The following is a 72,089-nucleotide window of genomic DNA, read 5'->3' as shown; positions in this document are numbered from 1 at the left end:
ATACCCTATCCGGATCGACAGCAACACCGTTGGAACTGAGAATATGTCCTAAAGACTTAATCGAAGTTTGAGCAATTAGGACTTTAGAAGGATTTACTGTTAAACCCACAGAACGAAGACGTGTTAGGACTTCACGAACATGCTGTAGGTGAGTGGAAAGATCAGAGGAATAGATCAAAATATCGTCAATAAATGGGAACAGATATTGATATCTTATGTCAGAAAAAAGTGAATCAACAAAGCGTTGCATAATTTGGGAACCTAAATTAAGGCCGAAAGGAACTTTTTGAAACTGATAAAGACCATTAGAAGTAATGAAAGCAGTGTAACGAGAGTTAATTTCGTCTAGGGGAATTTGATTGTTCGCAGAATTAAGATCGAAAATGGAGTAGTATTTGGCATTGGAGAAATGTTGAAAGGCGGACTGCAATTTGGGCATAGGATAAGAGTCGTAGAGTATGCGGCCCTTTAATTTTCTATAATCCACGATGAATCTTGAATATCCATCGGGTTTATCGACAATGAAGGCAGGGAAAGCACAATTAGAAGAAGAAGGAATTACAGTTTTGTCTCGAAGCATTTTCTCAACTAATTGATTTAAAATTTTCATTCGAGGATGGCTTAAAATACGGGAATGAGCGAACCGGAGTAGTATCGATTAAGTCAATATGAGCCTTGAAATTTTTTACAGTACCAAGAACAGGAATGATGACGTCAGAAAATTCGGTTAACAAAGAGGCAATTTGATCAGAATGAATGGAATTGATACTATGAGACGTCGATGAAGTCAAAGAAGGATAATCAGCAATATTAATGGAATAACTGTTGAAGAAAAATGGAAGGAAACCGTAGAGTTCATTGAATCAAAAATTAGGCCAGTATAGGAGAAAACATCATAGCCTAAAACAATAGGAGAAGATAAGTCCGAAACAACAAGAAAGGTAAACGGCCAAGAAAAATGTTGAATTTTAACAGTGAGAAAAATATGACCAAGAACATCAATAGGGTGATTGGAAGCCGAAACACAACAGGCAGTAGAAGGAAAAAACTTAAGACGAGAAAGTAACTTTTTCAAGGATTCAAAGAAGGATAAACTGATTAAGAAAACAGCAGCCCCTGAATCAAGAAAAGCGACTGAAGGGACATTATTAATTGTCAAGACAATATGAGAAGTAGGGGGTACAAATGACGAACCTTCATTCAAAAAAGGTTGAGAAGAAGATTTGAGCGGCAAAGAACGAACATTGGAAACAAACTTAGAAGGGGACTGAACAACAGAAGACAGATTCTTCCCATCATGACGCCTACTGTCTAATGACGCGGGTAAGACACGTTTCCCGAATAGGGAGTAGCACAATTCCTAGAAATATGACCCTTTCCTTTACAACGGAGGCAGATAATAGAACGAGTATTATCAGAAGAAACGGATGTAGAATGTAAAGCTAAAGAAGGGGAAGGTGAAGGACGAGAATCTACAGGAGGTGGGATAGATGAGTAATAAGAAACATCCCTCAAAGAATTAATGGCTAAATTATAAAGCTGAAGCATGGACGTAGGAGGATTTAAAGCGTTAAAGAGCTGGCGAAAGGAAGGAGTAGCGTAGAATTGAACAATGGAAATTGAGTCATTAACCGAGTGAGCGATATTTAAAATATCACTGTAGGTTGTAATCGAATCAAGATAATCATGAGCAGGTTCGGTGGGAAGTTGATGACGACGAATAAATTCAAGGCTGAGCTTACAACGTATTTCGTAAGGTAAGAAATAGTTATGCATGGCATTACGAATTTGATACCAATTCGAAAAGCTTAACATATTATCAACCACAAATTTAGTAAAAAAGCCAGTAGTTTTGGGCGACAGTAATTCCATTAACTGAGGAAATGAAGCTAGCCCGATATTCTAAAATTTTCGGGCGGAAAAGAGGAGGGCTTAAAATAGGGGGATGAGCGAACCGGAGTAGTATCGATTAAGTCAATATGAGCCTTGAAATTTTTTACAGTACCAAGAACAGGAGTGATGACGTCAGAAATTTCGGTTAACAAAGAGGCAATTTGATCAGAATGAATGGAATTGAAACTATGAGACATCGATGAAGTCAAAGAAGGATAATCAGCAATATTAATTTAAAGATGCTAGAAGGGTCATCCTTCATAATGACAGACTTCATAAATACCATTACGATTTTCTGCACACCAATAGCGAGGGTTACGACTGTTCATACGGCCATTACGGTGAAACCAGGTCTCATCCGAAAAGAACGCAAGCTGTGGGTCGAATAACCGATCATTCAATGCAAGATACCTCTCACACTATCTCACTCTTGCGGCTGGATCAGCAGGTTTTAAACAAGGGGCCCATGTAAACCTGTACAGTTTGATGTGTAGCTGTGTATGGAGAAGGAACCGAAACCCCTACTTGTTGTACTCATTATTCGGTGATCGTTCAAGATTCGCACCAATGTCATCTAGGTTTTCCTCTGTTAAAACTGTGCGCGCGCACATTTCTTATTGAGCGCTGAACCAGTAGTTTCAAATTTATTTACAATTGCGTGAATCTGTGCTCCTGAAGGTGGCACTACACCAAGAAATTGCTGAACAAATGCACTGCGCACCCGTCAAGCCGACTCGTTGTTAAAATAACTTTTACATACAAAAATACGGTGTTGCTATGATAACTATCTCACAGCTGAGATTCAGACTGGCTGTTTATGTGTACCTAGGTCAAACACGTGCACGCTCCTTGCAAGGTGCGCCTCCCGTACAGCTGCTTAGGTTTGGGATAGTAAAAACGCCGATGGACAGTATGGGTTTATAAGAGATCCGTCTGGAAGCCTTGTAACTATACAGTTATAGGAATATGACTGATCAAGAAGTTTGAACAAGTGGGGAGAAAGATTCCGAGAAAAAACTGTATGTCAGGATGGAACAGACAGCAGACACCATCTGGAAAAGAAGACATGTTTTGGACACATCTACAGAACAGATCTGGGAAAGTTAACTAATGAGATAGTGAGGTATGTTGAGACATACAGAACTATACTACACTGGCATGAGGTGGTGAAGAAGAACCTAGAAGATAATGTTATTTCCCTTACGTCCCACTAACTACTTTTATGGTTTTCGGAGACGCCGAGGTGCCGGAATTTAATTCCGCAGGAGTTCTTTTACGTGCCAACAAATCTACCAACATGAGGCTGACGTATTTGAGCCACTTCACATACCATCGGACTGAGCCAGGATCGAACCTGCCAAGTTGGGGTCACCCATCTGACCCAGTCAGCCTCGTGAACCTAGAAGAAAGAGGAATACAAGGAACGGGGAAGCTTAACCTTTACCACTCGTCTGTCGGGTGAGGCCCGACATTCTTCTTCTTCTTCTTCTTGCGTTACGGCCTCTGTAGGACCACGGACAGCTCCTTCACGGATTGCATTTTCTTCTTCTCCTCCCAGAACCTCTTCATCCTTTCTCTTCTTCTCTCCCGCTCTTCTTCCGAGATATTCAGTATCCTCTTCTCTTGTCTACTCCACTGGTGACTCTCAATCCTTTTCCTGTATCCATCCCTATCATTGATCTCTGGCATATTAGTCGGTATGTACTTGCTTTTCCAATTTTCCTTTTCTTCCACCTTGATCCCCAATTCTGACCAATCTTTCCGGAGTTCAACTACCCACTTGGTTCCTGTCTTTCCTCGTGTCCTCGCTGTTGTTTCCCATACTCTTTTCGTCATTCTATCCATATTCATCCTGATTACATGTCCCGCAAACCGTGCTCTTTTCAGTCTGATTTCTTCTGAGATTGTCCTCATGTTCCGGTATAATTCTTCCCTGGGTCTCCTCATCCATCTCTCACCTCCTCTCTTAGGGCCTAGCATTTTCCTCAATATTTTTCTCTCTTCTTTCTCTAGTTGTTCCGCACCATTTCTTCCTAGTGCTATTGTCTCAGCAGCATATAATACAGCATTTCTCACCGTTGCCTTGTAATGTCTGATCTTTGCGTCTGTAGATATATTCTTTTTATTGTATATATCTCTGGTCATACAGAAGGCTGATCGCATCTTCTTTATCCTCTCTGTTATTCCCTCATTACTCCTATTCCTTCCTGTTATAAATTCTCCTAGGTACTTGAATTTGTCCACCTTTTGCACGGTGCCTTCCGGTGTTGTCCAATCCTCAGTGGTATTCAATGTCTTTGTCTTGTTGTAGGCGATCCTCAGTCCTACCCTTCCGGCTATATTGCTTAAGTTGTTGAGTTGTGTCTTTGCATCTTCTTCTGTCTCACTTACTATAGCTATGTCGTCCGCAAAGGCTAGACAATCTACTTGGGCCCTATTGTCCTTTTTGTCCCCAACATGCGTCTTTGGTATTCCCATTGTCTCATTCATTGTTCTCCACTGTCTGATGACTTCATCCAGAGCTATGTTGAACAACATTGGTGATAATCCATCTCCTTGTTTGACACCAGTGTTGATATCAAATTCTTCAGAGAGTACTCCTCTGAATCTCACCCTTGCCTTTGTGTCTGATAGAATTTCCATTATGAGTTCATGTGTAGTGCCATCTAATCCTCTGTTCTTCAGGATTCTTCCAAGAGTTTGTCTGTCGATGGAGTCATATGCCTTAGTGAAATCTACAAAGGTTACCACCGTTTTTTTGTTCTTTAAGGCCCTATGTTCTATCAGTTGTTTCAGTATAAATATCTGTTCTATGCATCCTCTTCCCTTCCTAAATCCTGCTTGGTAGTCTCCAATTGTACTTTCTAACTGTTCTTCCAGTCTATTGAGCAGGACTTTCGACAACACCTTATAGCCAATCTCTAGTAGCGAAATTCCTCTATAGTTGTTTGCATCCCTCTTGTCCCCCTTCTTATGTATTGGTATTATGATCGCATTCTTCCATCCTTCTGGTAACTTCTTTGTTCTCCAAATCTGGCCGATGATGTTGGTCATGTTGTCTACTGCCTTGTCACCTCCCCACTTAATCATCTCAGCTGATATTCCATCTTCTCCGGTTGCTTTGTTATTCTTTAGATCGCTTATGGCCTGTGCGACCTCATCTCTAGTTGGAGGACATGACTCTCTCTCTTCTGTGTTTGTCCCCAGCTCCAGCTCTTCTTCAGGTGGTTCACAGTTTAACAGGTCATGAAAGTATTCTGCAAGTATCCTACAGTTCTCCTTCGCACTAACTGCCAGATCCCCATTCTTATCTCTTATAAAGAGTTCTTTGCCTTTATATCCACTCAGGCTCTTTTTGAATTTCCCAAAAAAGTCTCTACTATTGTTTTTCCTGAAGTTGTTTTCAATTTCATCCAATTCCTGCTTCATCCTCTGTCTTTTGGTCCATCTTATAGTTCTGGCTGTTTCCTTCCTTACTCGTAGGAAAACTTCCCATTTTTCCAGGTTCTTCTTAATGCTCCAGTCTCTCCAGGCTTTCCTGCGATTCTCAACCGCTTCCTCACAGTCCGTATTCCACCACCAGTGTTTCTTTTTCTTTTCTTCCTTTCCCCATATTTCAGCCTGTTACCTCATATTCAGCTTCATGTCATCCCATCCATTGCCAGTTTCTATTCCTTCCTCGTATTTGGATCGATTGTGCCGTAATTTGTCTCTGTCTATATTTATTTTTCCAGTTGGTCTACTTGTCTGTGGCAGTCTACCCCTATGCGGAATCCAAAGGCACTTGATTTCTGTAAGATAGTGATCTGATTCTATTCTTGTGTTCTTTCTGACCTTTGTGTTCATAATCTCTTTAGTGTTTGTCCGATTGATTGCCACATGGTCAATCTGGAATTCCCCAATGTGGGTGCATGGGCTTGCCCATGTCTTTTTCTTATTCGGTTTGGCCCTGAAGTGAGTTGTCATAAGTCTCATTCTGTGTTCTCGACATAGTTCAATTAACCTTTCTCCGTTTTTGTTCGTCCTCTTGTGTGCTGGGTACTCGCCTACTATCCCCTTATGTTGCTTCTCCCTCCCTACCTGTGCATTATAATCACCTACAAGTATCTTTACTTGTCTGTGTGGTATGCTTTTCAGTGTATCATCCAGTTCTTCCCAGAAACTGTCTACAGCTTTCTTGTCTTTTCTGTTCTTGTCATTGGTAGGCGCATGTCCATTTACTATGGTATATTTTTTGTTCCCTGCTCGAATTGATAACGTGGAAATCCTTTCAGACCTACTCTTCATTTCAATTATGCCCGACATTACGATATTCCTGTTCCGGTCGCATGTCGGGGGAGACCCGACACGGCATTTTATCGCCCACCGCTCGTCTGCCGTCTCTTAGCCGACAAAATACACGATGTTATACTGTACTGCCATCTTTTGGTTCCGCGTGGAACTTTGTAGAATCCAGATACTACTCGACAATCAGTCAAAAATCCATTATTTAGATGGCAGTGTAGCCGTCAGCAGTCAAATCACGCACATAGTAAACAAACATGGCCGCCATGTGCTCTTCTAGTCATATATATGTTGTATATGTCAGGCAACACACAAAACCTCAGTATTTTCGCACCTCTGCTCCTAATGAATATATCTAATAGCATTTCACGATGCCTAAAAGTGAACAGACGATGGTCGGTTTGTGTACCGTAACCCAACATGTACCTGATGCTGAGGGCTGGCACAATTATAAATCAACAGATTCAGATTTCAAGAAATTGCCGTTTACAGTGGTTTCAGCCTACATACTACCGCGAGGTATGAAAACAGAGACTGAATAGAGTTTTTCAATTGCTTTTTAGCGATAATTTGTACACTAAATTATTAAAGAAACCAATCGGTATGCGATAACGGTAATAATAATAATAATAAAAATGCAAAATAATTCGTCTTAAATTCCACATATTGCTTTTAGTTGCTCCCGTATAGCTTGCTGTAAACGTGCATAGCCTCTACATCATTTAAAACCAAGTGCTATCTCCCAAATCGTGAAAGATTAATACAGGTCATATAAGATAAAAATGTACATTTAAAATACGAGTAGTAGAGGCAACACAGAGAACTTTAATTCGAGGGGTAAGGGCTAAAGATCTACAATCACCAACGCCAGCAATTTAGCATATCATGGACTCAACTACCATGGAGGGAGAGTGTAAAATAGGGGAATACTGGGCTTGGATCAAAACCTGGAAGTAGCTGAAACTGAATTAAAGCGGTCCATAGTCTAAGTGAAAAGAAAAACAGCAGCTGAAAATCAGAATAAATCCGGAGATACAACTGGTCAAAACTGCTTATTCTACATGTTTTGCACAATACAGGAGTACTATGGTATATATTATAACACTTGTCTCAAAACCTGACTGTTGCTCTACCGGGCTAAAAATTACACATCGCTGTTCCCTTACAGGAAGTGAGTGAGATGATCAGTCTCTGATAAGCCATCCGAAAATAGTATGAACTCATGCTCCACACGTGTGAATCAGTCATGCACTTAGATGCCATTACTTAGCAAATGCATAGATTAATACTGTATATTGCATGTCCGGCTCCATGACTAAGTGGTTAGTGTGCTGGCCTTTGGTCCAGAGGGTCCCGGATTCGATTCTCAGCCAGGTCAGAGATTTTAACCTTCATTGGCTCGGGGGCTGGGTGTTTGTTCTGTCTCCAACATCCCTGCAACTCGCACTCCAAACATAACACTATCCTCCACCACGATAACACGCAGTTACCGACACATCGCAGATACCGCTCACCCTCATCGGAGGGTCTGCCTTACCAGGGCTCCACTCGGCTAGAAATAGCCACATGAAACTATAATTACAATATATTGCATCATGTGCCCGCGTGATTATGCAAAGCGCAATGCTATTTTTATCAAGTAATCAATTTAAATTCACCAGAATTGTCTCCAAATGGCTCCTAAAATCTCTGGAAAAGTCACTAGTCGCTATCCTTGAAATGATGTCACAAAATTACTAAAAAAGACCTCAAAGCTAGTCACTAGTCTCTAGAATCGATTAGACTATTGCAAATGAACACTAACACAGCATGTGTGAACGAGAGATTGACAGTCGATATATGCGTCGCAATATACAGGTTTCAGTAAACATCGCACATTCGTGCGCATTTCTAAGAGAAGTATTGGGGAAAAGGTAAAACACTTATAACTGTTTTCCTGGAGATCGAGAAAGCATATGACCATGTACCACGCAGGCATATATGGGAATATTTGAAACATAAGAAAGTGCTCAATGACATCATAGCACGAGTACAACGATTATATGATGAAACCAAGTGTTGTGTCCAGGTCCAGGATGGAAGGTTAGGTTGTTTCGGAACGAAGAGTGAAGTCCAGCAAGGAAGTTGTCTTTCACCACTTCTCTTCATAATCATAATGGATCATATTTTAAAAGCGGTTAAAAGAAAGGATCCAACAACTAATGCCCTGATTTTTGCTGATGATGTAATGCAGGGCCATCCAAACAGCACTCTCCGAGCGCGAGCGCTCCGGCCGCGCTCTAAGCCAGTGCTCCGAGCGCTGTGGGGAAAGGTAATTTCAGTAGTGGTGAGAGGAGCTTGGCTGGCTGAGCAAGCGGTCTGCCCTCCGCGCCGAAGCGCTTTGTTGACAGCGTGTAACTAAATCAGTTTCGCAGTTGTGGACTGAACATCATACAAAAACAAGAAGCAGTGGTGAAGCAGCAGACTTTAAAGCAGAATGGGATATTTCATTTTTCTGTACAGCTTATAAAGGGCATGCCAAATGTATAGTGTGCCACTGAGATTTAATGTGTTTTAAAAACCACAATTTGGTATTGCACTACAGTGCCAACCATATGAATGATTACGGTGATTTGACAGACGCTAGTCACCAATCGAACTGAAAGAAAATTTCAAGCAGCACTGTTCTGTAAGTATTATTGTTTCAATTTTAAAATGCCTGTTTACAAACGGAAATGAAGAAATGATTGAATTAATATGTGAAGAACACAAAAATTGTGACTTGCCGTGTTTTTGTCTGACAGGAGATTGAGGAGAGTGAGGTTGGTGGACCCAATTTACGAGCAAGCTACAAATGTTCGCCGAGAATTGCCAAAGCTGGGAAACCCTTCACGGAAGGGAATGTAATCAAGGAGTGCCGAATGGACGCGGCGGCATATATTTGTCCTATGGAGCCAGTTGAGAAATTTGACAAACATCTCTCTTTCTCCTCAAACTGTGGCTCGCAGAATAGACGATATGGCCGTTGATATAGAACAGCAATTAATGGAGAAGGCAGCAAATTTTGTATCCTTTTCCATCGCCCTCGACGAATCAACCGACATTGCGGACACAGTTCAGCTCGTTATTTTTATTCGAGGGGTGGATGACGATCTTCAAGTCACCGAGGATTTCCTAGACTTGGTAGCCCTCAAAGACACAACTGCCCGTTTCGATATTTTCCAAGCAGTGTGGAGTGTTTTTGAGTAAATGGGATTAAAATGGGAGTGGTTGACGAGTGTAACGACCGATGGAGCTCCTGCTTTACGCACGGGGTTCCTCAGCTATGTAAAATTAAAAATGGCTGAGAGCGGTAGTACCCTAATGGCGGTGATCCAGTGCTTGATACACTAGGAGGCAACAGTTGTGCGAATGGTAAATTTTCCTCACATCCATGGACTCACGCACCGTCAATTCAAAGAGTACTGGACGAGTTGGCCGTGCAGTTAGGGGCACGCAGCTGTGAGCTCACAATCGGGAGATAGTGGGTTCGAACCCCACTGACGGCAGTTCTGAAGATAGTTTTCCGTGGTTTCCCATTTCCACACCAGGCAAATGATGGGGCTGTATCTTAATTAATAACTTAATTAAGGCCACGGCCGTTTCCTTCCTATTCCTGGGCCGTTCTTGTTTCATCGTCGCCATTAGACCTATCTGTGTCGGTGCGACGTAAACCAAGTACCAACAAAGGAAAATTCAATGAGTTCTTGGATGACATCGAAGTGGAGTGTACGGATATCCCGTACCATGCAGAAGTAAGATGGCTGAGCAAGGCAAGTTTTTTGCTTGCGGAATGCAATAGATACTTTTTATGACGTGAAAGGGCGGCCCGAAGTTCCATCCCTGTCAGACCGTGTTCGCACAATTGTGCGGGTTCGTATTTTATTTATGTCTGAGCTTATTTGACGTTTTCTTGGCGCTAGACCGGACTGCAGTGCTTGTGCGGGACACGTAGCATGTACTTCAGCTGTTTTTATTTAGTATTTGACCACCAGGGGGAAGGAAGAAGAGTTTAAAAATACAGTTCATTAGCAATATGGCGGGAAGCAGTAATGCCTAAAGTAAGTATTTATTTATTGCATAGAGTTCGCTTCGAACGGTGGTAGTGTGCGGTTCCACTTTCCTAATTGGTTCGTGTGCGTCAAGTGCAGTATTCTATAGTGCAAGGCTTACAGTATATGTATAGTACGCGAACCTTTTCTTGAGCCCTGAGCTCCATAGTGCTGTCCCCCTGTGGGTGGGGGCGGTAGAATAACACCCACGGTATCCCCTGCCTGTCGTAAGAGGCGACTAAAAGGGGCCCCAGGGGCTCTGAACTTTGGAGCGTGGGTTGGCGACCTCGGGGCCCTCAGCTGAGTTCTGGCATTACTTCCACTTACTTGTGCCAGGCTCCTCACTTTCATCTATCCTATCCGACCTCTCTTGGTCAACTCTTGTTCTTTTCCGACCCCGACGCTATTAGGTTTGCGAGGGCTAGGGAGTCTTTCATTTTCACGCCCTTCGTGGCCCTTGTCTTACTTTGGCCGATATCTTCATTTTTCGAAGTGTCGGACCCCTTCCATATTTTCCCTCTGATTAGTGTTATATAGAGGATGGTTGCCTAGTTGTACTTCCTCTTAAAACAATAATCACCACCACCACCATCACCTCCATAGTGCTGAATGGGAAGTTGGGCTCAAGAAAAGGTTCGCGTAGTATATGGCTCTCTTCGATAGTGGGAGTGGCGGTATTAACCGTTCACCGGACATGGACATTTCTAGTAATATTGATCATGAAGAGACAGTGTAGTCAACCAATAATAGTGTCATCACACCTGCTCTCGGTGGTAAAAACTCTTTATCCAATACACAATCTAATGAGATTGTTATAACTAATCCGATTTACTACTATTCAGGACACCGCGGTCCGTACGCAATCTATGTTGAGTCGGCTGATGAGAAAAACACTGGAAATATTCATCCCATGGCGCTTGGTAGGCTTTTCTACGATAGTAAAATTGTCGGTATAAAATCTATCAAACCGAAAGGTGCAAAGCGTATACAAGTTCTATTTGACACAGCTAACAATGCCAAAATTTTTCTCAAATACCCCATTTTGAATTCTCATAAACTTAAAGCTTTCATTCCGGACTCCAACTTGTATCGCATTGGATTATTTCGGGGAGTCGATAAGAAATTAACTGAGGAGGACATTATTAAGTACATTGAATCCCCCGTACCTATAGTTAAAGCCCAACGGCTCAACCGACGTGTGTCAGTTGATGGGGGAGCTAACTTTGTTCCTACGTGAACGATAAAATTAACATTCAAATGTCAATCTTTACCACAATTTGTTACTATTTTTCACGTCATACTAGAGGTTCAGGCATTCATTTTTCGCCCTATTATCTGCGGGAAGTGTCAACGATATGTGCATACAGCCAAAAACTGCAGAACAAAATACCCGAGATGCGGTAACTGCTCTAAGAATCATGAAAGTCACACATGTTCTGATGTAATACGTAATTGCCTACATTGTGGGTTAAATCACAGTGTAGGATACGATAGATGTGAAATTCATCAGCAACAAATTGCAATCAAGCGCATGATGTGTGTGGACAATATTTCCTTCCAGGAAGCACCAGAAAAACTCCATCCGACAGGATTTTCTCCCCTTAGCGTCCCACATCTATTTCCACAGCTTAGTACAAGCACTTCGACGTCTCCACGTGAGACTCCTCGTAAACGAAAATTTACTGAAGTAATTCAAAGACCAATTCGACCAGCTCCCCTGCCAGGCTTTGATAGAGCAGGCTATCACGCGATCTTACGCAATCCTATTTTGGAACATGCTCCACGGGTATCTATTTCAAAGACTCAACCGCCAAAGGTGCAAGTGGAACAGTCAACTAGCACAGCTTCCCCTATAGAAGGTCCTCAGACTTCATCTGATCGCCCTATACTCCCGCGATTAACCAAGAATTTTCAAGCAGAAATACTGCAAGACTTCAAGCGATTAGCAGACGTTCTGGGTGAACAGCCTCAATGGGCTCATTTATTAAAAATCCTCTTTAACAAGGTTAGTCAGTTTTTAGTAGAGGAGGATGCGCATACTGCAATGGAACTCCAAAAAAAGCATGAATTAATACTTCTCATCCAAGAATATCATCCCCATATTATTATCTTACAAGAGTCATGGTTAAAACCTGAATCCACCTTTTCCGTCCAGGGTTATAATGTTGAACGACTCGATGATTGTGGCTACGGTAGGGTACTCACTTTAATTGAGTCGCAAATACCATATACTAACGTCTTGCTCCCTTACACGATTCCTAACACATACTCCTTGGCTGTTAGAGTGCAACATTTCCTTATCGTGAACCTCTACTGCCCGCCTTCCATACAAGGAAACGCCTTTCAATGGCATCACTATTCTTCACAGTTTTCAGCCCGAGACCGTTTAATAATAGCAAGTGATCTCAACGGACATCACACTGACTGGGGATGTGTCGATATTACAACAAAAGGACGTCATATTCTTAATGCAGTTTTAAATAACCATTTGTTTATTTTAAATGACGGCTCCCCAACGCGGCTATCTCAACCAGGACACCTTAATAGTGCTGTGGAGCTATCAATTTGCTCCGAAAATATCGTCCATAAATCAATGTGGTTCACGCACAAAGACACTGATCTAAGTGATCACTTTCCTATAATTATTGACATTATAACACAACTTCATCCGCAGAACATAGTTTTACAACTGCAGCGTAGAACACGGAATCTCAAAGATTTTGATTTTGGCCTCTTTCATGATTATATTTCAAATCGCATTAAATTTGTCTCACAAGCATCTTCTGCCTATACTTCCTTATATCAGCATATTCAAAATTACCTAGATATATATCACCCTTTTCATTATCGCAAATATAGCAATACTACTAGACGGCTTAATATTCACTGGTGGAATAAGCAATGCGCTGCTATGGTGAAACGAAGACGCAGCCTGCTCAGAAGCTTAAATCAAAATTTCACACCTGCTAATTATTTGCAATATAAAAAGAACACTGCCCATCTGAGAAAAGTATTCAACGAAAGACGAAGAGAATCTTGGAAATATTTTATTAACTCCCTCAATAGAAACACCTGTATTAAGGATATTTGGGCTGCCATAAAAAAACTAACTCATATGGGATACAATACACTCGACCAACCACACTTCGAAAGCATATCCCAATTTTACGACACATTAACGCCGGATTTTGTTGTTCAAGAATTTCAGCTGTATACTAAAGTGCCTCTTCCAGATAAATTTCTCACACTTTCTCAACCTATATCTTACCCAGAATTTTTTAACATACTCCAAAAGAAACCTACTACTGCTCCTGGACCGGACTATATTACCTATAAAATGATCTCCCATCTTCCTTACCATGCACATGCCATCGTCATAGCGTATAACAATCAAGTACCGGTACTAAACTCCGATGTTCCTCCTTCTGCATGGAATACATTTACGCTTGTGCCCATACCGAAACCAAAAACCTCTGCTACCAATCTCATTGAATATAGAGGAATCTGTTTAGGGTCATGTTTAAGAAAAGTCTTCCTCAGTATTCTATTGGAAAGGCTTTTATGGTGTCTCGCTTATCACAATTTGCTACCCGTCTATCAATATGCCTTTATAAAAGGGAGAAGCACAGCGGATCCCATTAATATATTATCAACGGATTTGGTGCTAGCAAAACAACGCAAACATGGAACAATTGCTGCTTTCCTTGATATTAAAGCTGCCTATGACAACGTTCCCATACACATGTTGCTGTCGAAAATTCATAAATTACACCTCGCTGCTAATTTTATTAAAATTCTCCAACACCTTTTATATTTTCGACGAATGGAACTCGCATGCCCAACCTCTACGTCTAAACGATACGCATCTCATGGGTTCCCTCAGGGCGACATTTTAAGTGGCCTATTATTTGCTCTATACTTAAAGGATTTAGAAGGTATCGTCATACGTGATGCACGAATACTATTATATGCGGATGATATAGTCATTTATTCTTCTCATGAAAGTCTGGAAGTCTGCAGAACTAATATTACTCGAGCATTAACTACTGCTAAAGCATGGTTTGGAACTTTCCTCTACCAAAAATGTGGCCATGATTTTCACGCATAAACGCAAGTATAATATAGACTCTTTCAGAATTGCAAATATTACAATTCCGATAGTCCGGGTGCACAAGTATCTTGGTATATATTTAGATGATAAACTGTCTTGGAAACCCCATTTCGAATACCTTTCAAAAAAGATTCAAAAATTTACCAATATATTGAAATTAACAATTAGACGAAACTGGGATGCTGATCCCATAAGGGCTTTATTACTTTATCGGCATACAATACGCTCGCTTTTAGATTATGGATCCTTTCATTTTGATATTGCTTCCTCCACTCTTATTCATAAACTCAATATAATTCAACATCGAGCACTCCGATTATGTATAGGCGCTTTACCATCTTCCCCTACTAATGCGTTACTTGTTGAAACATGTGACATGCCGCTCCGCTATCGTCGTTTGTATTTAGCTTCTAAATTTTTATTGCCCCGAATGGCACTAGCTAGGCACCCTATCCTACCCAAACTACAATTACTGGAGAAATATCGGCAACGTTCTCAACAGCAATCACGAACTCCTGCTTTGTTAGACGCTTTCAACTTGACGCGACAATATCATACTAGCATTCAACAAAATATTTCGCTTCCATACAATACAATGCCATACAATATTATGCACTACAAACCTAATATTGTAGTGTCTCCGCACATTTCCTTTAATAACAGCACAATGCAAATTTCTGACATACCGGTACCTAAACTAACACTTAAAATGGCGATCAATGATCTCAATCCTACTCTCATAATATATACAGATGGTTCCAAACAAAATGTGGGCACAGGGGCCGCATATTACATTCCGCAGTTACACGTCTGTGAGCAATACACACTTCCAAACCCTGCCTCAATATTTACCGCTGAGGCTTTCGCTATACGACAAGCTTTGCTATACCTAAAAAATAACCAAGTCTCCAAAGCGATCATTTTTACAGATTCCTTAAGTGTGCTTCAAAATTTAGTGCCACACAAGTCCTATACAAATTGGTACATCTGCAATATTCGCCGACTTTCATTTGAACTCGATGAAAATGGTGCTGATATAACGTTAACATGGATAAAAGGTCATTCGAACAACGCAGGCAATGATAAGGCTGATAAAATGGCAAAACAAGCTACATCCGTAACCGGAATCAATGCTTCCATAGCCCTTCCCTACACAGATTTCACGCCTATTATTAAAATTGCTATTCAACATAAATGGCAGGACAATTGGACACAATCGGCGAAACTCAAAGGAAAATATTATTATCAGCTGCAACCACGTATTGCTAGTCACCCATGGTTTTCAACAACAAAATATTCACGCAGACATATTACAACAATTATAAGATTACGTTTTAATCATGCTCTAACTCCGGCTTATAAATTCAAATTAAAGTTAGCGGATTCACCCATGAGTTCATGTAATAACAGTATGGCCGACACTACTGACATATTCTTTCAATGTTCCCATTTCGCACTACATAGAAAACGTTTTTTTCCAAACTTTACGCTCAAAGAAAATACAAGTACCCACAACGGTCGCTCGCCTCGTTCAACAGCCTACACCTTCACTTGTTCTTGCTATTCAAGAATTTTTGGATAATTGTCATATTAAACTCTAAATTCAGTCTACGCTGTGCTTCGAATCAGTTCGGTTGTACAGTGTGCACGGTATTTACTTGGTGGTCGTGAGGAGTTTGTTCGTGCTTTATGTCTTGTGAAGTTAGGGTGTGATGGCTGCCGCCAGTGATGGGAGGTCCCTTCTGGATATCTCCAAGTTACCAGTTGAAAAGGAGATTGAGGTGGAAATGGACGATATTTCTCTAAATAGTCAATCTAATAATCAAAGTTCCCAAGATCCACTACCTAACAAACAAACCATTCAGAATACTCAAAAGTCAACATCTCCGATTAGTTCAGACGAATACACTCGAGAACATTCTGGTCCTTAGATTGTTCTAGTAGAATCTGTAACGGACAAAAATGTTGGAGAGCTGCATCCTATGACCTTAGGTCGTTTATTTTATGATCGAAATTTACCAGTAAAATCCATCATACGTAAGGGCAGAAATCGTCTTCAGGTGCAATTTGAGCATGCTACCCAAGCAAATAAATTTTTGAGTCACCCGTTATTAGAATCTATTTGTGCACGGGCATATATACCAAGCACAAGCATATTCCGTGTTGGTATCATAAGAGGGGTTGATAAAAATTTGACTGCAGAATCTATCCTCCAACATCTCAAATCTGACTACATTGTTAAATCTGTCCAGAGATTAAAACGTAAAGCTGTTGTTAATGAGGCTATCGAATACCTTCCTACTGGATCAGTAAAAGTAGTTTTACGATCCCAGCAGTTGCCACGATATGTATCCCTATATAGTGTCTTTCTGGAGGTGGAACCGTTTATCTTTAATCCCATAATTTGTAAAAAAAATGCCAGCGATACGGCCATACAGTCCGACAATGTCGTTCGCAAACGTTCCGATGCGGCAAATGCACCTTGTCGCATGCTACGGGTAAGTGTATGGAACAGTATACCAAATGTGCTCATTGTAATGGGGACCATCCCACAGGACATGAGTCATGCCCCGAGCACAAACAACAACAGCTTATTAAGAAAATAATGAGCACCGAGCATGTATCTTTTCTTGAGGCCAAGTCCAAGATTTCACCACCTAGTTACTGCCCTGCGCAACACCCCCAACAATTCCCCCCCCCTTGCTACTGAACATTCCCCCCCCCCCCTCCTATTTCAAATCCGAGAAAACGAAAGTTTACTCAGATTATTACTCAATCGCCCAGACCGCAACCCGCTCAGGGGTATGATCGAGCTGCACACATGGCTATCCTTCGGGATACCCCTAATTCACTTAATGTGCCTATGAACATTAATGCTCCCCCCACCCCTTTCACAGCCGCAATTCCCGGCTCCTTTAGCAAATGTAATTTCCCCCCTTCCATCTTCTGACCAGCCACAACGTCCCGTTTATCGCCAAAAAGATGACCTACAACAGGACATCCATAAAATTCTTATCCTACTACTGCAAGCAGTAGGCGGTCATCCTTCTATACAGCATGTTATTTACCAATTACGTGACCGGCTAAGTGATTTTTTCTTTATATGATCAATATCGTCCAATGGAATGCTAGGAGTATCCATCATAAGAAGAGTGATATTCAGTTAATTATTAATGAAACTCATGCACATGTTATTGCTTTACAGGAAACATAGTTTTCCGAACAAACATATTTTCTACTACCAGGATACGATCTTGTACGGCATGATGGCCCGGGGTATGGAGGGGCGGCATTTGTTATTCATTCTACGATCTCATATCAATCATTACCTATACAGTATTACATTCCACATACTTTTATTGTAGCCATTTCTTATCGGCAACTACACGTTATTAACCTTTATTGCCCCCCCCCCCCCCCCTGATATTTATATTTCGAGTTCGAGTTGGTCTCGCTTTTTCCAACAATTTCATCATTTATCACATATTATCATTTGCGAAGACTTCAATCTGCACCATACAGCATGGGGTGGCACTAGTGATAGCCCACGAGGCTCATATCTCCTCACTGCGTCACAGCAGCATGACCTAACTCTTCTTAATTATGGCTCCCCCACTCGCCTCACTGTACCTGGATCCCCACCTAGTGCGGTTGATTTTACATTCTGTCGCTCAGTCTTGACCCCTATAATTACGTGGTCAAGACTCTCAGACACCTACACCAGCGACCATTATCCTATATGGATTACGTATGGGGTTGGTAGACCCCTACACGCCCAGCCCACTTCATTGTCATCTAGCAATGTACGCTCCATACGATCATTTGATGAACAGACATATATATCTTATCTGCAATATCATCTACGTCATAGCTCCGAGCGCATCAACACGTACTCTTCCCTTGTGCCACTTCTTCATCAGTATATTGATATCTATCATCCTCCCAAACCATTCGCCTCTTCTACCCCTCGCCCGTTCCAATATATTCATTGGTGGGATAAGGAATGTCACCAATTAATATTAACCCGCAAGGCTTTATTCCGCACATATCGTCGTTCTCTAACGCGAGATAATTATTTACGTTTGAAGAATCATATTGCCAAAACAAAACTTATCTTTAATCAGAAAAGACGTGCTGCGTGGAAGTCGTTCATCTCCTCTCTCAATTCCCATATGTCAGCTCTGCATTTATGGAACGCTATTCGTATGTTGTCGCGTGCCTCTCAACATCAAGTACCGTACATCGAATCATCCCACGTGATATCATCAATGAGTTTCTGCATTCTCTGACCCCTGACTTATTTTGAACTTCCCTCATATAATGTTCACTCACAGTACTCCACTCTTCCACAACCCATTCAATTAAGTGAAATATCAGCTGTCCATTCCGCCTCAAAATCCACCCCAGGTCCGGACTATATTTCATACACTATGCTCCGACTCTTACCCTTGCGAGCACAAAATGCACTTCTAAATTCTTATAATGATATTTTACTGAATACGCATATTCCACCGCATTGGACTGAATTTTTTCTGATACCGATCCTCAAACCACACAAATCCCCAACAGACCCAAACAATTATCGTGGTATTGTACTTGGATCTTGTATTCGTAAGACATTCTTAAAAAGTATTATTACAATTGAGTATTATCAGTTAATACCTAAATATCAATATGCCTTCCTTAAAGGAAAAAACACCCAAGATCCTATTAATATTTTTACTATTGACCTGCTCCTAGCCAAACATCGAAAGCAAAGTACTCTTTCTATATTTTTAGATATCAAAAGTGCATATGACTCGGTTATACTCCACCGTCTTTGGGAAAAATTAGCTGCGAAAGGCATACCTCCCGCCTTTATTGTTATCCTGCAAAAATTATATACATATCACTCATTAAATATTAAATCATCTTATCATCATGTACCTTGCCGCTCTGCTTGTAATGGTTTGCCTCAGGGTGATATATTAAGTAGAATTTTATTTGCCCTTTATATCAGTGAATTAGAACATCTCATTTCACAATATGCCCGAGTACTTATTTATGCAGATGATATAGTTCTTTACACATCGCAAGACAACATTGATATTGCACGACAGCTGATGAGCCAGGTCATGAGTCACGTGCATATATGGTTTCAAGATAATGGCCTTCAACTATCCATCAAAAATGTGCGGCAATGATATTTACTCATAAACGGTCTTATGATCACTCTCCCTTTACTTTTGAGGGATATAGTATCCCTCTTACTACTCATCACAAATACCTAGGCATAATATTTGATCAAAAACTCACCTGGCAACGACATATTACATTGTTACGTTCAAAAGTTGATGGATTTATCAAAATTCTTAAAACTGTAGTTCGTCGTAACTGGGGCGCCGACCCCAATATTGCTCTTTCCTTATACAAAGCATCTATACGCTCCATTTTTGATTATTCAGCTCATATAATAGACATCGCTTCAGTTACCTCGCTTATTCCACTCAATACCCTTCAATTTCAAGTTTTACGCCTTTGTATTGGAGCACTTAAGACTACTCCAACCAATGCATTATTAGTGGAAACGAGTGAAGTCCCACTTGTGATAAGGCGTTTATTACTCGCACAAAAATATCTGATTAAAAGGCTTGCTTTTTCATCTTCCCCTTTAATTCCAAAAGGTACAGCTTCTACATGACTATCAACAATGTCTGCCTAGATCGGGACGCGTTCCAGCTATATATAATGCATATATCATTATAAACAGATCCTGCACTTCGATCCTCAGGACTCCTTCCATACCCATGTATTCTACTCCATTTGAGAGCTTACACTACACACCCACAATAATTTTCTCTCATAAATCTTTATTAACAGGATCGTCAGCTACCGCTGATTGCTCCTTCCCCATGTCAAAAACAAATGCGCATATCTCCCTCTGTTATCGGTGTAGACTTTTACACAGATGGGGAAAATCACCGTCAAGGAGTCGGTGCTGCTTTTGTTATTAGAGACTCCAGCACAATTGAACGTTTTCAACTTCCGACTACTTTCTCCATCTTTTCTGCAGAGCTATTTGCCATCCAACAGGCATTAATTTACATACAACAACATTCCTTGCCAAAAGCTACTATTTATACCGACGCTAAAAGTGTATTACAGGCATTATCATCCGTTACCCCATCCTTAAATTTATATATACTGTCAAATCCCTACTTTATCAACTTGAACAAAATGGCATATATATATTACACTCGTATGGACACCGGGACATTCCAATATTCTTGGTAATGATCTAGCGGACACTGCTGCTAAAGAAGCTAGTCGACTCCCAACGCCCCCTCTCACAGTAGCTATACGCCCTCTTGATTTCTATACCAGTCTTAAGGACACTGCCTACAGCTCCTGGCAAGATGACTGGAATCAATCTGCGCGTTATAGAGGCACGTATTATTATCAACTCCAACCACAAATTACCACAAAACCCTGGTTTGCCAGGGGTACATACACACGTCGACATATCACTAACATAATTAGATTACGTTTCAATCATTCCCTTACGCCGCAATACAAGTTTCGTTTTCATTTAGTTAATCAGCCTAACTGTGTATGTGGTGATTTAGAAGGGGATAGTAACCATCTATTTTTTCAATGTCCTGTCTATTCTGCACCCCAGCGTAAGCTACTCGCTAGCCTGACACGAATGAAAATTCCCTTTCCTAGAAGTCTTACCGGTACTTGTCTATTAATTGATCTCTCATCTGATCATTGCAGTTCTTAATCAATTTATTGACGATGCTCAATTGATCCTATAATCATTCCACGCTTATGGTCATTTAATTACATATTTCACTGGTATATACATTTATTCAGTCATTTTCATTTGATCTTAGTTTTCTTTTGGCTCCCGTTATACTTCACTTTAGTTGCTACTGTTTGTCTCGCTACTATTCACAGCTACAGTCTTTTGTTACTCCCGTCCCTCGTGTTTCAAATATTACTATACGTAATTCCGGTACATTCGTCTTTCACTAACTACTTCAATTCGGTTTTAACGTCCGCCACAACTCCACAGGATTGGAGTCAATTTCTCCTTGTGCCATTAGAAAAACCACCAACTGAAGGACACGTATATCCACGGTACCGAGGCATAACCTTGGGATCCTGTATTAGGAAGGTTTTTCTACGTATACTGCTCTGTCGCCTACTATGGTGCTTGGAATATTATAATTTATTGCCAAAATACCAATTTGCTTTTATCAAGGGAAGAAGTACTTTTGACGCTATAAACATTTTCTTAACGGATCTTACTTTAGCTAGATTTCGAAAACAAGATACCCTTGCCATTTTCATAGACATCAAACAGGCATATGATAATGTTAATATTCATGTATTACTCCAAAAATTAACGGATATGCAATTTCCTCCCAATTTTATCAGTATCATAGGGCAACTTTTATACTATCGATGCCTACACGTTAAATCATCACGGCAGCCTCCTAACATTCGTTATAGTTCCAAGGGCTTACCCCAAGGTGACGTACTAAGTGGTATATTATTTGCATTATACCTCAAGGATCTAGAAACACTCATTACTCGTGATGCTCGCATAATTACGTACGCGGATGATGTCCTAATATACGTTACTAAAAGTACAGTATTGGAAGCCAGACAAACCATCTCGCAAGTACTAGACAACGCAAATAATTGGTTCAATGACCATGGATTCGAAGTTTCGCAGAATAAGTGTGCTGCCATGGTATTCACCAATAAACGAAGTTATGATCAATCACCAATACAAAGTAGTACTTTAATCATTTCGATTCGTACAACCTATAAATATTTAGGTATATATTTAGATAATAAGTTAACCTGAAAATATCATTTTGAATCCATACACTATGAAACAAATAACTTTTCAAATATTCGCAAAGCTATCGTAAGGAGGAACTGGGGGGCGGACCCAGTCATGGCGTTGACAATCTATAAGAATACCATACGATCAAGGTTAGATTACGGATGCTTCTTTTTTAACATGGCATCTGCCACCCTTGTCCATAAATTAGACGTTATTCAATACAAAGCGATACGACTATGCATTTGTGCATTGAAATCAACCCCCACTAATGCGTTGCTGGTTGAAACTGGAGAAATGCCGTTGTTCTTACGGAGAAAGTTTCTAGCAAACAAGTTCTTACTAAGAAAAATCTCGCTTACCTTCTATTTGTTATTTCCTAAATTACAACTTCTCTCGGAATATTTTCAAAAATACCCTAATACTAAATTAAAACCGCCTGACCTCTTAACAGTCTTAGAAAACATTAGAGATTATAACAATCAAGTCATTAAATGTCCCTCTCTACCTCATTATTCCTTCCCATACTCTGTATCATTGTATAAACCACAACTTATTATATCCCAATTCGGATTCAATACCAAACAAAGCATACAATCTTCTCATATTATTTCTTTTCCATTCCCAGTATGCCTATCTCCTCATCAGGATACATTAAGTATTTTCACGGATGGTTCTCGAAATGACCAAGGTGTCGGAGCAGCTTACTATATACCTTCATCTAAAACCTCCGGTAAATTCACACTACCAAAACATGCTTCTATCTTCACTGCTGAAGCATTCGCCATTCGGCAGGCCCTATTATATGTCAAACTTCATGCTATACCAAAAGCCATCATATTTTCTGATTCACAGAGTGTTCTAAAATGCATACAATCAACTCAAATTCCAAGTTCGTGGTATGTCCTCAATATTAAATAACTATTATTTAACCTAGACCAAAACCATCAGGATATAACGTTGGTCTGGATTCCAGGCCATTCTAATATTAATGGCAATCTTAAAGCTGATTTACTTGCCAAAGACGCTGCTTTAGGAAATGGGTTCAACTGTAACATCGCTATTCCCGCTACTGATATTCAACCTCTCATAAAACATGCACTTTGTCAGGAATGGCAGGACGATTGGAAAGGATCTGCGACTTTAAAGGGTGGTTTTTATTTTAATGTGCAACCTTCTATCTGTTTACGGCCATGGTTTGCTAAAGGGAAATACACACGTCGGCATGTTACCACTATCATTCGCCTTCGTTTTAACCATGCACTCACACCAGCCTATAAATTTCGATTTCAGTTAAATGACTCACCGCTATGTAATTGTGGTAACGCTATCGGGGATGCTAATCACATTATTCTACAATGTAAAACATTTAACTCACAACGAAACATTCTCTTTCAACGATTATTAGAACAACAGGTTGCCTTTCCCACATGTATCTCTTGCCTAGTATCCAATCTCACACCAGAAATTGTGCTGGCCATCACGGACTACTTAAATAAATGTAACATTTGTCTTTGAATACTCTCACACAGTTTAAATTACTCAATGTGATGTATCTCGTTCTTCGTAATTTCAACATACATTCTTCTGATAATAATGACCAATCGTTCTATACGCATACATGTAACATTCATATAATAAAAAAATAGAGACTACAGTGTTCAAGCGAGTGTACATTTGGTGACTGGGTAAATTGCGTCTGTGCAGCGCCCAACCACACAAAAGAAGAAGAAGAAGAAGTCTTTCACTAACTAAATCAGAGCATTGCGCATTACTGTTTCTAGGTTTTAGTTCCCTCTTAGCAGTGATAGTGTGCAGTTGAGTGGACAGTCGCTGTGACGAGGTAGCGTGGACGGTATTGAATAGTGATTCTACGAGTGTAATTCGTAAGTGATGGGGGAGCAAAGTGGTGGCTAGGAGTCTCCGGATCCTTCAACCCTCACAGTTGCTCGGGAAGAAACAGTTCAAATGGAACAAGATGCGGATGAGAAGTGAGAATAGTGGTACATTGAGTAATTCTAATACAACAGATGCGTCTGTGAATAATGAGACTGGTGCTACGGTTTCGAAGACTGAGTCGCAGGAAATTTACCCTAGTACTCATTATGGACCCTTCATTATTTTTGTGGAGTCCACAGCAACAGGCAATGTCGGTAACATGCATCCCATGACCTTGGGTAGAATTTTCTATGAGAAAAACATTCCAGGAATTAAATCCGTGGCCCGAAAGGGTCGAAATAGGGTACAAATAGAATTTGTATATGCCGTGCAGGCAAATTCATTTTTGAAACACCCTTTATTAGTTGAGCTTAAACTCCGGGCATACATACCGAGCTCTAATGTATTGCGTGTAGGAGTTATCAGGGGAGTCGAGAAGACGTTAAATGAGGCTACTATATTAAAGCACTTAAAGTCTACTGCTGCTATAAAATCTGTACGGCGTTTGAACCGTAGAATTGTTAACGAGGAAGGAACTCAGTATGTCCCCACTGGATCTATAAAAGTGGTTTTTCGTGCGCAGAAACTTCCATAGTATGTGTCATTATATCAGGTGCATTTAGAGGTGGAGCCATATGTTTTTGCTCCCATCCTCTGTAAAAAATGCCAACGGTACGGTCACGTTGATAAACATTGCAGAGCAACAAGTCCAAGGTGTGGGAAATGTGCATTGCACCATACTACGGCGAACTGTACGGAAACTTTCCTGCAATGCGTGCATTGTCGCGGCACCTATTCAACTGGAGCCGTTGACTGTCCAGCTCACCAGCAGCAAGTCCGTATTAAAAAGATCATGAGCAATCAGAACTTATCTTTCAAGGACGCTGTACAAAGAGTTCAACCTATTGAATATAATGTTGTGGACAATTCCCAAAATGTTCCCCCTTTAACTGGGGAGGAACCGACTCCTACACAGGCGAATCCCCGTAAGAGAAAATTTACACAAGTAATTTTAAAATCACCTAGACCAGTACCAGCCCCAGGATATGATAGAGATGGTTATCATAATTTGGTTCGAGAGATTCCCCGTACGGAGATGGTTGCTTCACGAGTTACACCTTTTTCCAATGGCGCAAGCCAGAGGATGGAGGCATCTTTGGACGAGCCTGCTGCCACTAGTAGCGCGTAAATGGCGCAACCGCTTTCATCATTTCATAGACAAAGAGACCATCTTCAAAATCTATTCAGCAATTGGTGCAATTGTTGGGTGATCACCCAGCGTTAGCTCATAATGTATTCCAGTTAAGGGACAAGGTTTGCAGTTTCATTCAATTCTATGATCAGAATCACTCAATGGAACTCTAGAAGTCTCATGAACAAACGTCATGAGCTCTTTAAATTGATTCATGAAACCGTACCTCACTTTCTAGCTATACAAGAAAATTGGTTTGATCTTGAGACTCGCATCGCGTATCCTAATTACAAAGTTTTGCGTAATGATGGCCCCGGTTATAGTGGGGTTGCCTTTTTGGTGCACTCTTCAGTGACATATAGAATTCATTCGAATATTCAGGCCATACCCCATACATATGTTATAGGATTATCTTATATGCATATTTTACTTGTGAACATCTATTGTCCTCCTGACGTTTCCATTAATGAGAGACAATGGGACCAATTTTTTCAAAAATTTACTACAGAACCATATGTTTTTATATTTGGGGATTTTAATCTTCACCTCACAATGTGGGGAGGAAATTTGGATACAATTCAAGGTACGCAGTTCCTTCATGCAGTAAATAACCATGCTCTTGCTATTTTGAATGATGGCTCTCCTACGCGAATGACTGCGCCTTCTGCCCCTCCTAGCGCAGTAGATTTAACATTGTGTAAGCGAAGTATGGAGTCTATCCCTACATGGCATACGTTGAGTGATACTTATTCCAGTGATCATTTCCCCATTGCTATTTCTTATGGTGTAGGCAGACCTATTTCTCCACCGCAGCATACAGTTCACAATAACATGATTCGTTCTTTGAGGAGATTTAAACCGCACATATATACCTCTTACATTGAGGATGAGTTACAAAAAGTACCGGACAATAATTTTTCATATCAAACTTTACTTCAGATTTTAACAGATTATATTTATCTTCACCACCCCATCATCGCTACACCTCCTTTATCGTCTAGGAAACCTGCGAATGTTAAATGGTGGGATGAGGAATGTCATTTACTTATTCAAACCCGCAAAGTACTTTTTCGACAACATAGGCAGCACGCCACACCTAAAAATTATTTCCGGCTCAAACGACACATAGCACAGACTCGCAGAATTTTCCATAAAAAACGTCGTATCGCTTGGAGGGAATTTATATCGTCCTTCACGCGTCAGGTTCCAATTGCAGACTTGTGGAATGCCATAAGGGCAATCACAAGAGTTACGCAGCACTCCCCTGCCAAGACCATCCCAGGTCAGATTTTATCCGATTTTCTTATTCGAGAGACGCCAGATTATGTCGTACCGCAGTATGTTCATTCACAAGACCTACAAGATGCACGTTTTCCGTATTGTTACAACCCTGCGATTATCAGGAATTAGAGGCAGTTCTACAATCGTGCTCGAATTCATCCCTTGGTCCAGATAATGTATCATATCAGATGCTTAAATTATTACCTATTAGAGCAAAGAAGGCATTATTAAATATGTACAATGATATTCTTCGCAATTACAGTACTCCAGTTAGTTGGAATGAATTTTTTCTGATTCCGATTCTTAAAAATAAGCAGTTACCCACTGAACTTAATAATTATCGAGGTATAGTAACTAGGTTCGTGCCTCCGTAAAGTCTGTTTAAAGATCTGACTTCGAAGAATCATATGGGTATTAGAATACTATAACTTGACGCCTCGATATCAATATGCCTTTTTAAGGGACGCAGTACATATGATGCATTTAATAGTTTTGTTATCGATTTGTTATTAGCTCGGCACAGAAAATATAGTACCATAGCGGTTTTCCTTGATATTCAACGGGCTTATGATTCCGTACCTTTGAACATATTATGGGAAAAGCTTGCAACTCCTAAGATTCCTGAGGGATTTATTATCATTCTCAGACAACTTCTTACATATCGATCACTGAGATTTAAATCGACACATTATACAATCCAGCCCCAGCAGGTAAGTAATGGGTTGCCACAGGGCGATATTCTGAGTGGCATTCTTTTCGCTCTTTTTATGAAGGATTTCGAAACGGTCATTCTCCGTCATGCTCGACTACAGGCGTATGCTGACGATTTTTTGCTTTATTATACGCATGAGAATTTACAGCTCTGTAGGCAACATATTAGTTACACGCTTCACGAAGCTAGAGCATGGTTAGAAGCCCATGGGTTAACTCTTTCCATAGCGAAATGTCGAGCGATGATATTTACACATCACCGAACCTATGACCGATCACCACTTTCCTTTGATCAGTATGAAATCCCCGTAGTTAGTTACCATAAATAGCTTGGGTTATTTATCGATCAGAAACTTACATGGAAACAACATTTTTTATATTTGCGTTCGAAAAGCGAACGGTATATTCAGGAAATACAAGCCGTAACCCGTAGGCAATGGGGAGCAGATCCAGTTGTGGTGCTATCCTTGTATAAAACCACTATTAGGGCGATATTGGACTACGGATCACATATTTGTGACTTGGCATCGTATACGAACTTGAATACTCTTAACATTTGTCAATATAAAGCAATACGCTCCTGTATTGGAGCTTTAAAGTCCACACCTACAAATGCACTTTTGGTCGAATCCTGCGAAGCTCCCTTACATGTGCGTAGAAAAATACTTGCTACTCAATATTTACTCAAAAAATTTTCTCTGATAAGTCATCCTTTAATTCCGAAGTTACAGTTACTCTCGGAGTATTATTCCTTACGGCGTCAGGGTTTACGACGATTGCCAGTTCTGTTTCATGCTTTTACTACATTGAAGTCGAAACAGTATACATTAATACACAGTGTTAACTTAATGCCCTATACCTTACCCTATCCGGTTTCTTATTATAAGCCTCAAATAATATGGCCTATACGTAATGGCTCTACTAACGTTATTTGTTTGCAGGGGACCGAGATTCGTCCTGTTAAAAGAGTGAAACTTTCTAATATTCCACAAAGCATAAACACTTTTACAGATGGAGCAAAGAACATTACTGGAGTTGGGTCCGCTTATTATATACCTTCTCTAAATGTTAAAAAACAATATGGTTTACCTAGTGATTGTTCGATTTTTACTGAGGAGCTACTCGCTATACAGCAGGCTCTACTTTTTGTTCAGCGTCAGGGCTATACGCGAGTTACGATCTATACGGATTCGCTGAATGCATTGCAGTCTTTGGTCTCGTACGAGTTATCCTATAATTGGTATGTATACAATGTCAAGAGTCTCCTTTATATGCTTGACAACTTCGGTATTTACATAACTTTAGTATGGGTACCAGGCCATGTGGGTATCTTAGGAAATGTAAAAGTAGATTGTCTTGCAAAACAAGCTTCTCCTCTCCCTGTTCCGAATACTAACAATATTGTTCCTGCTTCTGACTATGTAGTTGTTATCCGACAAGCTGTCATCAAGAATGGCAGAATTACTGGCGACAGACTGCACAAGTCAAAGGTAACTTTTATTATCATTTACAACCAACAATTCTGGTTAAACCATGGTTTATACGAGGATCATATTCTAGACCACATATTATTAACATCATTCGGTTACGGTTTAATCATGCCCTTACGCCACAATATAGATCTCGTTTCCATTTAACGCAGGATACAAACTGTTCGTGTGGTACAAATATTATTAATGGCGACTCCAACCACATCTTATTAGAATGTTCTTTATATGACAACCCCCGTAAAAAACTTATGACTAATCTCAAGCGACTCAAGCAGGTATTTCCAACCAGTGTTTCTTGTTTGCTCTGTAATCCTACAGTCGAGATTATTAGAGTTCTAAATTTGTTTCTGGATGAAGCCAATATCGTGTTATAATTCTGTCCGCAATATATGGTGAGATGTTCTCATGTTTTTGATGGTTCCATTTGAGTGATTCCTCATAGTATTAGTGTATTACTTGAGAGTGCTATTTCGGATTATCAGAGTGTGTGACACTTTAGAAGAAGTGTGATTGCAAGAACGGAAGTTTCTCGTATGAGAACAGTGTGCTCTAGCAAACTAGGGTTATTATGTGATATAGTGAAGAATAGTGTTTGTATAATCTACTTGCAAGATCAAACATTATTGAACTGAAGTTTTCATTTATACTAGTGCTACTACATGAGTAAGGGAGTATTAACTGGGTGAAATGTCGTAGACACAGCCCATAAGCATCAGCAAGCAAGCAAGCTGTTTCTAGGTTAGTTCTCATCTCTGCACTAAATTCTCTGGTATATACCTCAACTCCTCCATATTCCTTCAATTAATACTCCTATTAGCTTTAACTTTTTCCTTTCTCCCTACTACATTTTTCCTAAGTGTTTGTCTATCCCAATTGTAGGCCCGGTGTTGTTTTTGAGTAGTAGACAAGTCGCCAAGACGGGCCACTTCGGCGTGAAGTTTAGTCCCTTTGTGTCCCCGTGCTTTTTTCTGTGTCACACTCCCTTATTTCCTCCCTTCTCACCTGCATCAAATTATTACGTTCCATACGAGAATTTACATGACATTTCCGCAGCTCGATCATATTTACTGGTACTCTACATGCGAAAAGTAATGTATAAGATTTTAACTGTTTAAAAAAATCGTTCCACACTGTAAAATAAAACATTTGATCATGTACATGTGGATATTCACATGTACTGAGTTGAATTTTTTAAATTTTTTATTTTTGGCAAGTAGTGAATGAAGTCCTGACACGCACAATTGTGTGGGCTCTGATTTTCAGCCGATAGTTCTTATTTTGTAAAATAAACTGTAAAAACATGTATTTGAGAGCATTTTAGTAAGTTTTTGACGTTTTGACACCTCCAGATTTCTTTCAGGTCTGACGACAAGCTGCTGCTGCCAAAAGGGCAGTAATAGTGAAACTCCTCCTCAATGTAGAAAATGTAACGTTTACTTGTGTTTGAACGAAGATTTAATTGTTTTAAATTATTCCCCACTGTAAAATAAAACATTTGATCATCTACATATGTATATTCACGTGCTTTGAGGTAATTTTCCTTTTTTTGTAAGCAGTGAAGTAAGTCCTGACACGCACAATTGTGCGGGTGCTTTTTTCAGATGTTAATTTTTATTTTATAGAATAAACTAAAAATATATGTATTTAAGAGCATTTCAGTCAGTTTTTGACGTACAAACAAAAATTCACACCGCCAGTTTTCTTTCAGGTCTGAAAGGGTGACATCGAAGTGGAGTGTACGGATATCCCGTACTATGCAGAAGTAAGATGGCTGAGCAAGGCGAGTTTTTTGGTTGCAGAATGCAATAGATACCTTTTATAACGTGAAAGGGCGGCCCAAAGTTCTATTGTGTGATTCTAAGTGGGTGGCGGACTTGGCCTTTTTAGGTGATTTTATTGCCCATCTGAATACTCTGAACACTTTGCTTCAGGGCGAAAAGCAAAATATCTGTGATTTGGTGGAAAAAATTCAAGTGTTCAAAAGCAAATTGATTTTGTGGGAAAACCAGTTGCGTGCAAGGAACACAGGTCATTTTCCATTGCTTGAAACAGTCAAAGAAGGTGTCGACTTTGATGAGTACTTTCAGGTAATTCGCCAATTACAAGAAGAGTTTGAAAAGAGATTTTCAGAATTATCAGAACTCCAAGCCGTGTTAGATCTATTTGTTCGACCATTTTCTCTTAGTGCAGGCAGTGCTCCACAGCTATTTCAATTAGATTTGCTTGAACTGCTATGCAATGTTCGTCTTAGAAGACCGCCTTCTAATGTCACAAAGTTTAGAAGAATTTTACAGCGGCTTTACGCAAGAAGAATACCCCCCTTTTTTTTTATAAACCTGCATGTAAAGTTCTGTCAATATTTGGCTCAACATGCATTTGTTGAAAGTTTCTTTTCGGTTCTTAAGTTTCCCAAAAGTAAACGTTGTGCAACCTTGAGCGATAGAAACTTGCGCAGTTGTTTAAGAATAGCTGTGTCCAGAAATATCGTAGGCCTAGACAATTTAGAGAAGATTGTTTGCTCCAAAAGTAAAAACTTGTAAAAATGACTGAGCAAAAGTCTGTACTATATGTTCATATTGGTATAATGTTGTTGAATTTTCCTCTCAAATATGTTCAAATTTCAGTTTTGAATAAATCACAATACTGTATTTTTTTACTCAAAACTTGATTTCGTTTCCTGCATATCAATATGCCAACAAACCCACAAAAGCCTTCGGACACACAACTGTGCGTACACACTGTATCTAATCAGCGCGGTCCAAACATCATCCGTCTCCGGTCTCCTCGCTGCCACAGTGTAGTGGTGGTAGGAGAAGGAGCGCTACTCTGACTGCCCAGTGCTCCACGAGCGCGAGCGCGCTCTCGGAGCGCAATGGCTGGATGGCCCTGATGTAATGGTATGGGATGAGACAGAAGTGAAAGTACAAACTAGACTAGATCTCTGGCATGAAGCTTTTACAACCTTAGGTCTCAAAATCAAAACAAAGATGGTGATGAGCAGAAACTCTCCAATTGTTCATCTAAGAATTGGACATGAGGAGGTGGATATTGTAGACAACTTCCAGTATTTAGGTAGTGTTCTGTCATGAGACAGTACCGTACATCAAGATTAGCAACAGAATACAGAAAGCTTCCAAATTCTATCACTCTGTACGTCAAATACTTTGGGATGAAATATTTCTGTTATTTTCCAAGATCAGCTTGTATAACATTTATCTAGTATCTATATTGACTTATGGCCTGGAAGCAGCAACACTTACTGGACCAACAAAGAGTCGTCTTCAGGCAACAGAAATGAAGTCCCTCCTTTCTTGTCTACAAAAAACAAAAATGGATACAATAAGGAATGTGGATATCCAGCAACAGCTTGGATTTGAAAGAAGCTTGCTGGAGACTCTAGAAGTGAAGAGATTGCAATGGTATGGTCACATGAAAAGAATGGACCCTCGCAGGACTCCTCGAACATACTTTGACCACAATGTTCCGGGGAAGAGAGCAAGAGGAAGACCTCGTGATGTTTGGGAAAAGCAGATATTGAAGGACCTTGAAATTAGAGATGTGAACTGGCGTTGCATATCTGAACAGCATCTGTGGATGGATAGGACAAACTGGAGGAGGTTCATACACAACCGCACCCAGCTTGCTGGAGCAAAGAAATGACGCGGCCAATGAGCGAAGGACTTCCAGCCACTGGTGTACAAAGCTGAAATGATGGGATTTGAAAACAAATGTTTAAAGTTCACTAAAAACATATAAGCTAAAATCGGGAGAAATGATAGAATAATCGGAAGGTGGGGAAAACTGTCGAAAATCGGGAAAGTTGGCAGGTATGCTATTGGTTTAACGTTCCACTAACACATCATATTGATGGATATGACTTACTTTTTTCCTAATTTTAAATTATTATTCAACCTAATCAATGCATAGTTTATATCGACAAATAGTACTAGTTCCGGCTGTTCATTGTAAAAAAGTACATGGTTTTCGGTGACGTGAGAATGGGATGGTAGCAGCTGTTGACTTACCTAAGGTACAGCGCCAGCATTCCCCTGGTGTAAAAATGGAAATCAGAAAACCATGTTCAGGGTTGCTGATGATGGGATTGGAACCCACCGCCTCATGAATGCAAGCTCACAGCCATGCGACCCAACTCGCTCGGTGGCAAGCAGAATAACATGAAGTAAGATGATGAGTATCAAGGTAGCAGCTGGTGTTGTAATCTTTCCCACGTATTGTTTGCATGTACAGAAGAATTTATTGCAGTTTGATGTAAATCAGTATGGCTTGTATTAAAGGCTAGGTTGTTTATAAATTTATTCTGGAACTCAAACAGAAATACACGGGGTGTGGCATATAATGTTAGAACTGAATGCAAAGTGATAAATAATAAAATGACTATTTCAACTACTTAGACTGTTACCAACACTATCTTTATTTCACACAGCTTTTGCTTCTGTATAACAGTGTACTCACTTCTATCAAGTCTGACTGTTGTCCATCATATTTCCTTTACATTTTCTGAACATTTACTCACAAAATAGAAAATTGATATAGCATTTACAATGCCCCACCTAGCACACATCAGCTTGCTGGTAGCTGTGTTTACCAAGACTCATCTCATCACAAAAATGAAGTGCAATTTAATTTGTTGCATTTGTCCACACTTACAAAAGCTGAGATTCATTCACAAACAGATAACAAATCTTTTAAGGACTGTGGCAGCATCGGGCTAGTATACAGTCTGTTAAATCTCTCTCGGAAAAGAAAACTACAAATGTAGTTAAAGTCTACATTACACCAGGTTATTCATCTTTCTCTTCCTGAGTCACCATCGACCTGAGGTCTCTCTTCGTGGGTTTGGCTTCCTGTAGGACCCCTCCTTGTTGAAAGCCTTCATCCATTTTCTGTGGCACAAATGGCACATTCTGCTGTTTCTGAAACAGTCCTTCCTCTGGCTTATGAAAAACTAATGGCTGTCTCTCGAGTTCCTGAGATGCAGGTTTCTCTTCTATCTTCGGTGGTACGTCAAGTTCTGCCTTGGCTTGTGAACTGTTCTGTCTCAGCATTTCTGTCGCAAGACAATTTTCCTCCCCGGTGTCTCGCTTCTCCCGTTCTAGTACCTCTTTGGCTACATCAGGAGTGTTCCCCGCTGCAGGCTGTTGAAGGATCTCTCTGCGCATTACTTTAGCTTGATCGGCATTTTGAGGCTTGTTGTGGGTAAGTGGTGGGCTCTTGAGGCGCTCCAACAGGTGCTGCAACAAACAGACCTATCATGCATTTATATTTTGAATAGTTTTATGGATATCTAAAATTATATTAATGAGGCAAGGGAATGTAACAAGTTTGAATATATTTTGGTAATTTACACCACTGAACAAGAGAACAACTGATGATGATTATTGTTGTATAAAGGGGCCTAACAGCTAGGTCATCGGCCCCTAATGGCACAAGGTAAAACGAAATGAAACGACAAATAAAAACTTCAAAATATATCCACTCACTATAATATAAAACGAATGATGATGAAAAATGACTATGAGTCCAAACAAAACCGGTGGATCCAATTCAAAATCCCTTCTTTTTTGAGATGATTTTTTTAATAAAAAGGGGTCCAAAATCCAGATTACCAGACCGTCATAATAGTGATCACTGGTAAAGCAGAACCATAGTGTTCCTCCTATAGTGGTACTAATCACAGGTAAAGTAGACTCATGGTGTTCCTCGCAGAGTGGTACTAATCACAGGTGATACAGACCCATGGTATGTCACACATAATGGCAGCACTCGCAGGCAACACAGACCCATGGTGTTCCTCACATAGGGGCACCACAGTGGGACTAATCACGGGCGCCAGTATTCCTGTGGTGTTCCCCACATAATGAAACTAATCACAGGCCACTTATACTCTTGGAGCCGCTCACCTGGTGGTACTGATCATAGGCAATGCACACCCACGGCGTTTCACACATTAAGGTACCACCCATAGGCAACAGAGGCCGATGGTGTTCCTCACATAATGGTACTACTCTCAGGCAACGTAGACCCATGGTGTTCCTCTCATAGTGGTACTAATCATGAGCAACAGCCAAACCCGTGGTGTTCCTCATATAGTGGTACTAATTAGAGGCAATGCAGACCCATTCTGAACACAGAGGAACTGGCACGTTCCAGCATTAGTCTGCGTGGCCAAGTGTCCGCCCTCCACCCCGCCTCAGTGGGATACACATGATGGTACTAGCCAGAGGCAATGCCAAGACCTGTGGTGTTCCTCACGTAAGGGTACTACTCCTAGGTAACGTAGATCCAGGGTGTTCCTTACGTAATGGTACTAATTGCAAGTAGTCTCATAGTTCTAATTTCATCATCCCTTGGTCGGCCCTTTTAGTCGCCTCTTACGATAGGCAGGGGACACCGTGGGTGTATTCTTTGTGTGTGTGTCCCCCAACCACGGAGGGGGGCGGGGGCAGAGAGCAACTGAAGCTTCTCGGAACATGTACGGATGTTAATGAGAATAAAATGAAATGTATGGACAAGGTGGATTAAGTGTGTTAAATATATAAATGGATGATTAAGTTGAAGTCAATACGGACCTAATTAGTTGACCATTATGGTTAAAATGATTCTAAATTGACCTATCGTCGCTGTTAATCTAAAACCTCACAACTCCAGTAACCATTGAAATGGTGGTTTTCAGAGTAGAGTCTGAGAAATATTGATCCTTAGATGTCTGTGTCATATATGTTTATTTTTGTTCTAATGACAAAAAAAATCTTAACCTTTACTGGTTGACTGGCGTGCCGACCCCGACATTGTTTCTCTCGAGAAGGTTGAATGTCCAGCGGAACCCGACATGTGATTTAGGATCATCTTATGGCAATTATACGCTTCCTTGTGCAATATCGGTGGATGTGTCAATTTCTCGAAGGCGTTAATGAAATATCTCGATATATCGTAACAACCAGGTCTTTCTGTTTACAGTATGTTCTGCGTGCTCATTCAGCATCATAGTGTCTACCAGTAATATAGATAGCTAACGTAAACATACTTTTTTGAGCGATTCATTCAGTATTGATGCAATTGAGAATTCTGACAGTAATATTGCATTTCCCTTGGATATTTCTGAAGAAGTTTAGAGAAAATTGGTGGAAGAACAATCGGCCGACAGATAGTCTGTGCGAAGATCAGTGAAGTGGGTTAGTGGCACGCACGTACAAGTATGTGTCTTACCTACCCAACCTCTTTGATATTTTGAAATGGGTATAAGTTTTCCGCATGTAATGTTCGCCATGCACATGTTCGTGGGACACTGACACCTGGAGAAAGTCACTGTGTGCTGGTAGTAGGTCTACGCTGCACTATTTCAACAATGTGTTGGTATTCCTGCACAGGTTTTTGAACTACACGTCCAGAAGAGAACTGGGAACTTGGAAGAATACCTGTTTCACACAGTGTGCTGAAAACTCTGGTAAACACTCTACGATCAGAAATTTGACATGTCAGAAAGCACCAACGGTATTCCTTGACATCAGCAGAATACTGCCATTGCAGAAGCTGCAAACATACACCACATCTGCATCTTCTTCTTCTTCTTCTTCTTCTTTTCTAGCCTATTTCAATCCACTGCTGGATATAGGCCTCTTCCATGTGCTTCCATCGTCTTCGGTCTTGAGCCACTTGGAACCAGCGTGTTATCCAGTGTATGTATAAACACAGTTAACCGATGCTTCTCTCTGATACACTCTTGATCCCTTGCACTACTTCACTCACAACACACCCTGGACAAGTGCGCATTCATTGGCCTAGTTTACTGGCAGAAAGGTTGAAAGCAATGAGGTAAGTTGGGCTACAATAAAATGTCAAAGAGGTTGGGTGGGTAAGACACATACATGTGCACCACTAGCCCAAACACAAATGTATATTAAAAGCGTTCTACCTCAGAAACCATTCGGAATAGGTCATATGTCCATATTAAGTTTTCGTTCATGTCATCATACCCCTGAATAGTGACCATTCCTCCTGGGACACCCTGTATATCATACCTATTGTCCACGCACTCTGGGCTGTGCAGCAGTCACTTGGTAGCTCAAGGCCCTTCAAGGGCTGTAGTGCCATGGGGTTTGGTTTAATAAATTATATACTATTAATTACAGGTTCTTACATTAACTAAACTCATACATGTACAGCACATGTTTCATGGCATAACCTCACAAATAATATGATCGTATCGTCCATACATATGACATGACTACATAAATAATAATAATACTAAATGGATGTAAACACTTCCTAGCCATACCTCACAAGTCATAATAATCATACAAATAATAATAATAATAATAATAATAATAATAATAATAATAATAATAATAATAATAATAATAATAATAATAATAATAATAATAATAATTCAAACTCGATACTTGCATTATTTACCCATGGGTTAAAGAAAGTTGTTTTCAAGTTATCAGTCTATTACACTTGCATCAGACTGAATGTGAATACGGATGCCTCTGTTCTTTGGAGATGTTTCCAGAACCTTGTTCTCCAGTATGTAGATGCGCGACTTGTCGTCACGATAGCAGGATGTTGGATCTTCATTCATCTCCGGTGACAGCAACACTAAGATCTCGCTTCCTAGTGTATGTAGTGTGTGTATTGTAATAATAATAATGTTATTTGCTTTACGTCCCACTAACTACTCTTTTACGGTTTTCGGAGACGCCGAGGTGCTGGAATTTAGTCCTGCAGGAGTTCTTTTACGTGCCAGTAAATCTACCGACACGAGGCTGACGTATTTGAGCACCTTCAAATACCACCGGACTGAGCCAGGATCGAACCTGCCAAGTTGGGGTCAGAAGGCCAGCCTGAGCCACTCAGCCTGGCCGTGTGTATTGTGAAGATCTTTGCCATCTTAGAAGCTCTAGAGTTTGTGCTGAATCACAAACAAGACCACTTTCGTATGTGTATGGACTCATTCATTTCTCTGCAGTCTGTTGTTACCTGTCTCCTTAAACATCCCCCGTTGCAACAGATTCATGACGTTCTAGCCAAGTTGTGCAAAGCTGGCACCAGAATCACTTTCATGAGGCTTCCAGGCCATGTGGAGATTGCGGGGAATGAAGCTGCCGATCAGGCTATCAAACAAGTGGTATATTTTAATGCATAGAGGTATGAATATACCTGCTAGGGATATATGTTCTCAGCTACATCGAATCATCTTGGGTCCTAATAATCTGAGTTGCTAGCAAACCAAACTCCCAACAAGCTAAGAGCAATTAAGAAGACAACTGCCATGTAGCATTCTCTTTCTAGCCTTCACGGAGAGAGGCTATAATTTCACATAGGCTGAGGATAGATCATGGAAGATTTAGGCATTCTGACCTACTAGAGGGAAGATACCCCGAGTGTATCCTTGTGGTGCCGAATTCACCGTGGTCCACATCTTTACAGAGTGCATCTCTGTGGCCTAAGACAAAACCTATGCCTGCAGAAGACATTAAATCAATAAAAGTAAAATTCCACCTGTTTGAAATGGGACCAGTAGATGACACTTTAAGGGAAATTTCAGACACAAATATTCATATTGAATTTCATGTAGAGTGAACTATTAAAATTATTATTGATTTGTTTACTTCAGTAATCCCTTTACATAAAAATATAATGAAAGTAATAAATGGATTCTTTCCCAACTATAAAATCGAACAAGAAAAACAGGTATGACAAGTCACCAGTAGATGGCATCTGTCTTTAGCCATTGCGCCAGTAGTTGACACATCATGACACCAGTTGTTGACAGTTTGTTTATAAAAAGTTACTAACCCACAAACTTTTCATTATTCATATATAGAAAACTTCAAATAAAGGGAATACAAAGCAATACTGAAACAAGGTTATATCATTGAACCGGATATCTTAAAATGTGCGATATTTATTAATTTCTGATATTCGATAGTGTCCTCTGTTAGTGTACAATTTGGGGCTTGAAATCACTTCCTTTATATCTTCCTTATCATACCAACACACATCGTCAAATTTTGCCCACTTCCATGCATTAATTCCTGCCACGGCCATTACTTTGATATATGCCCGATTTGTATCTAACTTCTAAATAATTCCAGAATAATATTCACCCTCATAATCACATCACGTAAGCTCCCTTACGTAAATTCGTTGGGGCACTTGTCAAAACACGTTCTTCTGATTCACTGTCATTTTCTGGAATTTCAGTCAACTTAAGCCCCTTCTTGGTTTTTTCATTTCTAATTCAGCACATTTTTTTCTTTATAGTTGTTCTTTCTCCTTTCAATCTCTCTGCTTCATCTTTTGCTTTTTGCTTCCTTTCCTGGAATAACTGCCAATCTTTTGATACCACAACACTTGGAATTTTTTCTTTCTTTTTGGTGTTGTTGAAGGTAGTTCTTTAGGGTAAAATAACGCTCGTTTGAAGGGAGAAGGGACATTGCTTGTGGAGCATTCTGCACCAGTAGCATTGGTATGATGATACCTATTGTCCTCAAGTGAAGGTTGCAGTGTTGGAGTGATTGAAATATTTTCAGTTGGATATAGATTCTGTGTTGATGTTGAGGGGATGGGCTGAAGATCTGATGATGATCCTTGAGTTGGTGACTGAGTTGTGGAAGGAGAAACCTCTGACAATGACAGTTCATTATGAGGTATATGTGCTGTGTTTTCCTTTGCAACTGCCAGAATAGAACTTGATTCATGACAGTAGGTGTGGGATCAAGCACTGGTATGTCCTTATAGATTACTAATGGGCTGTTCATCATGGGAGGTGAGTGGACTTCAACAGTTTCCACCAACTTCTTCCACAATAAAAATAAGTTTCTGTCCTCTTCTTTAATGACTTCTATCCAGCTGCTACAGTTTTTCTTCTGCTTGAAGTATTCAATTTTACTTCCACCAATTTGTTCTTCCATTACTTCTATGGCTACTTGGTATTCATGCCACATGCTGCTGGGTTGCTGAAACACTCAGACTTCTTCCTTCCCTTCAGTGGAAGGAATCTTAGAAAAATCAATGGCGTTTGGATGCTTTGGATGCGTATGCTTAATTCCTGGTGCCTCTTCATGAATGATGTGTACCAGGATTTGCTAGGTTTACCATCAGTAAACGGATTGTCATGCTTTAATTCGTGCACTAATCGTTGCACGCTCACTAAGCGTTCGGTTTTTTGTTATTGGGAAACCAGCTTTTCCCATTTTCACTATCCAGTCATTCTTCATTTAGAACACTTGGTGGGTCCATTTTTCTTCTGAAAGGCGTTTGTTCACTCTTGCATTTTTTTGCAAATGTTCATCAATGTTACACGTGGAACACAAAGTCAAGTAGCTGCAGTGGTATATGGTGTGTCCTTCTTAACTGCTTCGATGGCATTTTGCATTGACTCCAAGGAGTATTTAAAAAGTGATCCTTTCCCCCTGGCAGGCATGATAAGATAGATACAGGACTCTGAAATTAATAACAAAAGCAATGTTTAGCTCAGAGCATGACCTGCAAATTGAACATACCTTCAACAAACTGTAGCAACTGAGCTATAACATTACTTTATCAGAAATGTATATATGGAATGCACTTAAACACACATGTACCTAAATTTGATAACGTTTAACAAATTCTGTTAATTCCGACTGAAGTTAAATAGATCAAAACAGGCCATACCTTCTGTCCTAAGTGTTCGTATAACCGTGTCATGATTTATAGGCGTACATAGACTGCTACTTATCATTAATGTAATATTCCATCACCTTTAAGTTTTCCTTTCCTTCCTACAATATAATTTACCAATTAGGGATTGATATGAACTACTGTATTCACCAGAATTTGCTATCACATTGAAGTATACACATTCAGGCTGTCATGTCAACTACTAGACCTATGAGGTCTTGTGGACGGGTTGAGAAGATGGCATACCCTGCCAACTACTAGTCCACTAGCTATATTAGGGACCAATAGATGACACTAACAATATATTTCTTCAGTCGTAGTTATAACTTCCGAATATGTTAATATTACACTCCCCAAAGAATGTATTTGGTAAAAATGAATCAAATGACCAAGGTACAACAAAACCCTGCCCAGCAACATATCTGTATTGTTACTTCCTCGTTAACACTAACTTTAAGCAGACGCCATTTTTACATCTAATGCTCATACGGCTCTTTATAAAACCTCCTTGGAAATATGGAGAAGGTACTAATATATTTCACTTTATTTCATATGCTGCACTCTGGAATCATAGAAGGGAACTATTGATTGAAAACGATTATAACTTCCCTTACAAGCTTAAGAATTGGTTTAACATCTGGAAGTGCCATCTACTGGTCCACTGTCATCTACTGGTCCTTTTACCTTATGTATTTCCTTTAAACAGATGAATTATTTGTAAAATGATTCATTCCTTAGAAATGATCTTCAGCTATATAGCATTGCTTAGGTTTAAATTACATAGAATTATCTTCTTCTCAAAAGCAATCTTAAAATAGTACCTTTGTTATGCTTAAAACAAAACTAATTTAAAGAGGTAAAAATAATTAAAATAGGTGGGGAGGGTTGAGCCCGGCAGAGAAGTGGGAACAGAAGATAGATCTACTTATGTTCTAACCTAATTTCACACAATCTCCCATTCACTTAAATTCACTTAAAACCGCATCAGTTGCCACTAGACCCCTCCAAGGACACAGTAGGTTGATGACATATCATGACATTGGGGAAGCTTTTTGACGCAAGTGCGATGACAGGTATAACTTGAAAACAATATTCTCTCACCCATGGGTAACTAATACAAGTAACGAGCTCTAATTATTTTGATTATTATTACTATTTTACAGTCGTGAATATTATCATCATTTTTATGATATGGTTATTATTATTATTATTATTATTATTATTATTATTATTATTATTATTATTATTATTATTATTATTATTATTATTATTATTATTACTTATATTTATAGCTATGAAGTGTTCATCCATTTAGTATTAGTATTGTATTATTTATGTACTTGAAAGATCGTATTGAGTGTGAGGTTATGTCATGAAAACACGTGTTGCACGTAGACATTGATATCAGTTCAGTTAATGTAAATATCTGTAAGTTAATATTAAAATTTATTCTTACCTGTATACATTGTAATCCATAATTGTAAAACACACTGTAACATCCAGAATGGTAATATGCATGAACACAATTGAGAATATTCTATACATTGTAATCTATGTATTGGACACTCTGGAATATTCAAGAAGGTAGTTTTTTGTAACGTATCATTCTGGAAACCTGGCCAGATATATATAAAGAGACGATCTTGACGGAGAAGTTAGTTACTGTTAGTTACTGCTCAGTTAGTTATTGTTTGGAAGTTATTGGTTGACAAGTTACGGTGCAGCAAGGAATATACTTGTGACTTCATGACATGCGGTAAAATGCAGTCTCCATATTGAAGTATATATATATATATATAATTTCGTGTGGCTATTTCTAGCCGAGTGCAGCCCTTGGAAGGCAGACCCTCCGACGAGGGTGGGCGGCATCTGCCATGTGTAGGTAACTGCGTGTTATTGTGGTGGAGGATAGTGTTGTGTGTGGTGTATGAGTTGCAGGGATGTTGGGGACAGCACAAACACCCAGCCCCCGGGCCATTCGAATTAACCAATGAAGGTTAAAATCCCCGACCCGGCCGGGAATCGAACCCGGGACCCTCTGAACCGAAGGCCAGTACACTGACCATTCAGCCAACGAGTCGGACTCCATATTGAAGTGACATGCTTGCACGCTGTCAACTGTTTTATTTGTGTTCTGTCCATACTTTCAAAACTTTTTCTTCCCACACAGGTTTTCCATCTTTGTTGATGACTTTTGATGTATTTTCTTTTTGCTTCCTTCTGTTACCTAATATGTGGTATAATATTTTCTTGTCATTCTCTTCTATCTCCTTTGTACATTTTGCCCAGGACATCTTTTTAGCCAATGCTATCATTTTCCTTGCTGCTCTGCTTAGTCATTTCCATTTGTCTCTATTATGTTCCGTTCTGTTTCTGAGCCGTTCTCTCCATGCATTATTCCTCTTCTTGACTGCATCTGCAATTCTCTCATTCCACCATGGAGTTTCTTTGTGTCTGACATTTGTTGATGTTCTTACACAGGTTTCTTCTGCTGCTTTGACTACAGCCTGTTTGAACGTTTTCCATCCTTCCTCAAAATTCTTCCTCTCATCTTTAGGAAGTTGAGTATTAATCTTTTCTCTATATATCTCTTGGATTTCTCTATCTTTTAGTTTCCAGCATTTGATTTTTGCCTGTCTTATCCCCCAATATTTACCTCTTCTGAATTTCAACAATGTCCCCACCAATAGTCTGTGGTCACCATCAAGATTAATGCTTGGTATGACCTTCACATCTGTCAAGCAACTTCTGATTTCCTCCATTATTGTTATATAATCAATTATGGATTTCTGTTGCAAGTTCCAACTGTATCTGGTAAACTTGTGATTATCTCTTTTCTTATACCGTCCATTACCAATGATCCACTACCGCATAATCTCAAATACCACGCGTAATTTTTTCCCCAAAATATTGGTTCTAAATCTTGGGTGCGGGTCGTAATCAAGCCATTCATTCTCGTAAATATTTACTACGTTTACATGGAGTACCTATTGAAATAGATTTGAATATGGTTACCGTACTCAATACACCATATTTAAACTAGTATTCAGGTCTTATTGTGTTTTAGTTGTGTTCTAGAAAAGAAGATCAATTTTTTCTCAATAAGGTTACAGTGACATGTAAACACGAAATGTAAGATAAAGAATACGGTAAATCAAAGAATATGGGTAAATATGGAGTAAATATGAAAGCCACTGCTGCGGATGCTTGATCGTCATTTGTTTCACAAGTGTTGCTGGCATGCTGGGTGCACGAATAGCTGATCTCGCGGGATATCCTACTTTGCGAAAGTCGAGATTGTTGGTTATGGAAGTCTACTCCGCTCACATTCGAGTTCCGTATCTGTCCCGTGAAAGTGCTGTCTTGTTAGTAAGCGATGGATTCAAAACGGCATCTGCGGTCATTTACTGTGCGTGAGAAACATAAAGTTGTAAGAGAAGCTGAAATACAAGGAAATCATGCTGTTGGCAGAATAGTGGATTCATGATTGTCGGAAGAAGGAAAAAATTCTAAAAAGTAACGGCAATCGCAGAGCATTCCGCGGGCAGAGCGCAGTGTTTCCAGAAATTGAAGAACAACTCCACAAATTTGTGATAGAAAACCTGAGTTAGTATATGGTATTTCTAGTGAAATGTGTCAACTGAAAGCACTAGAGATCTCAAAAGAACTCAAAACACAGGGTTTTACTGCAAGCCGTGGATGGATCCAAAACTTTTATAGGAGAAAGGGATTGTGCATTCGGAGACATACGTCTATTTCACAATGTCTCCCCGAGGCGTATGAAGAAAAATTGACAGCCTTTCAGCGTCACACCTATTCGTGTAAGGAAGCAAAATTCTTATTTGCTTTCGCAAATTGGGAATGCTGACCAGACACCTGTCTATTTTGAAATGCCGTTGGAAAATACAGTGGATACGAAGGGTTCTAAAAGTGTAACCATCAGAACAGGTGGTAAAGAAAAGCAACGATGCACGGTAATGTTGTGTGTATTAGCGGATGAAACCAAACTCCCTCCATATGCGGTTCTGAAAAGGAAAACACTTCGAAAAGGGAAACTTGCTGTCCGGTGTTATTGTTCGAACACATGAGTCCGGCTGGATGGACAGTGCATTAGTTGAGGACTGGGTAAAGTGCGTTTGGCAACGTCGCCCGGTAGCTTTGTTACAAAAACAAAACATGCTTGTGTTGGACGGGTACCGAGGACATACAGCTGATGCCGTAAAAGATATGATGAGGAAAGGAAAAACCGATCTTGCAATAATTCCCAGAGGACTCACTTCTATTTTACAGGTGTTGGATGTGTGCATGAACTGGCCTTTCAAAACCGCAATGAAACAGTTGTACACCAAATGGATGTCTGATGATGATCACGCGCTAACACCAACCGGACAAGTGAAGAGGCCTGAAGTGGTACTAATATGCAGCTGGATCAAGACCGCATGGGCGCGCATTCCTAATAATCTAGTATTAGGCAAGATTTTTTGTAATGATTTTATTAATTGTTAGCCGCCTGAATTTATATTTGTGGTATATTTGAAGAAAATTAAATAGATATGTAAGTTATTTGATTTAATTTTTTTCTGTAATTTGCCGTCTCAAATTTACAGTATGGGTCTTATTCGGTGGCGGGTGGTATTCAGGATTATACAGTATTTCTCACACACATGTCTAATAAAATCTCCTCTTCATCATTCTATGATCTTCTCTGTGGCTTCCTATAACTGTTTCATATCCTCCTCTATCATTCCCAACTCTAGCATTGAAGTCTCGTATAGTCTCCTATAATCGCAGTCTTGTTCGATGTTACAGCTTCCCCCAGTTTAGTGATGAACTCTTCCTTTTCATCTATTTCACAAGCTATTTGAGGAGCATAAACCTGGATTTTGTCAAGCATATTTCTTTCCATTGTCAACTGAACTTACAAACATAACCCACATGAGTATTTTGTTGGCTAGTTCATTAGCCCCTATTATTGCAACAACATTTTTTTCTTTTATCTCCTTCTGATCACCACATTTTATATCCCCTCTCCAGCATCTTATTACCACTCGCTTTTTTTTCTTATTTCGCTTAGTTCCATTATCGGTCTGTTTCTTTCCGTCATTATTTGTGTGATTCTTGAATTCCTGCATCCTCTTCTAAGGGTGCTACGTTAATAGTCCCAATTCTTATATTTTTCTGTGAACAGATTTGTCTATCATCAGAGCCATTTTGGCCGTCATACCTGACATATCTGCACAAAGGCCTTGTCACATTTGGTATTGGTCTTACATTTGATCTGAGGCTCGCTTGATTGTTGAAAGCGATGTTAATAAGCTACCACTGGCTTGCTAGGCCTATCATGGATCTTTGCGTTAATATTTTGTTATGGACTAGCTGGTCAGTGCCTGACATGCATTGCCTCATGTCAGAAAGGTTTATGGTTTACCCGCCAATACTCGGGAGGCTAATTGCTGTGGTTAGCCACTGGACGATGGAGTCACCACATCCCTACACCAACATCCTTACTACAACCCCTAAATACCCTTTTAACCACATGCAAGTATGTGTACACTTTATTTAGGACCCCATTTATGTGATTACCTCAATGACGATCTTTCTTTATATTAAAGCGTATGTACTTACAATGATCCCCAGAAGGAACCTTCACCCCATCAATGCAGTAATTAAAACTGGGAGAAATTTTCCTATTTGGAGACTCGTAACCTGACTTTTAAGCCGTTTATGATCATACCATTGCCTACTGTCTATCTCACAAAATTATCAAGGTCATTTTGCAGTTGCTCACAATCTTGTAAGTTATTTATTACTGTAGACAAAACAACAGCATCCTCAAAAAGCCTTGTCTCTGATTATATATATTTTTTTACAATTAGTTTTACGTCACACCGACACAGATAGGTCTGATGGTGATGATGGGATGGGAAAAGCTTAGGAGTGGGAAGGAAGCAGCTGTGGCCTTATTTAAGGTACAGCTCCAGTATTTTCCTGGTGTGAAAATGGGAAACCACGAAAACCATCTTCAGATTTGCCGACAGTGGGGCTCAAACCCACTATCTCCCGGATGCAAGATCACAGCTGCACACCCCTAACGCACGGCCAACTCGCCAGCTGATTCCACTTTTCTACTCATATAATATATATGTTTGTCCAACCCTTGTCCCGTTTCCCTACGGGGTCGGGTATGAGGTGAGATGAATTTGTCGTGGCGGTTTTTTATGACCGGATGCCCTTCCTGACGTCAACCTCATCAGAGGAGTTAACTCATATAATATATATAAGAAAACATAAAGGTCCAATAATACTGCCTTGAGGAATTCCCCTGTTAATTCTTACTGGGTCAGATAAATCTTTGCCTACTCTAATTCTGCGAGGTCTATTTTCTAGAAATATAGCCACCCATTCAGTCACTCTTTTGTCTATCTTAGTGGTCATCAGTAGCGGGTATCAGTGGCAAACGATACATCATCATTGCAAACCACTAAGGCGGGCTTGGCACAGGGTGGAGTTGCCTCTTCTGTTCTCATAGTACATGAACGTCTTATGTGAGATGTTGACCACTGTTAATATCACCTATGCAGATAAAATCCAATTATACATTCACATAAAGCCTAATGATTTAAACAATTCAATCACTAAGTTAAACGAAGACTTAGCAAATGTTAAACAGTGGACTAGCAGACATGGTGAAAGTGAACGCATCAAAATCACAGGTCATAATAATTGGTACTTATAAATCACATGTTAAAATACAAAACACATCTATACCCACTGGAATCCCAAAAACATTGTGATCATGTAAAGAACCTTGGAGTAATGATCAATAAATATTTAAATTGGTCGAAACAATGTCACAAAGATTCGTCAAAGATCCCCAAAAGGAACCTATTCATTACATTCTGCAAAAAGGATGAGAGACTTCCTTCTAAGAAACACAAGAAAACTATTAGTTCAGAGTCTAATATTCCCAGTATTTGATTTCAGAGATGTAGTTTATGATAGTATGAGCAAAACACTTTCATATCAACTACAGCGAGCTTACAATGCTTGTGCTCAATTCATATTAAATATCCCAGTCCAAACTCATATTAGCACTTCCCTCTCTCAGCTGTCATGGGTAAGATTGACCAAACAATGTAAATAGCACGCTGTTTTCCTTCTCCACAGTGTACTGCAAACAAGCAAAATGGACTTTTAATACGGTACCAGCACCTTCTGATAGAGCTCCCTTAAGGTCATCCACACGATCCCTCTTGTCCATTCCCATTAATCATAGTAACTCGTACAACAACTCATTTATACCTCTACCATACGTTCCTGGAAATCAGTCCCAGCCGAAATTAGAGGCATAGGCAATCCAAGGCTATTTAAAAGGAAGTGCTTAACGTGGAACCCAAATCTGTAGAAAGTACATCTCACTAAAGTACTAACAACCTAATAATTAGTTATTAATTATCAATAAGGATACAAAATTACAGAGGTTAAGTAAATTCATTTTAGTGATATTTAGAAATATGATGTTTAACTAATGATTATATGTTCTCAAGAAAACAAAGCTAAATAGTATCAAAGCCACCATCGTTGGTCAACGGCTTAGATGGGCAGGCCATATCCATCGTATGAGTGAAAACGAACTCCCTCAGCAAATCCTGTATGGTGAACTCATCACTGGCAACAGGACTCGTGGTAGTCCTCTGAAGCGATATGAAGACCAACTTAAGCAGACCATGAGAAGAGTAGATATAAACCTATATACTTGGCATACTCTCACATTGGATCGCCCTCGCTGGCGTGCTACCATCTCAGCTGCAGTCGCACAGTTTGAGCAGGAACATCAAAGACAGGAAGAGGAAACTCACCAGGGAAAGAAGCCATGTCAAACACTGTCACGTCCCCCACCTTCCATTGGATACAATATGTTTGGCTGCATGTTTTATGCAAGAATTTTTCTGATAAACCATCAGCACCACCTTCACTGTGTAGACTAAGGATTACAGAACTGCAGGCGAGAAACGAAAACTCGGACACGAGTATCGGCCAACGACAACCACAATATGTATACTACGAAGACAAGTCAGAAAGAGTCTGCAATTCCGCTCTAATTGTCTTTAGGTTGGCTATATGGCTATATGGTTGGCTATATGGTGTTCACTAGCCACTAGATGGCACCATTGTCTATATCTGTGGTAGGGTTCAGCGTTATCAGATGAGTACAGCTTGCACTGTTGCGACGTAAAAATGACCACAGCACACTCTGTTTGCATCAAGAAAAAAAAGTGTTCCGTAATAAGTATTTTGTGGTCTGAGGATGTACCAGGAGTGGAAGTTCATAGAACAGTCACTCATCTGTTATTCAGGATCATATCGCACACTTGTTCAATATTGGCATCAGTTATGGCTGCATATGGACGCCTGGACCTTTCCTCATCCTTCACGCTTGTGCAATCCCTTTTGAACTGTTTATTCCACTGGTAAACACTTCACTGTAGCAAAACAATGTTCCTGTATTGTGCTGAAAGTCTTCTATGATTTTCTGCTCCTGGTACATCCTCAGACCACAAAGAACGGATTACGGAATGCTGCTCTTCCTTGGTGCAAGCAGAGTGTGGCGCGGGCGTCTTTACGTCACAACAGCACAAGCTGTACTGGTATGATAATGCTGAAACCTACCACAGAATAGAATAGAATAGAATAGATTTATTTATCATCAACAGGTTATATCCCCAATTAAAGATGATTGAATAAAACATAATATACAACAAATACACCTTAAGTAAATAACACTAATTTCCTAAAATAAAAACCAAATTCAAAGTAAATCTAGAGACCATTTTTATATGCATATTTACAAAACCTTTAAATAAAACTCAATCTCCTTAAATAATTGACATTATTAAACTATATCTAGTAACATTTACATATCTTACATATAAGGCCTTACATTCGTGAGGTCATTAGGGCATGTCTGATTTTAGGCGGGGGTGAGTGGAAAAGGTCCACTCATTTACCCACCTCATTCAGTGATGTTAGTGCCCTCACAAGCCATGGGTTAGCCCGAGCCGCAGTTCTCACTTTAGGCAGATGAAAAATATACCTTTGCCTAGTATTGCGACGAGGAACATGTAATGGAATCAGCTCCAGTAATGTTGAGCAATCCACTCTGTTAGTCAGACACTTATAAAGAAAGAGGGCATTGGCACATCTGCAGCGTGAGTGCAATGTCCTCATGTTCATAGTCTCACAAAAAGACTCGTAATCAGACAAAGAGAGAGAAATACCCAAACCCTTGTAGCTGATCCATTTCATGAACCGTACATGGACCCTTTCCAAGATTTGTATTAAATACTGCTGAGAAGGCAGCCACACCTCGCAACAGTATTCTAACGATGGCCTGATTAGAGTGCAAAGCAAAATTATTAGAGTTCTAGAGAAACAAATTTGGCACAATTTCTTTTCAGAAAGCCAAGTAATTTAAACCCTTTCCTAGAAATATTGTCTAAAAGCTTCTTGAAGGAAAGACCGTAGTGGTTTGAAAGTGTCACACCATGATCATTTATTTCATTCACACGAGCTATTTGGTTATTGCATAAATGGTAAGGGTAATTTACTGGTCCAACTTGCGTGAAAATGTAATTGCTTTGCATTTTGAAGTATTCAAACCAAGATGTAGACAATTTGCCATCTAACAGCTGGTGAGCATACAATGCCATAGAGCCAACCTGAATATGATTAGAGCAAAATTGCAGATATTTACTGACTTGCCTATGCATTTACATTATTCTATAAACTGAATAATTGTGTTGCATAATATAGTTTGGCATAATAGCAGGCTTCATAGTCTGAGCCTCGCCATGTAAGAAAGGCAATAAACTAAACTACAAGAGAGAATAGAGACAAGTTCGGGCAGGTCAGGTTCATATACCAAGAAGAGTGCACTAGATTGGAATTGGCAGCAAGTAGATGAGTGGAAGACTGAGAGACAAGATGGTTGAAGAGAGTAAAGAGAGGAGAAGACTCGAACAAAGCTGGTGGGATGAGAGGAAACGATGGAGAGGCTTATGTGCTATATTGTACCCTTCAAATGTGGCTCAAATAAGCATTTTTATTACGTGTTCTTAAAGTCCGACTCGTTGGCTGAATGGTCAGTGTACTGGCCTTCAGTTCAGAGAGTCCCGGGTTTGATTCCCGGCTGGGTAGGGGATTTTAATCTCTTCTGATTAATTCTTCTGGCTTGGGGACTGGATATTTGTGTCCATCCCAACACTCTCTTCTTGATATTCACACTACACACTACACTACCAACCACCACAGAAACACGCAATATTGATTACATCCCTCTCTATAGGGTAGGCGGCAGGAAGGTCATCCGGCCGTAAAACAGAGCTAATCCACATGTGAGACGCAGTTTGCACCCGCGACCGCACACGCGTGGAAAAAGCGGTAGGAAAAGAAGATTATGCATTCTTAATGGCTAACAACATTATTTCATTGGGAGTGCAGTGTGAAGTTTTATTTGTGAATGGGTGTGTTCTCATTCAGAGAAATGGTTTGACCAGTTTTGGGGAGTGTGCAGACTATTGATTATTCCAGCCTGACGATCAATAAACACATGGTAGTCACGTGACCAGCCAGGAATTTTTCAAGGTTGCTTCCGCATGTACTTGCGCGTGTCAAAACTCACTCGGAGCCCAGTAATTTCTGGAAAGAATTACAGCCTATCACAGAACATCAAGAAAAACCAATTATGTTTGTCAGGAATGTGCCACACCTCCACAGCCGAGGGAATATAAGCTCGAGAAAAATGCATAAAATCTCTCTTTAATTGTGGTTCTGTATTGCTGCAGATTTTTGTGAGCTTCAAGTTAAGGGAACTTGGGACACATTTTCTTATTTTCCACAATTTTTGAGCAATCACAATGAAATTTTTATGGAATATGTAGGACTACTATAGAAAGAATATATCTTAATTTCAGCTGAATATCCTTATTAGTTTATGAGATAGGGTGTACTTTGTGTTTATGACACTCGCAAAACAGGCAACTTTCAAAAAGTTCCCTGCGGGATGGATTTTTACCTGAGAGTTTGAAAACTTGTGAAATGATTCTTCCTTATAACATAAAAAAACTCTAGGATGGAATTTTTGATTCACCCTATGTTGATCAATTAACTCCTGTTTCAAATTTTTAATTTTATTTCATGTAATTTTCCACTAATTTTCTGTACATTTTGCCTCATAAAATGAGTATATTGAAGAAGAATGCAAAATCCATCCTACAATTTCTTTGTTAGGTCACATAGAAGGTACACACAAACTTTGGTAAATATAGGTTTAGATTTGACCCGCATGGAACACTTCAGGTTACAAAAAATGGTGTTTTGAGTTAAATGAATTTTAGTTCTAAAACCATTAAAAATTTTCATAATGGCCTTTCCAAATCTCTTAAAATTCACTAGCACTATACCTCCTACCCTCCTGTTTCTTTTTGGCTTCCTCCCTGTGCACCTTGAGGATTTTCAGTCTTTTCCTGGCTGTTTTCTTTTGCTGGGTGACTGACCGCTGACTGTCAAATTTTCTTCTTTCATCTCTGTGTGGCAAGTTTGGTGGATACTGGTGAAAGTTTATAATTCCTTACAGCCATTTTCATTTCTTGTGTTGCACTGCATCACATGTTGTATTCTGAAATTGCATTAGAAACAGCTATTCCAAGTCTTTTTGAGGACACAAAGGTCTCTTTTGGGCACTTTTTCCATATACATGCATGAAGACTTTCATTGGAATTTTGAGTAGCCCCTCTACAACATCTAGACAGAAGTTCTGTTGATGCCAGCCTTTGTATACAGGCACAATTTTCAGCAGCATTGCAGTTGTGAATTAAACTGACATTTTTTGTGGGTTTTGAGGGGTTTGTCCTGTTGCGATACTCTTGTTATAGAAGCACCATGATTCAGGTCCTCAGAGGCATTTCTTATGCTTAGGATCTTCATCTGTGGAGGAGTAATGGTATACCGGTAATGAGGCATATATTGCAGATTTCATATTATCTACTGAGGGAATATTTGGACATATTGCCTGCCTATAATAATTTGTGAGCTTCACAACAGTTGCTTCTTTCAAACTTCCAGGACCCCTTCCACCAAGTGTAGTTCCTTTTACTTTCTATTCTTTCACCAAATTCCTCAAACTGGTCCCCATCCTTTTTGCACTCTTCTTTCTTCAATTGTACATCTGGTCAATATACTGCTTCATTTGAAAGGTGGAGAAGTGTTTTGGCATCCCCATCAAAAAGCACAGTTGTGTAGCGCATGCCACATTCTTCCACTGATCTTTTCCATAAAATATCAGCTGCAAATACTTGCCCTGCTACAGATGATCCCTCATAATTCCTGGAGCATTTCCCCACATGTTTTATGACCTTCCAGCCATACATTATATTCTGGAGAATCATCACCCAGTTCATGAGCAGTTACAACACACATGTGACAATATTTAGATAACACATGGTAATCTATAACTAATCCACTCAGAATGTCAATCACTATGCCAATGCCATAGAAAGATGTATGGCCACGCTTGTGCCATGTTCCATCAAATGATACAGCAATGTCAAGCACTTGTTTACCAACATTGGATGGATCTACTTCCTCATGATTTGATATAATATTCACTAACAATTTCCCGCAACCTTGCTTGCAATTCACGAAACTGACCAAAACAAACCCAATAGTAAACAAGGAAGTGTATAGGCTGATGTCAGGCTGTCCACTAACTTATTAAATATATGCATTTGGTTATAACTCTCAAACATATTAAAATACTACTTCTATAAACACATAGAATTTTTCAAGTCAAACATGTCACTAGAATGGATATAATTATAAACATGTTCTAAAATAAAGATTTATGTTGACTAAATTATAGGTTGAAGTAGTTCATAACATAGCCAACAGATGGCAGTATATATTCCAATATTCAAAAATTGTGTCATCTTAATGCTACTGAAAAGAGGAAATTAATGGTAACAGAAGGGACACGGATAGCCGAGCATACAGAGAAAAGGGGGCGTGGTGGAGAATCAAATGACCGTGCAGAGCCACTTAAAAACGGCCGTAACTACGTAAAAAATAGTCACAGCGGCACAAAACCACTTTTGTTATGTAGAGCAAGGTTGATATAATTTATTTATGCCAGAATTCAAATTCCGACAATTTCATCCATTTACCGAAAAAAATGTGTCCCAAGTCCCCTTAAGTGTGTTCATCAAGCTATTTATTCGACGTAGTCATACTTGATAAATTTTCTAAAGCTGTTTGTGTCAGCTTCAGACACCATCAGAACTTCAAGAAAGAGGAGGACCTCTACAATTCACAATAACCATCTACGCCTATCTTTAAGAGGAGCAAATAATTCACCTAGGAAAATGGACTTTGCTGTCATCCTGTTGTGATAAATGTAGGCACATTCTAACATGAAGGAGAAAGCGACCAGGACGACCTGCGACATGTGAACAGACTCAGCCACCTGGGAAGAGATCGAGTCTTATCACAAATTTAAGTAAACTTTCGTAACATTATTACTGTCCATCTATGCAGAAGTAGTATGTGCCTCTTCATTTGTATTAGTATTTATATTAGATCAGTGCAATTTTGCAATATTTTCATACTTCATTCTTCTGGTGTCATGGTAGTGTTGTTACATTGAGTGTGAATGTTATTTGGATTCTATTAGTGTAGTTTGCTGTTGAATGTCTTCCAAGATTATTTCTAACTCCCATGCAAATGTTCAAACATAATGTTTCAAAGTAATGGACCTTTCGGATAAAATGTAATTTAATTAAACAATTCTAGATTTGTGAACTCGTGTGGGACAAATTTACTTTGTGTCTTATATGACGTATTTCAGTGTGCATTTCATCTTATGCATTACTGTGGATTTATGCAGGTCAGTGTCATCGAATTCAGTGTTAAATTCAGATTTGTGGTAGGACTAAAAATCACCATTAATAATGATAATAATAATAATAATAATAATAATAATAATAATAATAATAATAATAATAATAATAATAATAATAACAATGATAATATTAAAATTTAAGGCCAGGTTAAAATAAAGCGATAAATAATATTTGCTGTTCTTGCGAGATATTTAATGTATGCTCTGTTGAGCAATTGCAGTATGAGCCTGGAATACAGTATTCCTGTGGGATTAATTTGTGGATTATTTGGAGAAGCATGTGTATTGGGTTACCATGCATTCTGCAAATTTTGAGCACGGGTTAATTAATATTTATGAGATTTAGCAAAAATAACAATTTAACGTGACACACGTACCACGTGTCCGGTGACATTGACATTTAACCTTAATGATGTGCATGATAATTGTTGACAGTTCTACTATATGGATGTGAAATCTGGACTCTGAATACAGTCATAGAAAAACGTATTGATGCCTTTGAAATGTACCTGAATCTCAATCTCTTGTGGATATCTTGGATAATGAAAATCTCAAATGTCGAGGTCCTTAGTCAGATGAAAAAGCAAAAAGCACTACTGCTCACCATAAAACAGAGGTAAACACAATACCTAGGACATATCATGAGAGGTGAGAGGTATCAGTTATTACAGCTTATTATCGAAGGAAAGATACAGGGGAAGAGATCTGCTGGGAAAAGATGAAATTCATGGCTGAAAGACTTCCAATCATGGCACTGCCATACTTCAGAAGTGGCATTCCATTCTGCGCTGTCTAGATCAGAGCTAGTTACGTGAATCGTCAACCTCCGCTTGGAGACGGCGTCTTAAGAAGAAGAGGAAGTTCTTCTGAATATTAAATTGCTGAGTTTTTATGTGATTGACATTGTATTAATCCTGCTATTTTCTTTTAAAAGTGATTGCCAATATTCAATCACGTGTTACTGATCGTCAGACGTAACAATTTACCAAATACTATCATCTAACTATTCCATTGATAGGATTATGATAAAAATCAGAACCTAAATTTAAATTCTAGATTTCATTTAAAAAAACTATAAGTAAAATTCTAGTATCATATGTGTGAATGTGGAGTGAATGCAGTAGTTAGGAATATTTTTTTCTTGTGATTTATTCAAATGTGATTGTAACGTAACCATGTGTTCACCATGGTGGGCTCAGGTTTTTCTGGCGTTGTTTGTGCTAGTTTATTTTGTGGAAATTTATTATATTTGGTGAATTTTATAGTTTATTTAAGTAAAGTTCTACATTGATGTGCTATTTAAAAATGAATAGGCCCGATCTATTTCAATCTCACATAAACAAAGTTTATAATTTTTTTTAAATATTGTAAAATTTTCCATAGTGTTGTGTAACGTTAATTTATAAATGTCACAAATTAATTTCAATCACATTTTGCAGGATTTTCATGGAAAGAATGCTTTTCTAAGGTCATAATTACGCTCGTGAAGTTTTAAATTAACAATTAAAATATTCTCGAGAATGAAAATTATTCAAGTTCTTTGTTAGGAAATTTTTCAATATCAGTGGAATCTATCCATAATTAAGATGAAATTATGATGTAAATATTTCAGCATTATTTTGTGAGATTTTCACAACGCTATTATCATTCAAAGATATTTTCACTAAGAAAAATGTTCTATTTTTCTGAGTTGAAAATATGCTATCGCAATAGCCAGTTTCTATTAAGTTCACGGTTCAAAGAAGTTAAGATGAGGTTTGCCCTCATCAATTTTGTTTTCCTCAAGCCAGATATAGGATAATTTTGAATTTTATTTACATTTCAGTGTATTTCAGGCTTCAATGTGGAAGGACCAGAGAGTCAGAATTCTTATGAGAAGAAAATGCATAACGACTTCAAGATTGGTTTGTAAAATTTTGTTTAATTTTTCTTTAAAGGAGTGCTATTAGCAATAAATGTCAAACCTTATTTTTAAGTTGTTTGTTTTTCCATTGTCTTCAGTCCTTGTCCTTTTAACTGCCCTTAAAAATTAGTGACGCCAGTTAACGAACGGTCCACCTCAGGGACTCTCGTTCACTAGCTGAGACTACCCAGGAAATAGGGGGCAATATACACCCTTCCAATGGCATGAAAGTATGCTAAATGATGATGAATACAAAGTTTGTTAATAATGAAGCCATACTTGAATCTTTGAACATAAAAGGAGTGATCAAAATTTACATCACAAAAATAGCTGACGTAACCAACCTAAATGACCATACATACTTTAAAAATTGCCTTCTCTTCGCTCTACCTACATAATATCTGGACAACACTTACTCTTGAATTTAGCGCTTAACAGCCTTTAGAGTATGGTTTATCATAATATTAACATCTAACAGATACTCTCTATTTCAATTCCATATTTTATTTACCTAAAATCATTAACTTGCATTCATCCATATTACATAAAATACATAATAACCTTCTCCTCCCTTCCAGTGATGAAGGGATGTTCCAGAATGCTCCACTTGCTCCACCCCTATAACCTCCTCCTGACTCCACAGAACAGTATGCTAGATTATAACATCCAATAGGAAGAACCCACAATGTTCCACTCGTTACTCCCCTGCTTCCCCTCCCCTCTCTGCCAACAGTATGCTATGCCCAAAACTTTCCATTTGTCTCTCCATGACCACAGTCCAGAAATAGTGATTGGTGACAACTGACTTAGCATCAGCAGTCTAGAGAATGTGTTAATACTTGTAAATTCATTATCTGTTATTACTTGTCCATATTATCACCTAACTCTCTATCATTGACAAGTTTAAGCAACGTTAACAATATTGTACATATTTATGGATGTTTTAAGTTATTTGATAGAATCTGAGGATATTCTTGTAGAATGGCAGAGTGGAAAAAAATTGAAATGGCGTATGGCTTTAAGTGCCGGGAGTGTCCGAGGAGGAGTTCAGCTTGCCAGATGCAGGTCTTTTGATTTGTCTCCCGGAGGCGACCTGCGTGTCGTGATGAGGATGAAATGATGAAAACGACACATACATCCCCCGTGCCAGAAAAATTAACCAATTAAAGTTAAAATTCCCGATGCTGCAGGGAATCGAACCCGGGACCCCTGTGACCAAAGGCCAGCACGCTAACCATTTAGCCATGGAGCTGGACAGAATGGAAATTTTTTATGTCACATGAATACAGAGATCAATCTGAATAAGGAAATATGATTATGAGTCTTAGCTGTAGGGTCAAATATAATGTGGCATTAGACTGCTCACCTGGTTTCCCCTCCTTCACCTTGGCGACTTCATTATCGAGTCCTGCTTGTGATAAGTTCTCTCACTGTCCACAAGATTGTTTCAAGACAGTTCGCCTCCATGTTCCCCACTGCATTCCCAACAACATTCTGAAGAGCGTCCTTCTAAACTTTTGTCTCCTGCACTGGAAAGTGGATTTACTCCGGGATAACTTTCTGCTGCGCAATATTACACCATCTTTGACCAAGCCATCTTGTTCAACAATATGAGCTTTCTACTGTTGAATGATACTTGGAATGTTCTTGACTGCGAACCTCTGTTCTGGAATTTTAACTTTATCTGGGATAACATTGTTTTGTGACATGTTTGGATTGTCTTTGGCTGGGAATCTCTGTTCTGGATTTTTAGGTTTTCTTGGGATAACTTCACTTTGTAAATTATTTGGATTGCTTTCAGCTGGCAAACTCTGCTCTGGACTTTTAGGTTTTCCTGGGGTAACTTCATTTTGTAAGATACTGGGTTTGTCTTCGAGTGGGAATCTCTGTTCAGGAAATTTAAGTTTTTCTGGGATAACTTCATTTTGATGGATGTTTGGACTGTTACTGGCTAGGAATCTCTGTTCAGGAAGTTTAATTTTACCTGGGGTAACAACTTTTTTCTGGTCAATATTTGTATTGTTCATGGCTGGAACATTAGCTTTCTCTGGGACAACAATTTTCTGCTGACTATCTTTGGCCAGGACTACTTGTTAAGGAACACCGACTTTCTTTGCACCATCGCCGCCGATGACTTTGTTAACTTGTTCTACTGTGAGGTTCTTAGTCCTTTCTATCTCCTTCTTGTGCTCTTGCAGCGCTTGAAGGATCTGTTTCTGCTCTTGAAGCAATTTCCTTTGTTGCTCTTCGTGCTCCTCGAGTTTATGCAGAAGTTCAGCGTCTTTCGTCTGGGCGTCATTCTCTGCCCTCTTTTCTGCTTCGGCCAACTCCTCATCCTCTTTGGAAATGGCGTCTTAGTCTACGAGCTTTGCCTCCTCCTTCTTCTCTGGCTCCGTAACTTCTTGGTTCGGTGCTGTGCTCTTAGACTCGGCTGGCGCCACAATTTCCTTCGACTCCCGCTGTGCCACTGGATCCTTCACGACTGCTTTAGGAACATCTTGAGGCTCGACCGGTACTGGAGGCTCTTGCCTTGCTTCTGCGGTTGCTGGTAAATCCGCTGCATCATCTTTCATTTTAACTGTAAGCAAAAGGACACTTTATCAGAAGAGAATGGAGCTGGCTGACTTGAGATGTTCAACAACTTAAATACATTTTAAAAATAACCAAAACATTATATCTTCAGGCAGGGCTAGAGAAATCCCAGGTCCTCGGACGTCATGGTGACGGAAAGAAATGTTAGGCACCTAATATTTTCAAACTGTAACTGCTTAACTCCAGTCTGAAGAAAAACTATATTTTTGGAATGTATTTCTACTCTGAAAATAGCAGCGCATAAAACATTAATTTGGTGGCATTTAAAATAACTCCATAATAAAATTTATAATTTATTTTTGTTGTTGTTGTCTCTCCAGCGTGTATAATTACAGAGATTATTAGGTTTAGAAGCGGTTATAAGCGGTGGTATCACCTGAACATTGACTTGAATCAATATGAGCGTTTGATAGGCCTATATCTCGTGATCACTCTTAACCATTACATCGACAACTTAGACCTCTATATTTTTGCCGGTCTTGGCACTAGATTTTATTCACTATTTTCCTTGTGTGCTGCACACTATGTAATAACAACTGCTCTGGACTTAGTACATTTGGGCCCATTAACCCATTCAATGCCAAACCCGTATATATACTGTACCGGTTACGACCTGTACATGCCGTAATTTTTTGGCTATTAATTATACTTCATCATCACACTATACGTTCAGAGCGAATTTGATTTGTTTACGTTTGGAGGAGCGAACAGGCGAGCTGCCGACAGCTGTGTGTGCGACGTAGCTGCAGGGACAATATAGACTAACCGCCTGACACCACATGTAGCCTGCATGGCCTGGTATATTCTGGATATGAACGTCACACCTTCGCGAACATTCCATTGAAAAAAATTCTAAACTTCTCTAATATTAATCGCAGCGACTTGAGCCATACGGCATTCTGAGGAGGATAACATAAACGTCCCAAATTGTGAATCTCAAGGAAATCTGTTGAGGGATTTGCGAGATAATCAGCCTCAAGGGATCACGTTATATGATGATGTAGGAGCCCCGAACTGAATATAAGGAGAGCTCACTTTACCCAGATCAGACAGTCATAGCTGGGTGTTCAGCCTGACTCTCCACGCTGAAGTGTTCATCGAAGTGCTGACAGAGTATACCTTTGAATATTCAAAGACTTCATGTGGGACTTACAACACTGACAGTCATGTTGAACTTATCAACTGTGCGTGTGTGAACTCTAATGTATAACAAAGTCTTTATAATGGACATTGAGTCTATCAATCAAGTTGAATTTATAATCTGTGCGCATATTGGAACTCTGATTATGACAAGTCGTTTATTGGACTTGGGTGACAACAGTCAAGTCGGACTTATATTCTGTGCGCATGTAGAAACTTCTCGATGCAACTTACTTTTGTTCTTGTAGAACTGAGTTTTTTACCACGTTGCTTGTGTGAAACTTAGCATCTGAACAAACATATTTAATTTCAATGTGACACTACTACATTATACTATTAACTGTGACATTTTGAAGTATCTCAGTCAGCATAATTTCATTGGGATTTAGAGTGTTTATGAAAGTGTTCGAACTTTCACATATGTTAATGCAAGTGATTACCATAATCGTGTGCTACCTACCAAGGTTTCACTCCGAACTCAAACTGTGTTCTTTATCCAATTCAAAATTGTGTATTATGTCAAGTGAACAGTGTGTAAATTATTTGTCCGTGACCGACAGCAGTGTCTTTGATAAACTCTCGAACAGTCACATATTTTATTTAATGTCAAGTGCGCCTAACTACAAACTGTGCTTTTCATTTCAGCCTTATTTCTTTGTCAAAGTGTTTAGTGTTGTTTCATGACTGACAGCAGTGTCTTTGATAAAGTTTAGAGCAGTCATACATTTCTTTCAATGTCAAGTGCTACTTTAGTATGTGGAAAATCACCATGAAATGTGCCAAGTGCGTGAACAATTTTTAGTTTCATTATTACTATTCCTTATTTCTTTATTTCTTTATTTTCTTCCAATCCCGATGCTACCCGCATATTCATCTTTAGTGAAATAAATTCTATCTACAAGATTAAGGGTGAATTTGACTGCATATCCCAACCATATTAAATGAAAGAGTGCTGTTAAACCAAAGTGTCGGGGGACGGTGTAATTCTGGACACTCGTATAAGTTATGTGATGAGTGATTACCCCGCAACATCATCGGAGAACGTCATAGATCATCCAGAACATTGAAAGTTCGAGACTCCAACCCATATCTAACTAACCTGGATGTTCCGGCCTTATCTCAACGTAATATTGGCAACTTCCAGAACGTGTTCCAGCCCCGTTCAGCCTGGTGAACTGGGAGCACGGGTCATCAAAAGGCGATGCTGAAGACAACGACTATCAACAGTAAGGTGATGTGCACTTTGAAATGCATTTTCTGAATAAAAAACCATTATTCATCTATTTAAAAAATTTCTTGTAGGTAGGACCTTGCCTCCTGTAACAAGCCAGAATTTCCCTGAGACCTACTTCGTTGTAACTTCAATATTAATTCATAAAGTTGGACTATTTTACTGATACGATATATATATATATATGTGTCAATGAACGCCGTGCCTCTCCCGCCAAACCTGTATATATACGTTATGGTGCAGAGTGTACTCCACCGATCCCATACATGAACGGGATACAGTGTCATGCTTTGAAATTCCATGGAAATGCTCAAAGATATTCTGTATGGCAGATATACCACTCCATTTTGCATGTTTTGAAAGTGATCTGGTGTTAATTCAGCTTCGTTGTAGTGGAAAATCTTTCCCACTAACGTGTAGCCATCATGGAGTCTTCAAGTATATATTCAACTCTTGTTGATAGAAAGTGAATGTATCCTCATAAACAGTGATTCTGGAGAGCTATATTTTGATGATGAACATGGATAATATATAGGGGGCGATACAGAACTACAAAAAAGTGCGAGACGAAGTAGTAATGATGAATCTCATGCGAAATTGTCACTCCCTCCTCAAAAAAATTATTTTTCCCTAAATGTTAATGATTTTGATAATACCAGTTCTTGGATCAGACATTTTATATTATATTTCAGTAATAATATCACTGAGCAGAGTAGCCTTGCGTGTTAACATGCTACGGCATTGAAGCCAAGCTGTGCATTTGACAGGTGAGTGCGTTCGAACCAGACCGTCAGCTGCCTTGACAATTTTTTCCCTTTTGCACTCCCAAGCAAATACCGGGACAGTTCCTATTCATAAGCCACAGCCGATTCCCTCCACTTTCTTACCCAGTTTCATTCACCATCATTAATTTCATATTCATCTTCTCAACTGAGGTTGACTTCAGGAAGGGCATCTGGCCATAAAAATATGCTTAAAAATAAAATCTTACTTCATCCGCGACCCCGTATTGGGCTAAGGGGATGATATGCATTCCATTGATGGTATCAGTAAAAATATAATCTCACTTCATCCCCGACCCCGTAGTGGGCTAAGGGGACGATATGCATTCCGTTGATAGTATCAGTAAAAATGTATCTGTAAAAGTGCTTCTTCCTTAAAAAGAACCCGGCCAAGAGGGGTTCGCCTGGTCATTAAAACTCGCCAGTGGAAAGGTTAAATGAAGTATCTAGAGTAGTGAATGTGATTTGATAATAATTAAGATGAAGTGAGAGATTGAACTGGTTAATATTACAGGGGTAAGCAAATTATTTTTTTATGTCTGGCACGCAAGAAAAATTACTGGCTCCTACATTTGCTTCTGACTTGTCCAGCCCTGTCTTCCGGCATGTGACTCGAATAAAAATTGCAAGCACTTTTTGAGGTAATGATAAGTAGTCATGTTCTGGTAGTCTAAAGTGGGCCTAATGCAAGATCTTCCTCCACTTCATTCAGCCACTTTCAGTTTTGTTGTGGGAAGGGAAGAACAAGGAGAAAGGCAGAATAGATCTACACATCATGTACACCATGGCTGAATAGGAACCTACTTAAGTGCAACTTCGAAAATGCAGTGTTCTGTTAGGATAATTTGACCGAGCCCGCCTGGTGGCCATGATCATTTAGGCTTTGAAGCGTCAAGGGTCAGACACTGTGGTTAGCCGGTTGGAGTCACATTGGTCGAAAAAGTTTTCACCATCAGAATTATGGCCGTCAGCATAGTGGAGGAGGTGGTATACTAGATTGCGTGCCAAAAGCCTGGATTCAATTCCAAACCTCTGTGCAGTGCTCATAATGGAGTGAGGGCATGTGACGCTGTTGATGGTGAATCTGTAGTCTCGGTGCAATGTGCACTCCATATTAAATTCCATTGTAATCCTCCAAGTGATAATAACATCCATAGATGTTATAAGTTTGAAGACACCGGCTGTGTTTGCAAAGGCAAGAGTACCAGACGAACAACAAAAAAAGCACATCTTGAACAAGTGAAAGTGTCTATAGCCCCAAGAAATCAATTTGGAGGGCTTGTCGTGAATTAGCAGTTCCATTGATGTCAGTGTGGAGAGTTTTAAGGAAACAGGATTGAAACACCTGTTGCAACAATTACTCCAGACACACTGAACGAGATGTGGGGTGAACTCTGCGATCAACTCTATATGTGCTGTGTGACGAATGGTGTTCACATTTAACACTAGTAGGACAAACTCTTTGAGTTTCTCTTTCACTTGATGTATTATTTGCAAACGTAAGTTCAATGTAATAAGCACTATAGAGCCTTAAAACTCCGATATTCATTTTCAGAAAACCTTGTATATTTTCAAACCTGTTTGCCCAGTAAATAGTAGTTTATCGGGGAGAGGAACAGAATTTGCAAATTTGGGGGTATTTGCAGTATCCGAGTGTGAAGTCCCGTCAGCACCAGCTGTTGTCGGTAAAACGATATCGAGAATACCACTGTCGTCTTCACCACAATTAATATTTTCATCATCACTAGGTTCACTTGAACTCTCACATGATCACAATACAATTCCCTTTCATTGTAATCATTTAGCAAAGAACAAAAAACACCGTGCAATGAGGAACCCATAGTGAAAACAAACAGCGGTTAGTGTCATTCTTTTGTTTCTACCCAGTAGTTGGGCCCAGCAAGGAGGATAAATACTTAGAGCAGCGCTATTGCAAAGAGAGTATCTTTGAGATTCCAGCAATGTGCAACAGATGGACTTTGTGTTCATTTTTGGCTACAATCAAAGCAATTAATTTAAAACTGCACAAACCCAAGAACGTATTCAGGCTGACACCGTACGACGGTAATAGCCCAAGTACGTACACAGGTAGACAGCAAAGGAGTTAATTTGTACGTTCGTCTTGTTTTGAACATTATGCAAACTTTATAATACCCATTTTGTGAAGTGTACCAAATACAACCCATAGAATGTAACTCTGCACCGGCCATACATTCATTATAAATATTGTTCTACGCACGTGGTGAGCTTAAAAAAGCTGATATTTTGTTGCCAAAATTCTTAGTACTCATCATCATTTCTATTTATCCAGTTGTAGCCAGGTAGCGACAAATATGATTCCTCTCCACTTTCTTCGGTCTTTCCACCATTCCTCCTCTAACACTGTGTCCCAGACCAGGTTTCTTTCTGTAATACTGCATTGGATTGAATCCTTCCATCTCAATCGAGGACGCCCATGGCCTGTCCTTCCTTGCATTTGCATTTCCATCACCTTTTTTGGCATTCTTTCATCACTCATTCGCTTTATGTGCCCAAACCATCTTACTCGGCTCTTCTCTATTCTATTATTCATTTTTTTCACTCCAATTTCTTCCCAAATTCTCTCATTCGTTACTTTGTTTCTTCTACTCTTCTGTATCATACTTCTCAAGAACTTCATTTGGGCTGCCTGTATTCGACTCGCATCCTTCTTTGTCATTGTCCGAGTTTCTGCTCCTCCTTTCTACACTTATTAACAATCCATATTTTTTGATCTTCCCATTCACCACATCCAACTGTTTTTGAAAATTCCTGTCGTCTTCTCCCCAAATCACAATATCATTTCTCTTCCTCCACATGTTGCTTTTGCTGTTCTCATGATGTCATCTGTTACAAGATTGGTGATAGAGCACTTCACTGTACTCAGCCAACTAGTTATTTTGAACCAACTTGTCCTGCCAACTTGTGTTTGCATGTAACTAAAACATTCCTTGTACAATGCCATGATCATTTTTATTAATCCCTGTCTAATTCCTTTTTGCACCAGACTGTCCCTACTTTTAGTTCTGAGGACACTGCCAAATGCCTTTTCAATATCAAAGAATGTCATCACCATATAATTCCCGTATTCCCATTGCTTTTCCTTTAGTTGTCTCATAATGAAATTGGGCTCTATTGTTGACCTTCCACTTCTGAAACCAAACTGATTTTCCTGTATATGTTTCTCAACACTCAGCCTTATTCTACTTTCCAGTATGTTCTCCACTATCTTAGCAACATGGAATATTAGAGTAATTCCCCTGTAGTTCTTCAAAACTTTCTTATCGCCTTCTTGAAAATTGGGATGATTATTCCATTTTGCCAATCCTCTGGGACCTTCTTATTCTCCCAGACATTCCTGAGAACCCAATATGTCCTCTGCAGGCCTACAGCTCCAGCTGCCTTTATCATTTCCACTGAAATTTTATCTATTCCAGCAGTTTTTCCATTCTTCATCTTTCCGATTGCAATTTCAATTTCCTTCATTGTAATTCCTTTATCCATTTCTTCATCATCAACTAAAAGCCCTTTTTGGTCATTCATTGAATGACTGTCATCAGTTCTCATGTTCAGCAACTTCTAAAAATAATGTCCGACTCGTTGGCTAAACGGTCAGCGTACTGGCCTTCGGTTCAGAGGAACCCGGGTTCGATTCCCGGCCGGGTCGGGGATTTTAACCTTAATTGGTTAATTCCAATGGCACAGGGGATGGGTGTACGTGTTGTCTTCATCATCATTTCATCCTCATCATGACGCGCAGGTTGCCTACGGGAGTCAAATAGAAAGACCTGCACCTGGCGAGCCAAACCCGTCCTGGGATATCCCGGCACTAAAAGCCATACGATATTTCATTTTCTAAAAATAAACTCTCCATGTATTTCTTATTTCTTCTGGCTTTGTTAATATTATGCTACCTTCATCCTTCACAAATCTGGTGTTTACTTGATCTCTCTTTTTGTTTCTTAAGATACCATACAGTAATTTCTTGCTGCCCTGCATATCATCTCTCAATTTCTGTGTGAGTAAGGCCCAGCTTTTCCTCTTTTCTTCCTCCACTACTTTCTTCATCAAATTCTTGCCTCCACTTTCGTGGTCAAATTCTTTGCCTCCACATATTTTCTTATACTTTCTTCAGTCCTAGATGTTTTCCATACTTTTCATGCCATTGTCTTTTCCTTCACTTTAATCTTTACCCTATCATTCCACCAGTGTCTTTCACATTTCCACCTTTTCTGCACATCCAACCAGTGCTTCCTTAAATCTTTTCCATTCATCTTCAACATTCCCCACCGCCATCCTGGGTACCAAGGGCATTATTTCCCTTTGAAACTCTTCTTGTATGCTTTTCTCCTTCAACGTCCATACCTAAATTCTTTTTTCTCTTCTTAATGGAGGTTTTTTCAATCTTTCCCACTTTCAATTTTCCTATCACAACTCTATGATAGGATTCTGCAGGCATGGCTGTAACATCTAAAAGGTTCTTCAGGTGTTCTTTCTCTATGATTATATAATCAATCATGGTCTTTGTTTGTCTGTCTACCCAACCATACCTTGTAACCTTCTGACTGTTCTTCTTCCTAAACGAGGTGTTTCCAATAATCATTTGGTTCCTCATCCAAAAATCCACCAACTACTTGCCTTCTGGATTTACATTTCCATTTCCAAAGGGCCGTACAACATCTTCCTTTCCTTGTCTTTCCATTCCAACTTGTGCATTTAGATCTCCCATCAATAGCACTTCCTTATCTTCTATCTGTCCCTCCACTTCCTCTAAGAAGTCCTCTAGATGTTCATCTATGCAACCCGTTTATGGGGCATACAACTGAAATAGATCTTTCACACCATTTTCAAACTGTCTGCAGATGGACGCCCGGATCTTTCCTCATCCTTCACGCTTATGCAATCCCTTTTGAACTGTTTATTCCACTGGTAAACACTTCGCTGTAGCAAAACATTGTTCCTGTATTGTGCTGAAAATCTTCTATGATTTTCTGCTCCTGGTACATCCTCAGACCACAAAATACAGATTATGGAATGCTGCTCTTCCTTGGTGCAAACAGAGTGTGGCGCGGCTGTCTTTACATCGCAACAGCGCAAGCTGTACTGATATGATAATGCTGAAACCTACCACAGACATAGGCAATGTGTCATCTAACAGCTGGTGAGCATACAATGCCATGGAGCCAACCTGAAGACGATTAGAGCAAAATTCCAGATATTTACTGACTTGCCTATGCATTTACATAATTCTATAAACTGAATAATGGTGTTGCATAATAAAGTTTGGCATAATAGCAGGCTTCATAGTCTGAGCCTCGCCATGTAAGAAAGGCAATAAACTAAACTACAAGAGAGAATAGAGGCAAGTTCAGGCAGGACAGGTACATATACCAAGAAGAGTGCACTAGATTGGAGTTGGCAGCAAGTAGATGAGTACCGGGTGAGTTGGCCGTGCGCGTAGAGGCGCGCGGCTGTGAGCTTGCATCCGGGAGATAGTAGGTTCGAATCCCACTATCGGCAGCCCTGAAAATGGTTTTCCGTGGTTTCCCATTTTCACACCAGGCGAATGCTGGGGCTGTACCTTAATTAAGGCCACGGCCGCTTCCTTCCAACTCCTAGGCCTTTCCTCTCCCATCGTCGCCATAAGACCTATCTGTGTCGGCGCGACGTAAAGCCCCTAGCAAAAAAAAAAAAAAAAAAAGTAGATGAGTGGAAGACTGAGAGACAAGATGGTTGAAGAGAGTAAAGAGAGGAGAAGACTCAAACAAAGCTGGTGGGATGAGAAGAAACGATGGAGAGGCTTATGTGCTATATTTTACCCTTCAAATGTGACTCATAATAAGCATTTTTATTACGTGTTCTTAAAGTCTGACTCGTTGGCTGAATGGTCAGTGTACTGGCCTTCAGGTCAGATGGTCCCGGGTTTGATTCCCGGCCGTTTTGGGGATTTTAATCTCTTCTGATTAATTCTTCTGGCTCGGGGACTGGATGTTTGTGTCCGTCCCAACACTCTCTTCTTCATATTCACACAACACACTACACTACCGACCACCACAGAAACACGCAATAGTGATTACATCCCTACCTATAGGGTTGGCGGCAGGAAGGTCATCCGGCCGTAAAACAGAGCTAAATCCACATGTGCGACGAAGTTCGCACCTGCGACCCAACACGTGTGGGAAAAGCAGTAGGAAAAGAAGAAGAAGGTTATGCGTTCTTAATGGCTAACAACATTATTTCATTGGGAGTGCAGTGTGAAGTTTCATTTGTGAATGGGTGTGTTCTCATTCGGAGAAATGCTTTGACCATTTTTGGGGAGTGTGCAGACTATTGATTATTCCAGCCTGACAATCAATAAACACATGGTAGTCCCGTGACCAGCCAGGAATTTTTCAATTTTGCTTCCGCATATACTTGCGCGTGTCAAAACTCACTCGGAGCCCAGTAATTTCTGGAAAGAATTACAGCCTATCACAGAACATCAAGACAAACAATTATGTTTGTCAGGAATGCGCCACACCTCCCAGCCGAGGGAATATAAGCTCGAGAAAAATGCATACAATCTCTCTTTAATTGTGGTTCTGTATTGCTGCAGATTTTTGTGAGCTTCAAGTTAAGTGTGTTCATCAAGCTATTTATTCGACGTAGTCATACTTGATAAATTTTCTAAAACTGTTTGTGTCAGCTTCAGCCACCATCAGAACTTCAAGAAAGAGGAGGACCTCTACAATTCACAATAACCATCTACGCCTATCTTTAAGAGGAGCAAATAATTCACCTACGAAAATGGACATTGCTGTCATCATGATGTGCTAAATGTAGGCATGTTCTAACATGAGGGAGAAAGCAACCAGGACGACCTGCGACATGTGAGCAGATTCACCCACCTGGGAAGAAATCGAGTCTTATCAGAAATTTAAGTAAACTTTTGTAACATTATTTCTGTCCATCTATGTATAAGTAGTATATGCCTCTTCATTTGCATTAGTATTTATATTAGATCAGTGGAATTTTGCAATATTTTCATACTTCATTCTCCTGGTGTCATGGTAGTGTTGTTACATTGAGTGTGAATGTTATTTGGATTCTATTAGTGTAGTTTGCTGTTGAATGTCTTCCAAGATTATTTATAATTCCCATGCTAATGTTCAAACATAATGTTTAAAAGTAATGGACCTCTCGGATAAAATATAATTTAATTAAACAATTCTATATTTATGAACTCGTGTGGGCCAATTTACGTTGTGTCTTATATAACGTATTTCACTGTGCATTTCATCTTATGCATTACTGTGGATTTATCCAGGATAGTATCATCAAATTCAGTTTTAATTCAGATTTGTGGTGATTTGTGGTGGGACTAAAAATCACCACTAATAATAATAATAGTAATAATAATAATAATAATAATAATAATAATGGGTCAAAATAAAGTGATAAATAATATTTGCTTTTCTTGCTAGATATTTAATGTGTGCTCTGTTGAGGAATTGCAGTATGAGCCTAGAATTCGGCGATCCCGTGGGTTTAATTTGTGGATTATTTGGAGAAGCATGTGTATTGGGTTACCATGCATTCTGCGAATTTTGAGCACGTGTTAATTAATATTTATGAGAGTTAGTGATAATAACAATTTAACGTGATTCATTGACCACGTGTACAGTGACACTGACGTTTAACCTTAATGATGTGCATGATAATTGTTGACCAGTTCTCCTAGATGGATGTGAAAGCTGGACTCTGAATCCAGTCATAGAAAAACGTATTGATGCCTTTGAAATGTACCTGTATCGCAGTCCGTTGCGGATATCTTGGGTAATGAAAATCTCAAATGTCGAGGTCCTTAGTCAGATGAAAATACAAAAAGAACTACTGCTCACCATAAAACAGAGGAAAACACAATACCTAGGACATATCATGAGAGGTGAGAGGTATCAGTTATTACAGCTTATTATCGAAGGAAAGATACAGGGGAAGAGATCTGATGTGAAATGATGAAATTTATGGCTGAAAGACTTTCAAACATGGCACTGCCGTACTTCAGAAGTGGCATTCCATTCTGCGCTGTCTAGATCAGAGCTAGTTACATGGATTGCCAACCTCCGCTTGGAGCGGCGTCTTAAGAAGAAGAGGAAGTTCTTCTGAGTATTGAAATGCTGAATTTATATGTGATCGACATTGTATTAATCCTGCTATTTTCTTTTAAAAGTGATTGCCAATATTCAATCACGTGTTACTGATTGTCGGACGTAACGATTACCAAATACTGTCATCTGACTATTCCATTGATAGGATTAGGATAAAAATCAGAACCTAAAATTAAATTCTAGAATTCATTTTTAAATAATGTAAGTAAAATTCTTGTATCATATGTGTGAATGTGGAGTGAATATAGTTAGGAATATTTTTTTCTTGTGATTTATTCAAATGTGGTTTTTGCCTAATGACGTGTTCGCCATTTTGGGCTCAGGTTATTCGGGCGTTGTTTGTGCTAGTTTATTTTGTGGAAATTAATTAGGTTTAGTGAATTTTATAGTGTATTTAAGTAAAGTTCTACATTGATGTGCTATTTAAAAATGAATAGGCCTGATCTATTTCAACCCTGCATAAACAAAGTTTATAATATTTTTAAATATTGTAAAATTTTCCATAGTAACATTAATTTATAAATGTCACAAATTAATTTCAATCACATTTTACAGGTTTTTCAAGGAAAGAATGCTTTTTTAAGGTCATAATTACGCTTGTGATGTTTTAAACCAACATAATTCTTTGAAATTACGTTAATTAAAATATTTTCGAGAATGTAATTTATTCAATTTTTTTGTTAGGAACTTTTTCAATATCAGTGGAACCTATCCATAATTAAGATGAAATTATGATGTAAATGTTTTGAGCATTATTTTGTGAGATTTTCACAACTCTATTATCATTCAAAGATTTATTCACTAAGAATAATGTTCTATTTTCCTATGTTGAAAATATGCTATCGTAATAGCCAGTTTCTATTAAGTTCACGGTTCAAAGAAGTTAAGATGAGGCTCACCCTCAAGAATTTTGTTTTCCTCAAGCCAGAGGGAGGCTAATTTTGAATTTTATTTACATTTCAGTGTAATTCAGGCTTCAATGTGGAAGGGCCAGAGAGTCAGACTTGTATAAAACTGTCTTATGAGAAGAAAATGCATAACGACCTCAAGATTTTGTTTGTAAAATTTTGTTAAATTTTTGTTTAAAGGAGTGCTGTTAGCAATAAATGTCGAACCTTATTTTTAAATTGTTTGTTTTTCCATTGTCGTCAGTCCTTGTCCTATTAACTGCCCTTAAAAATTAGTGACGCCAGTTAACGAAGGGTCCACCTTGTGGACTCTCGTTCACCAGCTGAGAATACCCAGGAAATAGGGGGCAATATACACCCTCCCAATGGCACGAAAGTATGCTAAATGATGATGAATACAAAGTTTGTTAATAATGAAGCCATACTTGAATCTTTGAATATAAAGAAGCAATCAAAATTTACATCACAAAAAAGCTGACGTAACCAACCTAAATGACCATAAATACATTGAAATTTGTCACCTCTTCGCTCTACCTACATAATATCTGGACAACACTTACTTTTGAAATTAGCGCTTAACAGCCTTTAGAGTATGGTTTATCATAATATTAACATCTAACAGATACTCCATATTTCAATTCCATACTTTATTTACCTAAAATCATTAACTTGCATTCATCCATATTACATAAAATACATAATAACCTTCTGCCCCCTTCCAGTGATGAAGAGAGGTTCCAGAATGGTCCACTTGCTCCACCCCTATTTCCCCCTCCTGACTCCACAGTACAGTATGCTAGATTATAACATCCAATAGGAAGAACCCACAATGTTCCACTAGTTACTCCTCTGGTAACCCTCCCCCCTCCGCCAACAGTATGCTATGCCAGAAACTTTCCATTTGCCTCTCCATGACCACAGT

Source organism: Anabrus simplex, chromosome 1, assembly GCF_040414725.1.
Source record: "Anabrus simplex isolate iqAnaSimp1 chromosome 1, ASM4041472v1, whole genome shotgun sequence".
Taxonomy (NCBI): domain Eukaryota; kingdom Metazoa; phylum Arthropoda; class Insecta; order Orthoptera; family Tettigoniidae; genus Anabrus; species Anabrus simplex.
Note: the sequence above shows the minus strand (reverse complement) of the source record.